This window comes from Silene latifolia, chromosome 1, assembly GCF_048544455.1.
Source record: "Silene latifolia isolate original U9 population chromosome 1, ASM4854445v1, whole genome shotgun sequence".
NCBI lineage: Eukaryota > Viridiplantae > Streptophyta > Magnoliopsida > Caryophyllales > Caryophyllaceae > Silene > Silene latifolia.
The window spans coordinates 192,852,640-192,924,728 of NC_133526.1; the positions used below are offsets into that span (position 1 = coordinate 192,852,640).

Sequence of the window (72,089 nt, forward strand, 5' to 3'; positions counted from 1 at the left end):
CTACATGTATCATTGACACCGTCTTGGGTTGTAATCGATCGTAGATTTTATCTCGAGAGGCCGTCGTCGACGAAGGAACAAAGCAAGAACACGTTTTTTGTAAATCTGGACAGCGACTTTCAAACTGCAATTTCTCACTTGTTTCACGGTGAAATTTAGATTTAAAAGATGTTTTGAAAACCAGAAAGAGAGTAGAACAAAGATCTTAAAACAAACCACGCTCGTTCTAAGTTATTGGGCACGAAAAATGAGCACATACAGAACTGGACAGACAGGAAAAGCCGCGAAAACAGAGTGTATGACACTCTGTTTTTCGAGGGGATTCGTGTACTCTCAAGGTCAATTTGGCTCGTGAATCTTTGTCTAAGATGTAGATGGATGTTATATGGTTAATTAGGAACAAGAAACTCGAATTTTAATGGAGATTTGAAGGGAGAACGAATGGTATTTCGAGAGAGACACAAACTGTTTCTCAGTTTGGATGTCTCGGTTTTGTCGAGAGTTTTGAGAGGCAATTAAGGTTTGTTTGTGGAGGTTAATGATGGTGAGTGACGGTAGTATCTATGGAGAACTTCGAGGAGTGAATGTATGGTGGAGAGGAGGTATTTATAGGGAGTTAAAGTAGGGTTTAAGAGAGCAACAAGCAGTCGGGCTCGGTTTGCATAGCTGCTGTCCATCAGCTATTTCGTGGGGGTTTTTAGGGTTTGTATGGGGGGTTTTCTTGGTGGTTAAGCTAAGGTAATATGGGTAGGATACTAGGGTATGGTTTAGGGTTAATGGGCACGGGTTTAAGTGATGTTTGGAGCGGGTTTGAGGCTCGGGTTTGAGCACGCAAAACAGGGGATAGGACCGTGTTATTTGTGGGCTGCTTGTGGAGTGTTTGGGATGGGTTTGTGGAAAGGTTTCATGGTGGGTTTAGTGATGGGTTGTTGTGGGTAATGAGGAGCGGGAATTGGGTTGGCTGTGGCGGGTTTGGGTCAAGCTTTGAAGCACACAAAACGGGTTGAAGGAGGGGAAGAGCTAACGCGGGTTGGGGTGTTTGTATAGGCTGTTTTTGGACGGGGATTGGATGGGTTAAACAAAGGGTTCGGGATAGGCTTTGGCTAAGAATCGAACACGGGTTATGGGAGAGGAGGTTGGGTCGAAAGTGCGTCGAAAATCGAGCCCAAATCAAGTAGAAAACGAGCTCAAAATCGCGTATAAAATCGTCGTAAAAAACGAGTTCTTCAAATACGATTTATAAAACGATTTAAATTGATTTTTCAAATCAAGTAACCTAAGAATGATTTTTCAAATCAAAAATATATTTTATTTCAATAAAATAAATTAAAGAAAATAAATTCAAATTAAAACGGTAAAATGAATTCACTTTTAAAAAAAACATTTAATTTAAATATCATTTAAATTAATAAAATACTGTAGATACCTCATTTCTGCACCTCCCGCAAACCACCCGGTGATGATTGGGCCGCATGTTTGATACGCAGAACGATTTGTGACAGTTTGTAAGATTATCGTCAAGTGATTGCTCAAATAGTAATGTCGACCTCTTAGTTGTCATCTACGTCCCGATACGGTCGTTTTGGCAGTAATTAGAGTACATTCGGAGTCCGGGCCTAAAACCGTCTCCATTTTCTGATAACCGTTAAATCCCGAGTCAGAATGTTCTGGAATGTTCCGGATATTTCTATTCCATATTTCATAAATTTTATCTTTTGGCAAATAATATCCCGTAATATTCATATAAGATATTAAGGAAATCGAATTATTTCCGTCCTACCATAACTCAAACGCGGAAATCTTTCTTCAGCAGGAGGAAACCTCCTGGGAATAGACGCAGCAGTCTTGCGCCTCTTCCAAGAGACGAGTGGCTGCTGCGCCTCTTCCCGTGCCCTTTTCGCTTGTTTCTCGTATCTTTTTCATATCTTTCCGAGATTCACTTCCAAAGAGTCTCCGAAACCCTAATTCCTTCACGTGATTAGTATAAATAGGAGCCTTCGCTCCTCATATTTCTCACGCGAGTGTCCGCCCTTCTCTTCTCCCTTTGCATTCTAGACTTTGTTCTTACTTATTGGCGCCTACGTGCTTGAACTTTCGACCACGTAAGCTCGGATCTTTCCGGGTACCAGCCTCTCCGTTGCATGACCGACCAATTTGACCAACTCCACCAATAATCAACTTAATTAATCAATCGTTTTCCTCTTACGAGGGCACTCTCTTTGCATTCGCGTCGAGCATCACTAATCGATATCTTAGCCCTTCTCGTTTCGTCAACATGTAAGTCTGAGGGTGTAATCTCTCCTTTTATTTATTGTATTTATTTATTGTATCATCAATTGTAAGGTTTACGTCGAAAATACCATTAAAACCGATTTCTAAAACCATGTTTTAAAACCTCTTTTTTACGGATTTCCAGTAGATAACCGTCGAGAAAGGACGCAAAGCAATCGCTGCGCCTCTTGAAGGAGAGCGCGATTCGCTGCGCCTCTTCGTGAGGCTGCCGCAGTTCCTGCTTCCTTTCTTCTTCGTTCGTCCTCTGTTATTCGTCAAATTCTTCTATTTGTTTCGTTTGGTTGTTAATTCTTCATCATAGCATATAATTCACATGTATATTTTAATCATCATTCATTAATATGTTTTAATCATCGCAAATCCGACTTAAATCCCTAATAATCCAATATTTGCGGGTTTTCGTCATTAAATTCAATTCCGGGTTGTAGAGATTCAATTTGTTCATATTGGGTTTCTGGAATTCGTCTTTGATATAGCTTTCATCTGTTTACTCGCATGTTCATCGCATATTCGTCATCAAACCATCGTATCTAACGTAGTTAATTGATTTCAATAGAGGACTCATTAATATTTTTCACTTATGTCATTATTCCATCATGTAATTAATCCGTTTGCATCCGTCTCATTCATATTTTACTGTTTTTATGACCTATTCATATGTTAAATAACCTGTTAATCACTTTCATCCGAGTAAATAATTAAATTAATCATTAAAATCACCAATCGACATTAACGGCTTGCAAATACGGCTTCACAGCCAGAACTGAGCCAAGGAACAGACGCAGCGTCTGCTGCGCCTATTCCAGAAGACGCAGCTCTGCTGCGCCTGTTCCTGGCTATGTTTTGTCCCTGAACTCCGTTTCTGCCTTGACGTAGTTTAATTAGCTTACGTATAATTAACTATTATTCGTATTATCGCCTTCTGACTTGTTCGTTAATTCTTTTGATTTATTCTTTTAGCTCTTTTTCTCAAATTATCCGTTTTAAAGGTATTTTCGACATAAATCGCCTATCCCATTGTAATTATTGTAATTTTCATTATTATAATTCATAGTTATTGTATTTCTCCTATTGTTTGTATGTTTTCACATGTAAATCTACATTAAATCCTACTTCGACCCAATTGTATGCTAATTACGTGTCAACCGACTTAGTTAAATCTTCACATGCTAGGATTAAAACTTGTATGTTGCATTGCATGCATATAGCCGACGATATATCAAGTATGAATAACTTCCCTAATCATTAGTAGAGGCCGCTATCGAGGCGGGCGGGATTAGGTGTTCGATCAAAAGAGCTTCCTAATACGTACCCTCACCCCTTACTCCAGATCTCCGTGAACACCCGTGTTCATTGGCATCCACGAGAGTCATTCTAGACATAGAATGCTAAGGGTAACGATTGCTTAGTGTTCATGTCTCTACTTTGTGTCTTGACATGACACGAGGTACTCGAACGGTTCCAATTTCCCATAAAAATTGGTGGCGACTCCTTACAAAAATGCAAACGCTTGTTTCCCAAGCGTCCCCGTGGGCGGCCCGCTGTCCACAGTTTGGCGACTCCGCTGGGGATAATACACTTACGTGTAGCCAAGGGTGAAACTTGAACAAGGTTAGGGAATAGTTTGTACAAGACAATTGTCGGTTTTCATAACTCGGTCTTCCTAGATCGTTTCATTCGGCCTTCCTAGGCCCAACCCAACCCATTCGACCAATCGTCCCGTCTAAACTGTCCTAATTCTTATTTGGGCCTAAGGATGGATAGCGATTGACGTCATCCATACCATGATGCTTACTCTTGTTTGTATCAAGGACTTTCACTACTTGAGGAAATGGACTAGGAATCGGCCTTACTCTTGTTTGGTGCGAGCCTCTCCACAGACTTCGGGTTTGATTGTTCGGTATGGCAACCCACCCTTTAAACCAAAACCCTTCTAAATGCACTCAGCATCCCGTTATAATGCTTGTATAAATGTTTGTACCTTACGTGATCACCACTTCTAAACAAAACCATGACGATTTTTCAAAAATGAAAACCCTTTTTAAAATCAAAATTTCGAAAAGGCCATTAATTAGCGCAAAACCCAGTCAAAACTCTGTCCGTTTGTCGAGTCAAAACTTCGGGCCTAAAGCCTATTTCAAAACCAAATGCAAAAAAAAAAGAGTCCAAAATAAAAAAAATAAAAAAAAAAACGAAAAAAGAGTCAAAAAAAAAAAGAAAAGAAAAAAACGAAAAAAAAAAAGTTTTAATCAAAATATTTTCAATCCATGTAAATGCGAATGTGTAAATTCAATTGGGCTAAGTTAGAGTCAAAGTTCAAACCGACTATGTCCTAGTCGGAACTTTGTCAAATCATAAACTCGTCTTCCTTTACATTTTGTGTCTTTTCAAATTCAAGTCAAGTCCTAAGGCGTCACGCCGTCATTTTGGACTCCCTACCCTAATTCAGTTAGAATCTAATCATTTTCGACACATCGAGTCACACGTTTTGAGGCTCAACACACGAGTCTCTATGGGCCTCGTATTTGAGTCTAAACTACAAGCAGTCTTCTTAACACCTATAAGCAAACCTCGAGTCCAGAATCAACATGTGTCATCAATCCCGTCAATAAAGTCAATACTATTAGGATCACTCCGTCCAAGTCAACACTCGAGTCTAAAGGTCAAGGTCAAACACCGTGAGTCCAAACACGAGAGGTCACCCACGACATCTCATGGATTCACAAATCTAGAGTCTAGTCATCGCATCTCGTCATGTATCCTTTGTTTGTTGCCTTAGTATGCGTGATCCCGTGTCAAATCAAGTTGTAATGCGCATCATTTTCTTCTCGGTAGGAATTCCGCAATTTCCAATGAAAGTATTCAAGAACGTTTATCTGTCGACGTCAAGGGACTAAGTGCTGCAATCATTAAGCATCAGGCCACCATCGAAGACTTAAGCGCTCATGTCACCAATATGGAAAACAAGATAGATATGATGAAACCTTTACCATCTTCTCATACCTCAAGGTCAGGGCATAGCTTCAACACGACTCACCCATCTAAGAAGGCCAATCAAGGCAAGGGAGTTAACCTCTTGGAAACTCCACCCAGAAGGCCGAGACGAGCTCATAGGGAATTCGTTGACCTCGGAACCACATATGAAGTAGCTCTACAAAGACTGATTTCCCAAGGAAAACTTCATCCAATTGGTCCAACCCCAGACCCTGAAAAGATATTCCCTAGATGGAAGGGCAATTCATATTATCAGTACCATCAAGGTAGAGAACACGATACGGAGGAATGCTTTTGTCTAAAGCATATTATTCAGGATATGATCGAGCATCGCAAGCTTCCTGTGCCACCTCCCGCCAAGAAATCCAAGAAGACCAACCCTCTTGGGTCTAATATCATTAAACATGACGAAGACTCATTCCTAGACTGTTCTCAACTCCTCGCTCCTCATGATAGCGAAGAGATCAATGTCCTCGAAGACGAAGATATACAAAATGGAATGCTCATGCTTTCCATGGCCTTCGACAACAAATTTTCCAAAATAGAGGGAGCTATTGATAGCTTAAACTCTCGGCTTTCCAACATGGAGAAACAGTTTGCCGAAATGGGTAAGAAGCTTGATGCCCAACCTTTCAAGATGAAGAATGTCCAGACAAACCCTCAACCTCACAGTCCTAAGGAGAAAGCAACAAATGGACAACCTATTCTTAGTTCTTCTCATCCGGGAATCAAAATCAATAAAGGCATCCTCATGGACCCTTCATCAAAGAAACCTAACAACCCTCCAAGGTCATTTACAAAGGCTTCCGAAAATAAGGGCACACCTCCTAGGAAATTTACCAACATTGGTATTACATACACGGATGTCTTTCAGAGGCTCATGGAACAACGAATGTTGAAGCCTATAGGACCTACACCCGAACCAGAAAGGAAATCCAAATTCTGGGATGGATGTAACGCCCCGTAATTTAGGACCGTTAATAAATTTCGGAAGTAATTTATTAATCAAATAAAATTTGATATTAATGTATTTGAAGTAATAATAATTCAAAGAAATATAATTTTATTATATTTTTAAGAAAAGTATTTATTTTGATAGTTTCGAAATGTTTAAAAATAGTTTAAACCGTGTAAAATCTTTCAATTCGAAATAAGGACATATCGGGAAAAAAAAATTACAACTCTTTTGAAAATTGGGTAAACGGTTTTGGAAATGGGTCGTATGAATATTCAATTTTCTTGTAATCTCGTGTTTAAGAACTTTGGTCTTGTCGGAATTTGCATTTGACCAACGGTTTTAATTATTATCGAAACGAGCCAAAACCGACTCGTAAAAATCCCGACTAAAAACCCGCTCCTTCCTTTCCTCTCCCTTTCACGCGGCACCCCCTTCCATTTCAGCTTTCTTTTCTGATTTTTTTTCTTATGTTCATCTTCCTCAACATTCTAAACATAAAACAAACACCATTTTCAACAATTTCAAGCTAATTTGGCCATAACTTCCTCATTTCTTATCGGTTTTTCGCATAATTTATATTTCCGGAATCCTCTCGTCGAGATCTACAACCTCGTATAATTTAATTTCAGTTTTCTTGAAGTTGTTTTAAGACGAATTTTGGCACAAATTCGGTATTTATACTTATAATTGTGTTTTTATTGTTTATTTAGGTGAAGAATTGGAAGACGAGTTTGGGGACTCGTATATTGTCGAAGATAGCGGATAGTTGCTTGTTAGGGTTTGGGTTTTAAGGTGCTAATTGCTCATTTTCTAGCTTAAGGTAACATATTTCGAGTTACTCGACGAATAATCGTCACATTCTTTGTTGTTTTTGTATGTTTTGTGATTTTTATTTAAGTAGCAAATTCCACATGATAAAATGGTTGCATGCATGGCTAATTCATGTATTTGTGTTAGTTTAAGTTAGTATGTTAGTATTGGGGACGATTAATTATGTTTCAGACGGTCTTATATTGAACAAAAACGGAAAAATGGAGGTGTGGGGGTGGCGGCAGCAGGCCGGCAGGCCCACGGCTGGCCCACGGCTGGCCCGGGTCAGCCCGTTGCTTGTTTCGCGGTTTTCCATGCTTTATTTGTTATTCCGGGTTCATTAATGATATGTTTAGTATAAGTACACTTTGAATTGAATCATGTTAGTAGTTATAATTGTGTTAATAGTAAAAAGTATGCTTATTATGGTAGTTGACACATGTTAGGATAGATTTTAAAATTAAATTGTAATGAATAGGCTCAAAATAAATTTTATAGCAATAATTGCCATGTTTTGATGATTGTGCCGAAAACTGAGCCTTGGTCCCTTTGACTGATTCGATGTCAGTCAATTGTGTGATTGGTCAGCCGCAATTTAACCCGTACCTGTCGCAGGGCTGGGGTTGCGGGTAAAAATTCGGTTGGATGAAATTTTATATGAATTGGATAATAGGCCTTTTTCTTGTTTTAGGCCATTTATCAAGTTTTAGTTCACATGTATAATTGGTTGAATTTAATAGTTCTTATATTGTAGAAACGACCCTAGACTCCCTGAAGCCTTTAATATTATTAAAATTGCTAGAATTGGAATGGGTATTGAATATCTCTTGCAGGTTGTTGTGTTTGTCATAGATAGGTCTTTATAGTCTCTGACGAGTATATGTTCACTGCTTAATAGCCTTTGTGTTCCTGACTAGTGGATTTATATCCAAGTTGGGGCATGACCTCGTTACTTATTTTGATAGTAAGTGGTCAGCTTAAGTACTAGCCAACCCTTTGGTGGACTCCTTAGGGTACTCACTTTGTTTTAGAAAAATTGTGGGTCTTGGGTGCGGTGGTGTGTATCCGCATGTCTAGGTCTGCGCAGATTTTAGGCTAGGGTTGTGTTGTGTCTTGGCCATGTTTATTAATATTAACCGCTGAGCCAAGATACCGGTTCGATTACCTTCCCTACCTCGTGGCATAGACTCGAGTTACAGAGTGACTATTGACGGTTCTAAGAACTTATGCCTGTCTTTGATATATTGCCCTTTCTTGTATGGTGACTTTATGAACTGTAATAAGTGAGATGTAAGCCGGTTACAGTTGATAAAGTTTGGATTACTACTTGTTAAATGTTTCACATAAAAATAGTTTAAATTGGTCAGTTTAGTATTCATATGTTGGAATACTTGGAAATTAGATTAATTATCATGTTGTTTACATGTTACACTACATGTTACATTAATTATGACGTATCGTGGCTGGGAGGACTCGAAGTTACTCCCCACTGAATTGTGGCTTTCGTGTTTGTATAAAATGCGATTGACAGGTTGAAGATTTAGTTGGGGTCACAGACGAGCTAGTGAGCATAAGGAACCTTGGACCTAGTTTGGCTATTTGTATAGTAAACCTTTTAACTTTTGGTTATGTATATTATTTTGAAGGGACATATGTCTCCCTCTTCTATTTTGGTTTGTATTACTATATTCCCGCGTCTTTAGTTATGTATGTAAATTAGTTTGTTAGAAATTGCAGGTTATGGCACTCTCCTTCTGGAAATGTTTGTGAATGGTTTAGGAAATTTTTTGAAATTACAGGTTTTATCTAGTTGAACCAATTACAAACATATCCTGTCAGTTTTTCCGTAGAATTTACGTCTTTATTTAAGGCTAAATTTAAGGGTGTCACAGTTGGTATCAGAGCTTGTTGCTCCCGACGCACGTTTGTGCACCCCACTTAAAATTACTTGACCTTTAATTAATAAACTTGAGAGAAGGGTAGGATGGGTAGAATTAGGATTTTATGTGGTAGTTTGTTTGTGACTGCTAATTGTTAGGTACTAATTAAATTTTCTCTTTTGTAAGATGGCTCCGCCAAGAAGAGACATTGATGATGCTATCTTACTAGTTCTTACTCAAATTCTCCAAAATCAACAAAATCAGCAGAATCAACAAGCTCCTCCTCCTCCTCCGCCTACTGAGGGTACTCCAGGCACCTATACTTAGGTGGCTAATCAGTTAACCCGAATCAACACTCCCACTTATGGTGGAGAGATTGATCCAGCTGCTCTTACAGGGTGGTTTCGGGAGTTGGAGAAAAGCTTTATATTGTATGATGTCAAGGAGGAACATAAAGTGAAGCTAGCCTCTCACTTCCTAGTACGAGAAGCAGATCGATGGTGGTCCATGACTGGGCCTACCATTTCAGCTGAACCGGGATTTGACTGGGTACGTTTCAAGGAGTTAGTGGAGGCCCGTTTCTATCCGCAAGAGCTGAAACAGCAGAAGTTGAAGGGATTCATGGAGTTGAAGCAAGGAAGCCTTCCTGTTCAGACCTTCACTGATAAATTCAATGAGTTGGCTCATTATGCCACTAGATTGGTGAAGGATGACAATGAAAAAGCCTTCTTTTATCTTGAAAAGCTCTCTCCTAAGATTAAAAGTATGGTCCGACGGGATTCCACTAGCTTTGTTTCAATTTACAATGATGCTTTATGGGCTGAGAATTCCCTGAAGGACATTGAAAATGAAGCTCGTGCAACCAGTTCTAATCTTGGCAAGAGGCCTTTATATCCATCTTCTAGGCCCTTTACTCCTTCACCTAGGTTCATCTCTTCTCCCTCTGACTCAAACAAGAGGAGATTTGTTTCTAATGTGCAAGCTAACCGGGGTGGTCAATCTTCAGCTTTTAGTGACAATAAAGGTACTAAAGACCGAGTGTGCTATAACTGCAAGAAACCAGCACACCCTGGTAAATGCTTCGTTGATCCTATCATATGCTTTTCTTGTAACAAACCGGGCCACAAGGCCAATGTTTGCCCGGAGAGGAAGGTGATGGCTCCTACTACTCCTGCCGCCTCAGTGAGGCCAGTGAGGCCGAAGGGTCGGATCTTTGTCATGAGCCGAGCAGAAGCTGAGGCACATCCCGATATCATTTACCGGTACATTTTCTATTTTTGATGTTCCTTGTTTGGTACTATTTGATACGGGTGCCTCTTTATCTTTTATTTCAATAAAACTCTCCAATAAATTATCACTTGAATCATCACATGAAGAAAGCACATCTATATCCTTACCCTCTGGTGATGTCTTTTCCTGCTCAAAAATCTATCCGGAAGTCCCTATTTCTATTGCGGGATCTATATTTCCAGCAAATCTTTTCCAATTTCCGCTTGAAGAATTTGATGTCATTTTGGGCATGGATTGGTTACATACTTATCATGCTCGATTTGAATGTCGAGACCAGAAAATAATTCTTACAAGCCCTTCAGGTCACCGTGTGTCTTATCAAATGGTTAAAAGACAAACCGGTACTAAATTAATTTCTGCTATGAAGTTTATCAATGCGATGAAAAAGGGTCATCAAGCCTTTTTGTGTATGGTGACTCCTTCTGATTCTTCCTCTCTGCCTCTTAAAGAGAACATTCTGTTGTATGTGAATTTCCGATGTTTTTCCCGATGAGCTACCGGAATTCCTCCCGAAAGGGAAGTTGAATTTGCTATTGATCTTATTCCTGGTACCGGCCCTATTGCTAAAGCTCCTTATAGTGGCACCGTCTGAAATGAAATGAAAGAGTGAAGGCTCATTTGGATGATTTGATTGCCAAAGGTTTTATCCGACCTAGCTCTTCACCTTGGGGTGCTCCTGTTCTCTTTGTAAGAAAGAAGGATGGATCTATGCGATTATGCATAGATTATCGTGAACTTAACCGAGTTACTATCAAGAATAAATATCCTCTTCCTAGAATTGATGATCTTTTCGACCAACTCCGAGGTGCTTCTACTTTTTCTAAAATTGATCTTCGTTCGGGCTATCATCAAATTCCAGTCCGAGAAGCTGACATTCCTAAAACCGCCTTCAGTACGAGATATGGTCATTTCGAGTTTACGGTGATGCCATTCGGTTTGACCAATGCTCCAGCAGTATTCATGGATCAGATGAACCGTACTTTCAGAGAACACCTCGACAAATGCGTTGTAGTGTTCATTGATGACATCCTGATCTATTCTAAATCTGAAGAAGAACATGTCCAATACCTTCGTGTTATTTTAGAGATTTTGCGCCGTGAAAAATGGTATGCTAAATTCTCTAAATGTGAATTCTGGTTATCTAAAGTGACCTTCCTTGGGCATGTCATTTCAAAAGAGGGTGTTTTGGTAGATCCTGCCAAAATTAAAGCCGTTGTTGATTGGAAAAGTCCGACCAGTGTTTCTGAAATCCATAGTTTCCTTGGCTTGGCGGGTTACTATCGGCGATTTGTGAAGGATTTTTCAAAGATTGCTAGGCCGATGACTCAGTTGCTGAAGAAAGAGTCTAAGTTTGTGTGGTCTGAAGAGTGTGAAAATGCCTTCCAGGAATTGAAAAAGAGGTTGACTACCGCTCCGATGTTGACCTTACCTGAAGAAGGAGTGGATTTTGATGTTTACTGTGATGCTTCTAAGCATGGTATAGGTTGTGTCTTGATGCAAAAAGGGAAAGTCATTGCTTATGCCTCTCGACAGCTTAGAGTTCATGAAGTTAACTACCCGACTCATGATCTTGAATTAGCTGCGGTGGTGCATGCTTTGAAGATTTGGAGACACTACCTCATTGGAGTCCATTGCAACATCTACACCGACCACAAGAGCCTGAAATATCTCTTTACCCAAAAAGAGCTGAACATGAGACAAAGAAGATGGTTAGAATTGGTGAATGACTATGATGCCGATCTAATTTATCACGAAGGAAAAGCTAATGTGGTGGCTGATGCTCTTAGCAGAAAATCCTGTCATTCTTTGAATTCTTTTCGGGAATTACCTCCTGAACTTGCTTTAGAACTTCAAAAACTAGGAATAAGCCTTGTAAAAAGGGGCTCTCATCATCTTGATGCCATGTCAGCCAAACCTGACTTCTACCGTGAGATCCGTGCTTGCCTTTCCAATGATCCTACTTTCATATCTATTCGAGCTAAAATTCAACTTGGGCAAGCTAAGGATTGTAAGATTGATGATGATGGGTATCTTCGTTATCATGGTAGAATCTATGTTCCGAGTGCAGCAGATTTGAGAAAAAGAATTCTTGATGAAGCACACCTCTCTCCTTACTCCATTCATCCGGGAGGTACCAAAATGTACAAAGATTTGAGATTGCAATTCTGGTGGCCTAGGATGAAGATTGAAGTTATGGAGTATGTCAGTAAATGCCTCACCTGTCAGAAAGTAAAGATAGAGCATCAAAAGCCCGGGGGTTTGCTTCAACCCTTGGATGTTCCTCTTTGGAAATGGGAGTCTATATCCATGGATTTTGTGATGGCTTTACCCAGGACTTCCACTGGGAAGAATGCTATTTGGGTGGTTGTGGACCGATTGACTAAGTGTGCTCGGTTTATTCCCATCAAAGAGACCTGGAGTTTAGAAGTTCTAGCTGGTGCCTATGTGAATGAAGTAGTACGCTATCATGGGGTTCCTAAAGATATAGTTTCAGATCGAGACCCTCGATTTTATTCTCGTTTCTGGACTGCATTACAGGAGGCCTTGGGTAGTAAAATATTAATGAGCACTGCTTTTCACGCCGCCACTGATGGTCAAACTGAGAGAACAATTCAAACTTTAGAGGATCTTCTTCGTGCCTGTGCCTTAGATTTCCAAACTTCCTGGAAGAAATTTTTACCTTTGGTTGAATTCTCTTATAACAACAGCTATCAAGCCTTCATTAAAATGGCACCATATGAAGCTCTGTATGGTAGGAAATGCCGTACTCCAGTTTGTTGGGATCAAACCCAAAATGTTCCAATGTTAGGACCTGATTTGGTAACCGAGTCCATTGAACAAGTTAAGATCATTCGGGAGCGGATGAAGGCCGCTCAGGACCGTCAAAAATCATATGCTGATGTTCGTCTTCGACCACTTTCCTTTGAGGTTGATGATCAAGTATTCCTTAAAGTGTCACCTATGAAAGGGGTGAAACGGTTTGGTGTTAAAGGGAAGCTGGCCCTAAATATATTTGACCTTTTCGGGTGATTGAAAAGATTGGTCCTGCTGCTTACCGTTTAGAATTGCCCCCAAATCTGAGCAAGGTTCACAATGTCTTCCATGTTTCTCAATTGAGGAAGTACATTAGTGACCCTAGCCATATCATCCAAAAGGAGATTCTTGAATTGGAACCTAGCTTGGTGGTTGAAGAGAGGCCAATTCGGATTCTTGAAAAAGCCAATAAGCAACTTAGGAGCAAAGTTGTACCTTTAGTCCGTGTTCTTTGGCGTTGTGGAAATGTCGAAGAAGAGACTTGGGAAACTGAAGCTTCTATGTTAACTAAATATCCTGAATTATTCTTGTAACGTATTCCTTTTCTTACTCTTTTTCCGAGTTACTAAGCCGTGTTTAATCATAATTAGTAAAGATATTATTCTTATTATAGAACTTTAAACTAAAAGTTTGAAAATGCTTTTATGATTTTCAATGGTTTTAACATTAGTGAATGTTAAATCTCGTTGTTGGAGACGTCCCAATAATGGGTTTTCTCATTTATTGGTGTAGAAATATTTTTATATCTTGATATGAATGTGGATGTTCTTGTCTGATCAACGAGAGTATCACCGTTTCATTGAAAAGATATTTGTATTTTCTTATAACTATATTATTAAGATGTTGTATACTATGATTTCTCCTTTTGAGTTTCGAGGACGAAACTTTTTAAAAGGAGGGGTGATTGTAACGCCCCGTAATTTAGGACCGTTAATAAATTTCGGAAGTAATTTATTAATCAAATAAAATTTGATATTAATGTATTTGAAGTAATAATAATTCAAAGAAATATAATTTTATTATATTTTGAAGAAAAGTATTTATTTTGATAGTTTCGAAATGTTTAAAAATAGTTTAAACCGTGTAAAATCTTTCAATTCGAAATAAGGACATATCGGGAAAAAAAAATTACAACTCTTTTGAAAATTGGGTAAACGGTTTTGGAAATGGGTCGTATGAATATTCAATTTTCTTGTAATATCGTGTTAAAGAACTTTGGTCTTGTCGGAATTTGCATTTGACCAACGGTTTTAATTATTATCGAAACGAGCCAAAACCGACTCGTAAAAATCCCGACTAAAAACCCGCTCCTTCCTTTCCTCTCCCTTTCACGCGGCACCCCCTTCCATTTCAGCTTTCTTTTCTGATTTTTTTTCTTATGTTCATCTTCCTCAACATTCTAAACATAAAACAAACACCATTTTCAACAATTTCAAGCTAATTTGGCCATAACTTCCTCATTTCTTATCGGTTTTTCGCATAATTTATATTTCCGGAATCCTCTCGTCGAGATCTACAACCTGGTATAATTTAATTTCAGTTTTCTTGAAGTTGTTTTAAGACGAATTTTGGCACAAATTCGGTATTTATACTTATAATTGTGTTTTTATTGTTTATTTAGGTGAAGAATTGGAAGACGAGTTTGGGGACTCGTATATTGTCGAAGATAGCGGATAGTTGCTTGTTAGGGTTTGGGTTTTAAGGTGCTAATTGCTCATTTTCTAGCTTAAGGTAACATATTTCGAGTTACTCGACGAATAATCGTCACATTCTTTGTTGTTTTTGTATGTTTTGTGATTTTTATTTAAGTAGCAAATTCCACATGATAAAATAGTTGCATGCATGGCTAATTCATGTATTTGTGTTAGTTTAAGTTAGTATGTTAGTATTGGGGAGGATTAATTATGTTTCAGACGGTCTTATACTGAACAAAAACGGAAAAATGGAGGTGTGGGGGTGGCGGCAGCAGGCCGGCAGGCCCACGGCTGGCCCACGGCTGGCCCGGGTCAGCCCGTTGCTTGTTTCGCGGTTTTCCATGCTTTATTTGTCATTCCGGGTTCATTAATGATATGTTTAGTATAAGTACACTTTGAATTGAATCATGTTAGTAGTTATAATTGTGTTAATAGTAAAAAGTATGCTTATTATGGTAGTTGACACATGTTAGGATAGATTTTAAAATTAAATTGTAATGAATAGGCTCAAAATAAATTTTATAGCAATAATTGCCATGTTTTGATGATTGTGCCGAAAACTGAGCCTTGGTCCCTTTGACTGATTCGATGTCAGTCAATTGTGTGATTGGTCAGCCGCAATTTAACCCGTACCTGTCGCAGGGCTGGGGTTGCGGGTAAAAATTCGGTTGGATGAAATTTTATATGAATTGGATAATAGGCCTTTTTCTTGTTTTAGGCCATTTATCAAGTTTTAGTTCACATGTATAATTGGTTGAATTTAATAGTTCTTATATTGTAGAAACGACCCTAGACTCCCTGAAGCCTTTAATATTATTAAAATTGCTAGAATTGGAATGGGTATTGAATATCTCTTGCAGGTTGTTGTGTTTGTCATAGATAGGTCTTTATAGTCTCTGACGAGTATATGTTCACTGCTTAATAGCCTTTGTGTTCCTGACTAGTGGATTTATATCCAAGTTGGGGCATGACCTCGTTACTTATTTTGATAGTAAGTGGTCAGCTTAAGTACTAGCCAACCCTTTGGTGGACTCCTTAGGGTACTCACTTTGTTTTAGAAAAATTGCGGGTCTTGGGTGCGGTGGTGTGTATCCGCATGTCTAAGTCTGCGCAGATTTTAGGCTAGGGTTGTGTTGTGTCTTGGCCATGTTTTATTAATATTAACCGCTGAACCAAGATATCGGTTCGATTACCTTCCCTACCTCGTGGCATAGACTCGAGTTACAGAGTGACTATTGACGGTACTAAGAACTTATGCCTGTCTTTGATATATTGCCCTTTCTTGTATGGTGACTTTATGAACTGTAATAGGTGAGATGTAAGCCGGTTACAGTTAATAAAGTTTGGATTACTACTTGTTAAATGTTTCACATAAAAATAGTTTAAATTGGCCAGTTTAGTATTCATATGTTAGAATACTTGGAAATTAGATTAATTATCATGTTGTTTACATGTTACACTACATGTTACATTAATTATGACGTATCGTGGCTGGGAGGACTCGAAGTTACTCCCCACTGAATTGTGGCTTTCGTGTTTGTATAAAATGCGATTGACAGGTTGAAGATTTAGTTGGGGTCACAGACGAGCTAGTGAGCATAAGGAACCTTGGACCTAGTTTGGCTATTTGTATAGTAAACCTTTTAACTTTTGGTTATGTATATTATTTTGAAGGGACATATGTCTCCCTCTTCTATTTTGGTTTGTATTACTATATTCCCGCGTCTTTAGTTATGTATGTAAATTAGTTTGTTAGAAATTGCAGGTTATGGCACTCTCCTTCTGGAAATGTTTGTGAATGGTTTAGGAAATTTTTTGAAATTACAGGTTTTATCTAGTTGAACCAATTACAAACATATCCTGTCAGCTTTTCCGTAGAATTTACGTCTTTATTTAAGGCTAAATTTAAGGGTGTCACAATGGAAATGCCTACTGCAAATACCATAGAGGCAAAGGGCATGATACAGAGAAATGTTACAAATTAAAAAACGCCATTCAGGATATGATCGAAAGCGGGAAGTTGTCCCTCTCAACTTTTAATTCACAAGACAACTTAGGCAATCCTCATGGATATACCACTTATCAAGAAACTCTTCTTGACTGTTATCCTTCCAAAGTTCCCAATGATGAGGATGAGGTGCTCAAATGGGTGAATGCTCAAAGTCAGATGCCAAAGCCAGTTGCTGGAAGAGAAAATGTTTAAGCATGGGCCGATGATTACGAGTCTGGGTCTGAGATCACGTCAAAGTCCGAGTCCGAGTCCGAGTCTTAGGCTTTCTATCCCATATTTGTTATAGTATCTTTCTTTGTGTCCATTTCCGTTTCTAGTGACAACCTGGGGGCTGTCCCACGAGTCACATGTCTTCTTGAGTCTATGTTAAGTACATTCACTACTCATTTCAATAAAAGTACACTTTTCAATCCATATATTATATCCCGTCTCTTCCTTTACCTTTTCCTGTGACAACAAGAATTTATATGAGACATTTTAAAAAGAACAACACATGTCTGGCAATAGAAACCACAATATAACCCTAGTCTAGGACGAGCATATCTCAAGAGATTCTAGGACGAATCCAAACCGTCTCCCTTGTTGACGACCTATGACGGAAGGCAAGCCCATTCCCCACAATAACAACCCGTGTTACTAAAGACCAACCCATTTCACACCAAAGGTGCTAGTCTGACCCAAGTCCATTCAAGACGATACGAGCCATGATTAAAGACAAAAGGCTCAATCAAGAGAAACTGGGGTCAATATCTAAGGCCGTAGTTATGCCCGTAATCCAAGACAAAAAAGTCAAAAGAACAAGGCTCAATCAAGCAAGCCAATGTCAATATCCAAAGACAAAATTATCCTCAAAAACCGAATCAAGAATCTGAGCAAAAGCCGAGATATATTCTAGACCAAGAATCGGAGTTTGAATCAAGAACAAGCCTGAAATCAAATGCTATATAGAATACCGCTAAAGTCTATATAGAATCAAGACATCAATGAAGATGGTCATCTAGCACCCTCACTTAGCCTCTCACACATTACACACCCTAAGTCCTTTTCGAGACCGTTATGCGGAGATAGTTAGGAATTTTGAGAATCCTCTCAAACTCGTCAAGTATACCCATCCTTTAGGGCCAAGACATGGAAACTTGAACCCACGTCATTTTAACCTACCCTTTATGTGCTCGGGCTACATCAAGCCAAGAGACTCCATTTCCAAGCCACATTACAAGCCATAATCCCATCAAGCCTTAACTCCACAAAATCAAGCTCCAGAGATTGTTCATCAAAGCCTCTTATTACCGAGCTCCACATTCCAAATATCCAATCTAGTTTCACCTTGACCCAGACACGGAGTCCTCAATACTTTGCAACCCAGAACGGAACATACCCATATCCATCCTTAGGGTCCACTCCTAAATGTGCTCACATGACAAAGAAATTTTTACAAAATTAGTTATACCTCTTTGGTCTATGATCAGAGGGAGTTATCTCAAATCGATTCTTTGAGTCACCAAAGGAATATATACTCTTCTGACCCATGCACTTTAAGGCCCTAACAACAGAGCTTAGGCACACACTTGAACTACGAGCATGGTTTGATTTCACCTTTTCAGGTGGATACGTAGGCAGTCCTTTCTTACCCAAGAAGGATACAACCACAACACCCAAACAAAATTAACCAAACCTCAGAACTACGATCTGGTTTGATTTCGCTTCACGTGAATACGTAGGCAGTCTTCAGGGACACAACCATCCCCACTTCCAACTTTCAATCTCAATTATCAACCACCTCAACCATCAACTTTCAACCTCTATTTAAACCTTCCAAACCTCAATTAACATCCCTTCCACAACCAACACCTCTATACTGGGGGGCTCCCTATTGTCGCCCGGCCTCTTTTTTTACCAAAGTCCAGAGTCATCTTCTCATCCTGGGGGCTTCTCTTCCGAGATGCCACCCTTCCTTTATTTCTCTAAGTCTAGCTAGTACTCGGTACGGACAATGACAAAGGTCTTAGATCTATTCTCCAAGTTATCGTACCTCAAGAGGGGTCTCTTTTACAGCAAACGGTGGTGAAAGAAGTCCTAGTAGACAGCTGATCCATGGCTCATGCCTTGCCTTTATATGCCTTCATCATTCTTGCAATTCTTATACCTTTGGAACTGATATGCATTGTCACCCACACTTGGCTAGGGGTTGTGCATGCTTAAGCAAAGTCTGTCTAAGTCATCCCTGTGTCGCGTCAAATCTAAGTTAGTATCGCGTCAGTCCAACCTAAGTCTACATTTCGCGTCACGTCCATATAAGGTCTGTGTCATGTCAAGTCCTATGTCTAAAGCCCATTGAATATGCATAACGCATTACAAACGACAAACTTCTTTGAACAAGTTTTAAACAACTTTAAAAAAAAAAAAAACGACTTTTGCAAAGCCTATGTGTTTCCTTATTCGAGGTCCATGTGATAATTGCTTACGTGCATATATTAGGTTGCATTCTTGTGTGGCTACTAACCATGCAGGTAAGTATCAGAAGCAGTACTTTATCAAGACCTCGCTTGCCACAACGAGCGAATACTCTTTAACAGGTGTTTCGACACACCTCTATTCTGTTTCCCCAAGCGAGAGTAAGCGGATAGACAATCTCTCTCAAGACATGGAAATAAATTCCCGATTATGTTCCCGAACGAGAGTTCACGACCGACAGTCATTTCCTCTCGAGACATGGAGATTAACATCGACCCCTATTTCTTCCGAAGTTTGTTCGAAGCTGAACACGAGCAGATTTCTCCCAGCAGTTCTCGCATGTGTCCTGCTACTCACAATATTTTTTGTTTCCTCACAGAGTTTGGCAAAGGTGTCGTTCTTCAGAAGTTCCCAGGCCTCCTTCCTTAGGTTCGTAAACCCAAAGTTAGGATTCATACCCTTAGATTCTTAGATCCCAAAATGGCCTCCCATAGGTTCATAAGCCTTTAAGCTCCCACACCAACGTCCTTAGGTTCATAAACCCATAAATCCTTTTGGAGTTCTCATACCTCAAAAAGCTTAAGCGCATGCGTTCAAAACAAGAATTAGTAACCCAGTAAGTTCCTAAACTTAACCCTAGGATCCCAAATCCTCTTAGGTTCACAAGCCTTTAGGTTCTCATACAATCCTTTCATATACCCAGGTTCATACACCCAACTCTTTAGGTAACCCTTTTCAGGATAAACCCTTCAGATCTTTCAGAAACTTGCCTTAATCTTTCAGATAACCTTCGTATGTTCAGATAACCTTAAGATACCCTTCAGATAACCCTTAGATGACCCTTTAAGGATAATCCTTCCTTCAGCCTTATCCCTTCGGGAAATCCTTTATTTCTTCAGACACTTTCGGATAACCCCTTTTCAGTTAATTATCCTTCAGTCCTTCCCTTCAAAGAATTATCCCTTCAGTCCTTCCCTTCAGTGAGAGATAGCCTTCAGAGTTAACCTTCAGAAGTATTAAGAAGTTTCTTCATGATCCCTGTGACCCCTAATGCCTTCAGACACCAAGTTATCTTCAGACCAAAGAGTTTTGCCGAAGCGTCTTGATTCCGTTTCACCCGGGGTATCTCGGGTATGGTTTCTTCATATGGTGGCGAGCTTCCTTACGTAGTCTAATGGACTTTAAACGACCCTCCCGATAGTCGACAGACTCTAAAATGTTCCGACGACGAGGTCCTTGGTTCGAGACCCCTTGAACCGCCTCGCGTCGCCATAGTCGTCGAGGTTGTAATCTTCGATTGACTGATGGCTATACTTTGACTTTCGCCTTGTCCAAGCCTCGGTCAAAGTGGGGGCTCAGAGATACCTCATTTCGCACCTCCCGCAAACCACCGGTGATGATTGGGCCGCATGTTTGATACGCGGAACGATTTGTGACGATTCGTAAGATTATCGTCAAGTGATTGCTCAAATAGTAATGTCGACCTCTTAGTTGTCATCTACGTCCCGATACGGTCGTTTTGGCAGTAATTAGAGTACATTTGGAGTCTGGGTCTAAAACCGTCTCCATTTTTCGATAACCGTTAAATCCCGAGTCGAATGTTGGAATGTTAGGATATTTCTATTCCATATTTCATAAATTTTATCTTTTGGCAAATAATATCCCGTAATATTCATATAAGATATTAAGGAAATCGAATTATTTCCGTCCTACCATAACTCAAACGCGGAAATCTTTCTTCGGCAGGAGGAAACCTCCGGGAATAGAGACGCAGCAGTCTTTGCGCCTCTTCCAAGAGACGAGTGGGCTGCTGCGCCTCTTACCAGGCTCTTTTCTGCGTGTTTCTCGTATCTTTTTCATATCTTTCCGAGATTCACTTCCAAAGAGTCTCCGAAACCCTAATTCCTTCACGTGATTAGTATAAATAGGAGCCTTCGCTCCTCATATTTCTCACGCGAGTGTCCGCCCTTCTCTTCTCCCTTTGCATTCTAGACTTTGTTCTTACTTATTGGCGCCTACGTGCTTGAACTTTCGACCACGTAAGCTCGGATCTTTCCGGGTACCAGCGTCTCCGTTGCATGACTGACCAATTTGACCAACTCCACCAATAATCAACTTAATTAATCAATCGTTTTCCTCTTACGAGGGCACTCTCTTTGCATTCGCGTCGAGCATCACTAATCGATATCTTAGTCCTTCTCGTTTCGTCAACATGTAAGTCCGAGGGTGTAAATCTCTCTTTTATTTATTGTATTTATTTATTGTATCATCAATTGTAAGGTTTACGTCGAAAATACCATTAAAACCGATTTCTAAAACCATGTTTTAAAACCTCTTTTTACGGATTTCCAGTAGATAACCGTCGAGAAAGGACGCAGCAAAGAATCGCTGCGCCTCTTGAAGGAGCGCGATTCTTCGCGCCTCTTCGTGAGGTGCGCAGATTCTGCTTCCTTTCTTCTTCGTTCGTCCTCTGTTATTCGTCAAGTTCTTCTATTTGTTTCGTTTGGTTGTTAATTCTTCATCATAGCATATAATTCACATGTATATTTTAATCATCATTCATTAATATATTTTAATCATCGCAAATCCGACTTAAATCCCTAATAATCCAATATTTGCGGGTTTTCGTCATTAAATTCAATTCCGGGTTGTAGAGATTCAATTTGTTCATATTGGGTTTCTGGAATTCGTCTTTGATATAGCTTTCATCTGTTTACTCGCATGTTCATCGCATATTCGTCATCAAACCATCGTATCTAACGTAGTTAATTGATTTCAATAGAGGACTCATTAATATTTTTCACTTATGTCATTATTCCATCATGTAATTAATCCGTTTGCATCCGTCTCATTCATATTTTACTGTTTTTATGACCTATTCATATGTTAAATAACCTGTTAATCACTTTCATCCGAGTAAATAATTAAATTAATCATTAAAATCACCAATCGACATTAACGGCTTGCAAATACGGCTTCACAGCCAGAACTGAGCCAAGGAACAGACGCAGCGTCTGCTGCGCCTATTCCAGAAGACGCAGCTCTGCTGCGCCTGTTCCTGGCTAAGTTCTATCCCTGAACTCCGTTTCTTCCTTGACGTAGTTTAATTAGCTTACGTATAATTAACTATTATTCGTATTATCGCCTTCTGACTTATTCGTTAATTCTTTTGATTTATTCTTTTATCTCTTTTTCTCAAATTATCCGTTTTAAAGGTATTTTCGACATAAATCGCCTATCCCATTGTAATTATTGTAATTTTCATTATTATAATTCATAGTTATTGTATTTCTCCTATTGTTTGTATGTTTTCACATGTAAATCTACATTAAATCCTACTTCGACCCAATTGTATGCTAATTACGTGTCAACCGACTTAGTTAAATCTTCACATGCTAGGATTAAAACTTGTATGTTGCATTGCATGCATATAGCCGACGATATATCAAGTATGAATAACTTCCCTAATCATTAGTAGAGGCCGCTATCGAGGCGGGCGGGATTAGGTGTTCGATCAAAAGAGCTTCCTAATACGTACCCTCACCCCTTACTCCAGATCTCCGTGAACACCCGTATTCATTGGCATCCACGAGAGTCATTCTAGACATAGAATGCTAAGGGTAACGATTGCTTAGTGTTCATGTCTCTACTTTGTGTCTTGACATGACACGAGGTACTCGAACGGTTCCAATTTCCCATAAAAATTGGTGGCGACTCCTTACAAAAATGCAAACGCTTGTTTCCCAAGCGCCCCCGTGGGCGGCCCGCTGTCCAGAAATACTTCGTCGACAACGCTCATTCTACATCGTAAAACGAGCCCAAATAATGACAATGACAACTAACGAATACCATGTGTCCTATCATCATCGGGTGTTTGTCGGGTTCTCTATAAATTCCAATATCGACGGATACGGGTATCTACAACTCTAAGACCAAGGAGGAGCACGAGGAACATCTGAGGTTAGTTTTGCAGACTTTGCGAGATAATCAGCTATATGCCAAGTTATCCAAGTGCGAGTTTCGGTTAGAGAAAGTGGCTTTTCTAGGTCACGTGATATCTAAAGAGGGTATGTCGGTGGATCCTAGCAAGATTGAGGCAGTGACTAAGTGGGAACCATCGAAGAATGTTGCTGAGATTCGGAGTTTGTTGGGTTTAGGTGGCTACTACAGGAGGTTTGTGAAAGATTTTTCTACGATTGCGAGGCCTATGTCAGCTTTGATGAGAAAAGAGACCAGATTTCGTTGGGATGAGAGTTGTGAGACGGCGTTCCAAACCTTAAAGGAGCGTTTGACCACAGCTCCTATCCTAGCTTTACCTGAAGGAAGTGAGAAATTTGAAGTATACACAGATGCTTCAAAGAATGGTTTAGGTTATGTTTTGATGCAGAATGGGAAGTTTATAGCTTATGTGTCGAGGCGGCTGAAGCCGTATGAAGAGAACTATCCTACTCATGATTTGGAGCTGGGTGTAGTTGTTTTTGCTCTTATGATTTGGTGGCACTATCTTTATGGGGAAACCTTTAAGGTGTTTTCAGATCATAAGAGTCTGAAATATATCTACACTCAGAAAGAGCTTAACATGCGACAGAGATGATGGATGGAGCTGATCGGGGACTATGACATGGAGATCATCTATCACGTAGGGAAGGCCAATGTTGTGGCAGATGCTTTGAGTAGGAAGAGTGTTCATTCGTTGTGTACAGCTATGTCTTTGCTGAAGCTGAGGGATGAGAATAGCACGATTTCGAGGTTTTATATCGACACTGATGGGAGTGTTCGTTTTGATGGGAAATGGTGTGTTCCTAGTGATGCAGATTTGAGGAGGGTGATCATGACGGAGGCTCATTGCACTCCTTATTCAGTCCACCCAGGGGGTGACAAGTTTTATAAGGATCTAAAGAAAACATTTTAGTGGCCTAATATGAAGAAGGATGTGGCCGAGTTCGTGGCTAAGTGTCTAACCTATCAGAGAGTAAAGGGTGAGCAACGAAGACCGCAAGGTAAGATTCACTCACTTGAGGTACAAGAGTGGAAGTGGGAGTCGATCTCTATGGATTTCATCGTGGGGTTAGCAAGGACTCAGCAAGGTAACAATATGATTTGGGTGATCGTCGATCGTTTAACAAAGTCAGCTCACTTCATTCCGATGAAGGATACTTGGACCAAGATACATCTAGCTTTGGGTTACAGAAAGCATGTGGTTCAGTTACATGGTGTGCCAAAGGATATAGTGTCGGATCGAGATGCGAGGTTTATATCACGGTTTTGGCAAGAGCTACAGGATTTGATGGGAACGACCTTAAAGATGAGTACAGCTTTTCATTCTGCGACAGATGGTCAGACTGAGAGGACTATCACGACTTTGGAGGATATGTTGAGGGCTTGTGCCTTGGAGTTCGGTGGGAGTTGGGAGGATAGGTTGGACTTGATTGAGTTTTCTTACAACAATAGCTTTCACACCAGTATTGGAATGGCACCGTTTGAGGCTTTGTATGGCAAGAAGTGCAAGAGTCCAGTTTGTTGGGACGACATTGCAGAGGCAGTGGTTTTAGGACCACAGATGGTTCAGGATATGATTGAGCAAGTTCGTCTGATTTGTCAAAAGATGAAAGCAGCTCAAGACACCAAAAGAGTTATGCAGACTTGCACCGTAGGGACATCGAGTTCGCAGTGGGTGACAAGGTCCTTTTGAAAGTGTCACCAATGCGAGGGGTGATGAGGTTTGGAAAGAAAGGGAAGTTGAGTCAGAAGTTTATCAGCCCGTGTGAGATCTTAGACCGTGTAGGTGAACTAGCCTATCGACTAGCTTTACCACCAGCGTTGGATCGAATCCACAATGTGTTTCATGTTTCGCAGCTCCGGAAGTATGTGAGTGACCCATCACATATGCTTGAGGTTGAGAACATAGAGCTTTATGAGTCGCTAACTTATGCGGGGGTTCCTAAGGAGATCTTAGACTGAAAAGTGCGCAAGACAAGGAACGCTGAGACCGTCTTACTAAAAGTACTTTGGTCTAATCACAATGTGGAAGAGGCCATATGGGAACCAAAGGAGTCAATGAGAGAGCGTTTCCCTAACCTTTTTTATCTGGTATGTTTGGTTACGGGGACGTAACCGTTGTCTTTTAAGAGGGTAGGAGATGGTCGCATGCTTGTTTTCGGGTTAGTATGAGTTAGCTTAGCTATGTTTTTGTCATCTTTTCAGTTTGAGTTGGGCGTTTTGTCTTTTTTAGTGGGAGTTGTTTGGTACTGGGAGTAGTTGTTGCGTTGTTGTTGAGGAGTTATGTTGTAGTTGTTGATTTTGTTTTGAGTATAGTGTGAACTTCGGGGACAAAGTTCTTTTTAAGGAGGGAAGAGTGTAATACTATGGTTTTCTAAGACTGTTACTCGGCCGAATATGGCTTACTCGGCCGAGTAATGTGTCGTGTATTTCTGGGCAAGCTCTGCCGAGTATGGGAATACTCGACTGAGTAAGGGATACTTGGCCGAGTATACTCTATACTCGACCGAGTATCCGGTCTGACATTGATTATTTCCGCGGTTTGATTTAGAGATGATTAGAGTTATATAAACGAGATTTACAGTTTCTTAATCACTTTTACCAAAACCTAAACCTCCAACGTAACTCTAATCATCTCTAATCTCTCTCAAGTTCGTGGATATCTCGTGAGTCTTGTTCATCCTTCTTTCGCATCGATTGTGTCGGTAAGCCTCTAGTTCTATGAGTCATGTCAAATTGTCTTTTAGGGTTTGCCCTAGTTTTGCGATATTGGGGGAAAGGGGGTTTTGGCATGATTTTAATTGGAATTGTATGGTTATTATTAGGTGGAGATTTTGTAGAGGAGACGTTTTAGTTTGCTTGATTGTCTCGTTTCAGATTATGCTAAGGTAGGGTTTCCCTACTCAGTTTACTGTATAATTGATTTAATGCATTGTTGTGATTAATTGATTTGATTGATATTGTGATTGATTGTTGTTGGTGAATTGGAGTTTGGATGTTGGAGTTGAGATGGTTGATGATGTTCGCGAGGTACGTCCTCGGCTGAGTGGAGTCACTTGCGGAAGTGGCTTCACGCCCTTGATTCGCCCTCTCTGGAACCCGCCACAGGAGGGGATGTGCACATTAATGAACAGGGTTATCACTCGTTGATGAGCGGGGCTTAGGTGGCAAGGTTGCGGTCCCCCACTGGCAGGGCTACACACTTTAGTGTGTAGTCAGTTACGAGATGTGATTGGGAGTGGAGATGGATTGTGGAATAGTTGTTTATCTTTATCGTACTTTGTCTTATTTTGATTATGCAATGAACTGACCCTGTTGTTGTTTTGTAAAATTTGTGGTGATCCATTCAGGGATGGTGAGCAGATTATGACAGGTGATGATGGTATTTAGCTATGGGGACGAGATGGGGACTCATCACGAGTCTAGCTTCCGCTGATACGAGATTAACTGGTTTAGATTAAGTTGTTTGATTACTAGTGAACATTTGTTTTGAATTTGGTTTTGGAACTTGTAAACTTTAACTTATATACTTTAATAAATGTTATGGAATGGTTTCTTTTGATATACTATCCTTGGGCAACCGAGATGGTAACAGTCTCTCATTCTACGGTGGTCCTTGGTAAGGCACCTTGATATTTGAGGGTGTTACAATTATGGTGGAGATGACAGTAGGTAAAATTACTCCATACTCCGTGAATCATTATGTATTGGCGATTTATCTAATCTAACTCTCAAATCAATACTTGAGAAATGACCGAGATAAAACTGGACAAACCTAAGTATCTTTAGGTGTTGGCGGTTTGTCTCGATCTGTCTCCGCTTGATGGAGACGAAAAATTGGAAAAGTAGGTACCTGTAACACCCCCATAAGTCAGGAACCTTCCTCAAGGCAACCCCGACCCATGAGGGTGCCACAAGACTTGGTTTCCCAAACTTGCAGTACCAACAAACACATATAAAGCAATTGAAGACAAGTAGTGTAAGTCCATAACATAAGATTAATGGGTAGCGAAGTCGAATTAAGATACTACAAGTTAAGGAGTCGAATGTCAAAAATTTAGAATAACAAAAGTGATGACTCGCTACAAAGTGAAGACCGCTCCCCAAGGCCTCCGAGTTAATCTACGCAAGTCCTAACTGTAAAACACTGCTCCCCATATGGGCGAAAATCACCATATGGTTCACCACAGACATTTTAAAACACAAGGTTAGCCTTAACAATACAAATGTTCATAAATGTCATGCTACTATGATAGCCTACATGATTATACAAATGAATGTCAATAACAATGATACATAACAACTCATGGCTCCACCTCCAACACACCGATGTCAGGGACACTCCCACAACACTGCATCACACAACTAGGTACTCGGAACACGTCCGTGGTATCGGGCCCGAGAGCGACTCGGATTCCCTGCCAGACGTCGTGTCTCAACCACACGAGTCACTCCAAACTCAAGTCCTTAATGTGCATATCCTTCTTGGAGTGGGAAGCTCTAAGAGGCGACTCAAGCGTAAGATGGTTTCTCAACCGTCTTACGTCTCCTCAACAACCGTATATCATAACCAATGTCAAATATCAACATGTTCTCCAACCAACAACACCACATAGAAAGACAATCACAACAAGTAGTATGTTTCTCAAACAACACAATTTATGACAAGATAATAATGCTCAATTCATCATAAACTCACCCTTTTGTACCAATGCCTCATATACATGTTATAATGCAATCTACCCAACAACGTGAGACTAGCCATACTCACCCAACTTTCCACATGTATCAATATTGCTAAACAATAATAACATACCACTAAACCCTAATTACGATTACTAATGTTATAATGCAACTAAAATATTACTAATGCTAAACAATGGAAAAATAAACATTCATATCATCAAAGCTAAGTAGGGAAACCTTACCTTTTCTTAATGCTCCGCAAACTTCAAGCTAGGGACTATAAGTACTTCTCAATGAAATCTCCTCCTACATAATCCATAGCTAACTAGTACTACGACATACTACAACAATAACAATACTAATTAACCTCGAATTACCCCATTTAATTAGTCATAACCCTAATTGAATCCCTTATTATAAGTACTTAGTAATAATTATGGTGTACTATAATTAAAGAACAATAATAAAGATGAACATAAACCTACAAGTGTCAAAGGATGAACAAGGGCACAAATTAGAGAGTAAATCTTCAAAGGAATTACTTAGGTTTTGTGGATAAAGAGTAGTATTATGGGTGGTTAGGAGTTTAGAGAGGGTACACGCGTTTTTAGTGACAACAACAGGTCACTCGGTCGGTGAACTCGATATTAACTCGGTTGAGTGACAAACTTCAAAAGTCTGCATAAACACCAAAGGACCTACTCGGTCGAGTATCTAACACCCCCATATACCAAGGTGTCTTACCAAGTACCACCCTAGGAAATAAAGGTGCTACCATCTCGGTTGCACGAGGTAAAGTATCTCAAAAGTGACCATAAATAAATATAATTTAAAGTTCAACTGTTTAAATGTATACAACTGAAAAACCAAACCAAAAATACTACAACTGGAAAAATCAAAATATCCAAAACTATAACAACTGTCAGCGGAAGACTATAGACTCAACAAGTGATGACTCTACCCCAGCTAGAACCCGCGAGCTATCCATAGAAGTACCTGCTAATCAACTACTCACCATATCTGAATGGATCACCACAATTTTTTAAAACAACAACGGGGTCAGTTCACTAAATAATCAAAATAAGAAAGATAACAAAACAACATCCAAGCCACTTAACATACACATTCCTCCAAACTCCACCAGTAATCACTAACCAACTACACACTGAAGTGTGTAGTCCTGCCGGGTTCCCATCGCAACAGGAGACCCACACCGCCAGTCGGGGATTACAGCCTTGCCCACCTAAGCTCCGCTCATCGCAACGAGCGAATAACCCTTGTCCATTAATGTGCACATCTCCCTTGTGACGGAAACCACAAGAGGCGAATCAAGGCCGCGAAGCCATTCCCGATGAAGACTCCACTCAGCCGAGGGCGCACCTCAAGAACCACAGACAATCAAACAACCAAGTCAAATCATCCAAAATCATAATCACAATAACAATACTAATCATGCCAATACATCAATCATTTTTGTCTTAATCCAATTAAACAGGCAATTGAGAAGGAAACCCCTACCTTTTCGCAATCCGCTATAACTGCAGCCAACTATACAAATGTACAAGTGTACCACATCGTCACCTACAGCAATAAACAACAACTACACATCATAAAACGATTTCTACCCAAAATCCCCAAATACCCAATTAGGGTTTGCCAAGACTTAAGTAAGATACTAAAATAACAAGGGTATAAAGCTTCCAACGATTGACACGAGACTAGATGCGAAAAGCTCAAGGAATGAAGAATCCTAACTTGGAATTGCTTACAAAAATAGAGAAGCAGTAGAACGTCGTTTTTCTTTTTGTGAAAAGTGTTTTTAGAAATAATATAAAATGATAAAAGACTGAGGAAACGATTTATATACTTTTCCACTTATTATAAACAAAATTGCGGAAATTAATCCCATCAGACCGGCTACTCGGTCGAGTACGACCAACACGGCCGAGAATCTCACTACTCGGCTGAGTGCTCCTGGATAGTAACCTGACCAGAAGTCACACGACGACTTACTCGGTCGAGTACTACCTACTCTACCGAGAAACTAAGGACCAAAAAACTGTAGTATGACAGTCTTCCCTCCTTAAAACAACTTCATCCTCGAAGTTCACATCCATACCTATGTAGCACGCTCCCATACTACTCCACCAACCAACACCACTCAACTCTCTTCCTCTAACCTTGACACTAACTCACCCAACAATGCCTACCTCAATAACGCAGTTTGTAACATAGTATCAATCATAGAATAGCCCTTCTAACTCCATAGTATTATCGAATACCAACAACACCAGGGCTGCCAAATTTGTCTTACTTCCATACCGCTCGCTAGCAAATCCAATACCAACATAATCCACCAAGCGAGATGTTACATTCTATCACCCTTAAAATAAACTTCGTCCTCGAAGTTTACTTACACTCATAAACGTCACCACCAAAACCATCAAAACTATCGCAACCATACTTACCTACAACCTTAGTCCATAACCTTACATATAAAATACATACGACTACAAGCATAACCTTGAATTTTACTAATATCAACCACCAGTACATCCGTATTCTAAACCAAGACTAAAAACTTTCAAATATACTGCGACACGCATAATCATCAAGCTTCCTCTGTCGCATTATCCTACCACTCTTAAGATAAACGTTACGACCTCGTAACCTAACTAATATTATAACCTTAGCTATTTCTTCCCATTATTACCATTTCATGTCACCAATCACCGACTACAACCTCAACACCGACAACAATTCCCATATCTAATGCTCTCTTTCTCTAACAGTTCCATACCTCTAATCACTCCGCACACTACCTAACATATACCACAAAACCCTCAGCATAATCAGTACTTCAACTCTTCCACATTACCGCACAACCACATTCTTCCCTATTCACGTACCTAACCCCACAAACATCACCCACGATCCATAAATTGTTACACACTCCCTAGGTCCTCAAATTTACCTTTTTCTGCCATCAACCTCGTCCATAATCTAATATGATACTAATTCCCAATACTCCATACTTACTGCCCCAATAAAGATTATGAACCACCCGCAGCTTCCAGCTCAGTATACACATGCTCCCCCAATTACTTGCCACAACTATGTCAACAATGCCTCATCTAAAACAAGATCGAAAGTATTCCCACAACATCCCACAACTATTTCCCATCAACAAAGTATCATTGTTCTATGACAACAACAACCACATGTGCAACTCTCTTTCATAATATACTCTACTCTCACCCACAAGCCGAAAGTCAAAGAAAACAGCAGTAAACAGAATAACAATCTATATGCTCATACTAGGCTGACATATACTTTTAGAAGTTCATCTCACAAGTATCCCGCCTACTCCACCACAACCGATGACGACATCACAACACCGCCACCAACAACCGCACCGCAGCGCAAAAGTACCCGCATCGCATATGGGTGTTAATGAGACGAGACAGCTCGCGAGCTACTCGAGATCGGCCCGATCAAAGCTCGTGCGAGCTCGGCACGAGAGCTTAACGAGTCAAGCCGAGCAAAGGCTGGCTCGACTCGAAAAGCTCGCGAGCGGCTAAAACTTGTGTGATTACATAAGATATTGCTCATATTTTATAAAAATATTTTATAATGATTATATTTTTTGTATCACACAGATCAAAAGTCTCGCTGATTTGCCAAATATTTTTTTACATATAATCTTTGAGCCTTATTTTTGAAAATATCGAAAGAAAAAAATTAAAAAATAAACAGTTTTATATAGGCTCGATTTGGGCTCGAGCTCGCGTTAAAGCTCACAAGCTTTATAACGAGCACATTTTTTTCAAGCTCGAGATCGAGTTTTGGTTCTTGAGCACAAGTCGAGCAAGGCCAAGCTCGGGCTCGGCTCGTTAACACCCCTAGCATCGCAGCATGGAACCATTCCCGATGATGACTCCACTCAGCCGAGGGCGCACCTCGAAAACCACAGACAATCAAACAACCAAGTCAAATCATCCAAGATTATAATCACAATAACAATAGTAATCATGCCAATACATCAATCATTATTGTCTTAATCCAATTAAACAGGCAACTGAGAAGGAAACCCCTACCTTTTCGCAATCCGCTATAACTGCAGCCAACCATACAAATGTACAAGAGTACCGCATCGTCACCTACAGTAATAAACAACAACTACACATCATAAACCAATTTGTACCCAAACCCCCCAAATCGCCCAATTAAGGTTGGCCATGACTTAAACAAGATACTAAAATAACAAGGGTATAAAGCTTCCAACGATTGACACGAGACTAGATGCGAAAAGCTCAAGGAATGAAGAATCCTAACTTGGAATTGCTTACAAAAATGGAGAAGCAGTAGAACGTCGTTCTTATTTTTGTGAAAAGTGTTTTTAGAGATAATATAAAATAATAAAAGACTGAGGAAACAATTTATATACTTCTCCACTTATTATAAACAAAACCGCGGAAATTAATCCCGTCAGATTGGGTACTCGGTCGAGTACCTGGAGTACTCGGCCAAGTATGACCAACTCGACCGAGTATCTCACTACTCGGCTGAGTGCTCCTGGACAGTAACCTGACCAGAAATCACGCGACGACTTACTTGGTCGAGTACTACCTACTCTACCGAGTAACTACGGACCAGAAAACCGTAGTATCACGGAGTAGATACTACTCGGTCGAGTAAGGTTCCCCTCATCCGAGCACTAGACCGAGTATGGTTCTAAAAACATGGGTGTTACAGTACTGAAAATTTGGGTAAGATGAAAATTTGAAATATGAATCAACTAGTCAAGGAAGGAGGAACCTGTAGAGGTGGAGTTTGCAATTTATTACTGCGTATATATGTGTGTATGTGTATATGTGTGTGTGTGAGAGAGAGAGAGAGAGAGAGAGAGAGTATTAGGTTATAATGTCTTAATTTGACTTCAATTTCTTCTTCTTTTTTTGACAGTTTTAACTATTTTTCTAAAATTATTTGGGGGGGAGGGGGAGGGGGAGGAGAGTTCACCCATCATCCCCATTGGATTCATCTCTGCTCCATAGTTATCTAAATGAAATACTGAATAATTAAACTTTTCTTGTTCACTAAACTTGGAAAGGAACAATAATTTTGAGATAATTTTTGGAAGCAAAAGTGGATAATAAAATTGATAAGAAGGGAGCATATAATTAGTTTAAGCTTGATGTTAGTTGTAAGTCTAACATGGGAACCGAGATTTATAAATAAAGGACGAAAAAATTTCCCAAGATGCCTCTAAGTCCCCTACCACCCCACCTCCCCATATTCTTTTCGGCTAAAAAGAGTTGAACTGAATTGAATTGAATGGAGCTGAACTGAACTTAATTGAATTAAGAGTCAATTTGTGAATTGAAAAGCTGTACCTTTTTTTTTGGTTGGAAAGTGCATAATATAAATCAGAAAATTAGTTCGGTACATCAGGGTGGGGGTCAGGGTTTAGAGGCGTACAAGCCGAAATAAAGTCATGCGTACATAAGTCTACTAAAAATGGGGGAGCATAACTCCAAGTAAAACAACCATTTTAATGACTATAATCCTTGATGGCGAACTTGGCAATGGTGTCCGCAACTTTGTTAGCCGCTCTCTTCCTAAACACAAGCTTCAAGTGAGACAAGACCTTTAGTAGATCCCTACACTCAAGTATAATATTAATAAAGGATCCACAAAGTCAATCATGGTTGAAGATGCTATTAATTGCATTCATACAATCCGAGGCGACCACAAATTTATCGGTGGACCGAATGACAAAGCGCAAAACTTCCATAATCGAAAGCACTTCGCAAATGAAGGGGTTAAGGGAAACCAACCGGTAGACCAACTCCGAACCCAAGAGCCATCACTACTCCTAACGACACACCCAATGCTAGCAAATGGTAAGGAAGGGAAAAGGCCGCATTGACATTAATCTTAAACAATTATGGGGGGGAGGGGCCACGCTCACTAAAAAGCACGAGGAAGATTGATGGGAGGCAGGGGAGGGCGTGAGGATCAGGGGTGGCATTGGCAGCAGACCAGGCCACAACATATTGTCCACACAGCCACACCACAAAACAGAAAAGTGTATTCAACCAAGAGTCCGGGGAGGTGGTGTTTTCATAAATCCATGGTTGGAGTTCAAGAGAGAAAAAGGAAGGGCGGACTTTGAAGAGGGTTTACACTTCTCTCGTAAGACAGCAATCACGGAGGATGTGGAGGGAGGATTCAGGCAGAGATGGGTTATCACAAAGTGTACAACATGGGGAGGGCATGATGGATCTTCTATGGAGGGTGAGGTTAAGAGAAAGCTTATCCCACCATGCTAACCAAAGAAAGATCAGGATTTTGGGTTGAGAGGGGATGTTCCAAAGCCAAAGCATGTAATTAGTTAGGTTAGAAGGATGGGGAGGGGGAGTGAAATAAATCGAAGAGTACGCAGAACCTAGAGAGAACTGATTTTTGGGGGCAAAAGAAGTGGTAATAATGTCGGTTTTCGAGGCACCCGAAAGGGGTAAGATAATGATGACAGTTAATAAGACTTTAGGAAGGATGAACTCAAGGGAGTCAAGGGACCATTGGCCATTCAGAATAATGGAGCTGAGCCTGGCAGAGTCGGAGTTATTCTTAAGGGATCTTGCAATTACGCTCCTAAGTGGCCCGATAGTGGACCAATTGTCGTCCTATAAAGAGATTAATTCACCCATTGCCAATGGACCACGTGAGATATGATTTTTGAGAATGGGCCAGCCACAACCCATATTTTTCCAAATGTGGGAGCCGACATTAAATGAGGTTTGGGATGGGTCAGATAATTACTCTTGGTGGCCATATAGGTAAGGGAATATTATCCGAAGAGGAGCTTCTAATAGAGTTTGGTGGAGAAGCCATCATTAAGGGGTCGGAAAGCTTTGATCCCTAATCCTCCAAGAGCCAAGGGTTGGGTGACATGGTCCCAATTACATAAATGGAGTTTGGCAGATAAGCTGCCAGATCACAGAAAAGTTCGAGTCAATTTGTCGATAATCAAAAGAACGGAAACTGGGAGGCGAATGCATTGCATTGAACGGGAGGGGACGACATTAACATTATATTTTATTAAACAATTCTGCCAGCTCTAAAGAGGTATCGGGTTTTTCAACTAGCCAATTTAGTTTGGATGGCGTCAAGGATGGGTTGGAGGTCAGTTTTGTTAGGCTTCTTCCAGGTTAGGGGAATTCTAGGTAGGTACCAAGATTTTTTATACGTTTGATGACAAGAGAAACTTCAAACATACAAATTTCGTCAAGGAGGGAGCGTTTCTAGAAAAAATAATTTTGCACTTGAAACAGTTGATAGGTGATTATTTTAGACCATTTCCCCTCTTTATTCTCATGCTTTTTGACCCTATTTGGCACGGTTTTAGCTCCGACTCGCTTGCATTTTACCCTTCTATTCCATGTGATCCTATTCTATGAATTTCCGTCTCACCTTATAGATAATAGGCCAAGAAAGAGGCAAGACGGAATAAGGAGCAAGCACGGACTAAGGATTGTGCTAGCATGAGAAGAAGAAGAGGGAGAGTTGCTGAAGAAGTCTTCTCTGCCGGTAAGCCGGCAGCCGGTCCACCGGCAGGGAACTCCTCCCAATACCTTAGGCATTTTGAAGAAGAAAAGTTAAGGCAAATTACAAAGAACTCGCTGCCGGTTGGAGGCCCGACAGCAGTTCAGTCAGCACACAGCACGTCATCATTGAAGAACTGAAGAAAAACCAAGGAAGAAGTGTTCTCTGCCGGCAGGCCGGTCCACCGGCAGAGAACAACCCAAGTCAATTCTATACATTTGGAAAAAGGAACTCGCTGCTGGCAGGGAGGCCGGCAGCCGGTTGACCGGCACAGGAGTCAAATTCGTGAATTGTTCTTCCTTCTTTTCTCTCAAGACCTAATCCAAGGGGAAAATATAAATACTCTGTCATTAATTCTCCTTGGACACACAACCCTAGATTTCATAAATTCTCTAAGTTTATGCAAAATTATTAAACCAAGTATTAATCTTTCCTTAATTAGACCTTAATTACTTACTTAATATAGATCTACTTAGTTTCAATTGTTTACATTTGGTTATTGGGTTGTATTTTGGAGATATTGAAGAATTTCTTCCTTAATTCAATCAAAGTAGCAATCTTTCCTAATTGTTGGTATAATTCTCTTCTTTATTTACTTTGTTTATTCAATAGTTTACATTTTCTTTAATTACTCAACAATTGTTCATCTTTATAATATGTTTGTTGCCATGTTTGTTTGCTTTTGTTCAATTGTTTACATTTGCTTTGTAAGCATGTGTGAGTAGTCACCCCCTAGGGTTTAGGGGGAACCTAAGTGGAGGCTTAAGTTAATAAAATGGGTTGTTAGTACATGCTTTTGGGTGATAATGTTAGTGTTCATAATCATGCATATGTGCTTGTTGAAATGTGTCTATGAGAGTTTATGCTTTTCTACCAAGTTTGCTTAGCTTCCTTATGAATGAAAGTTTGTGTGGTTGCTTGATAGCATATTTATGATGAGATAGGATGCTTAATGAAGGTTTTGTGTCCGTCTTAAGACGAGTTTAAGAAATTAACTCACTTTTTCACTAACAATTACCCGGAAACTATTTGACACCCATTGTTAACTTACCTTGCTTAGGGGAACCCGACTACCTTAGTTCCTAAATCAATTGTTTGCACATCTTATTTATTACTTGTTTTAGTTTAAAGGTTAGTTGCCACCGACCTACCCGACACCCACAAGAAGCGAAGAAAATTGGTTAAGGGTAAGGGAAAATTGGTTTCAGAAACTGAGGAAAGCTCGAAAACTGAGAGCTATATACTTCAAGATGGTTCTTCACGTGTTCTTTACGCACAGCAAATGGATGATTACACTAACAATGAACTGAATAATCTTCGATTAACTCAAGTAGAACGAAGGAATATCAATCAAGTTGCTTAATACCGCATTCACGCAGGACGAGTATATTCGGTTGATTGGTTAAAGCAATATAAAGCACTGGGGTTCTTCAGGAATTTTCTCAAAGATCAAGGTTGGGAAAATATTATTGTTGTAAGTGGTCCAGTCTTTCCTATTGAGGTATATCAATTTTATGCTACTGTTCAATTTAAGGAAGGAAATTTACTTGCTGAGGTTAATGAGACGTCTATACGTGTCTCAATTGGTGATTTTTGCGACTTGGCTCGAGTTCCTAGAGAGGGAATCGAAATTAATCCAAGCGTAGAATGGGGAAGTATGTCGCCTGATGAGAGATTAGTTGTGAAACGGTATTTCAAACAAGATGTGACTTCGTCTGAAACAATCTTAACAAATAAATTGTCGCTTTCTTTGAAATTCTTTTTTACCTTTATTTGGACTACTATTATTCCACGAAAAGAAGGTCGAGATAAATTTGGGGTTCACGAGATGATTATTATGAAGGCTTGGCTTGAAGGAGAAAAGGTTAGTCTACCTAAACTTGTGTTAAATAAAATTATACAAGCTAGTGTAACGGCTAAGATGGACGATTTAGCTTCTACTTTAAGTTTGCCTTATGGAAATTGGATTTCTCGTATTTTAGAAAAGAAAGGAGTTATTGGGAAGCATAGTTATGGAGTTGTTGCCAGTGATGAGATGAATGATCTTTATTTATCTTATATGAAGCTTGTTATTAATGGCCCGGAATTGTGTTTTGAAACAAAAGGAGAAAAAGGAAGAAAAAGCAATGTGAATTTAGAGATGTTGGATTCTAAGATGGAATCAAATTTTACTTCTATTCTTGGAAGGATTAATGAGCAAGACAAGAAATTATGTGAGTTGTTTGATCTCATTACAAAGGAAAGGAGAGTTGATACTAGTGGACCGAGTAGTGTTAGCCCGGCGCGATTATACACCATGTTGTCACGGTTGGACACGCAAGTCGACAACGCTCTAAAGGCAGCTGTGCGAATACACTCCGAATCTACTCATATGAGGGAAGGTATGGATAGTTTGGTTAAGTTTGGTGATGAGCTATTACAATCTGGAAAGGATATGAGGTCTGAGATGCATACGATATATGAAGCAGTTAAAGCTATGACTTTGAGAATTGTTAATTTCGACGCTCGATTAGCTGCTCAAGCTGCGCTCCTAGACCATTGTCACGCACGACTCAAGGATTTGGAGTTTCAGACCCGTCCGAGGTCACGACCATCGAGCCCCTACCACCCGTGATCATCTCGCCCTACCCATCCAAATTTCCAACCTAGCCTTATCTTTTTAGTTCCTTTGCTCACAATAAAAGTCCATTCTTATGGATATTAGCTTTTTCAATTCCGCATTTTATTCCTTGTGTGATTGCAGGTTTATAATATTATTATGCTAATTAAGAACTAGATTGTGTTTAATATAATATGTTTTTCATGATTAATTCTTGTCTCATAATATATTATTTTAGTTGTTTTATGTTTGTTCTCATCTTTTCAATGATGCCAAGAGGGGGAATTGTTTTTATGATTTGCGACCGTCTCAAGTTAATTCTCTCAAGGTGTTCTATAGTTATAACTTTGAAAAGATTATTAGTTTTTGCGCTGAACTGTTCTATAATTTGGGATGTATTATGTTGAGGGGGAACTAGACTTAGACACAAATCATAGGAGACTTGTCATCATCAAAAAGGGGGAATTTGTTGGACCTTTAGTCCTAATTAGTTGTTTTGATAATGACAGTAATGATTTTATGTGGACTTAATATTATAAACATATGCGTGTAATTGTGTGCTCAAGTCTTAATATAGAAAGGAACAATTACAATGACGCAAGCTTGAAGTTTGGCCCAAGGAGGTATAACTTCAAAAAGAAGCAAGCTTGAAGTTTAGACCAAGGAGGTACAACTTCAAAGACATTTGATCGTAATATTCAAGATCAAGATCAAATAACAACCACGAGACTCAAGATGAGAGACTTGTGAAGAGACGATTCGTTTACTGAAGATCTACTGAAGATTAGATAGTATAGGTCGTCATCCGGTAATGGTTTTACTTTGTTTGATTTAAAGGTTAGTGAAGTTATGACCTCATAGCCATAACTTCACTGCTAGACAAAAATGATGCGTTAATTTTTGGAAAATATATTTTTAATGTTTTATAAGAATAAGAGAGTATTTATATAATTGGAATTATTTAATTAGAATTTAAGTTGGATGTACTATTGGTTTGTAACACGATATTTATGTCGTCATGCAACCAAGGGTTTCAACTAAAATTCTATCTCGATTTGTTGTGGGCTATGGAGGCCAAATGGACCGAAGGAAACCCTAGGGGCCGGCCGAAACCCTAGAGGCCGATACCACCAAACCCTAGCCTCCTACTTGTTCGTCAAGTTATTTAGGGTTTCACACCTTCCAGAATATTCTAAACCCTAATTTCTAACAACTATAAATACCTCTCTTCATTCAACAATTATTGGTGACACACATCTACAATTTTCAAGAGAAAAATATTTAAGCAAAAATTATTTGAGCTTTAATTCTTATTTTACAAATTGCTTATACAAAAGTTGCGCATCATATTTGTCAATCACTCAAAGAGAAATCGTTATAGGATACTATGTACACAAAGATATTATACTCACTCGCATAACGTGAGATTAGTATTTACCGTTGTACTTTTCTTATTATCGTAAGAGCAATCTAGAGTATTTAGCGATAGTCAATCTGAGTTATAATCATATAGTTGATTATACGAGTGGATTGATAATTTTTGTAATCCGTAGAAAGGTACTAAAAATTATTAATCGAGAATAGTGGACGTATGTTTTAACTTGTGAAACTGAACCACTTCAAAAATCATGTGTGTCTCTCTTTCTCTCTTTCTTTATTTTTGTTATTTCGATTTTGCTTTTACTATTGGCAAATTAATTAGTTGATTTTAATCAATAAAATCAAATAATTAATTTTACATCATATATTTCGAAAAAGTGGACATCGTCCTACAATGAGCATTCAAGCCATCAACCAATAAACCATAAATAGATGGGAGGGTTGTAGACTAGTTCAAAGAAAGAAAGGCCTATAAAAATATCTACAAATAAAACACAACTTAATAATTACTGTATTAGGACAAGCAAGTTTAGTACTGTACCAAGTACCAACGCGCCGATATTTTCTACTTCGTACTTCTTAGTTCTTACAACCGCGTGAATGTTTCAAGTCACCCTCCTCCTTATTCACTCTTATATTATATATATTCTCAATTTTCCATATTATATACATATATGTCATATGCTTACATTATATGAAACATACAAAAAAAAAAAATTAGGCAAATAAAGAATAATTGAGTGTATGTATCAGTGTATGTGTGCATTATTCATGGATGAGCATAAGCTTCTACCGGGCTATCGATTCTACCCTACAGAAGAAGAGCTCTACTTCTACCTCCATACCCAACTCCATTGTCGAAAACCCGAGATTGATCGAGTTATACCCTTTCTTGATATCTATAACTATGAGCCCGACCAACTTCCAGGTTCATTTTTACATTTCTACACGTATTTATGTATTTATGTTAAATGATTTTTTGCAATATCATCATACTCACATGAAAATATTATATGATGCTCAAGTTATATTGCGAGTAGTATTATATTTCATTTTATGAATATGGTGGTACTGAGACTCGATAGCATGCACGTTACAACATTACTCTTAGTACGCTTAAAAAACTAAGCTAATTAAGTAATGAAGTACTACATAGGTTGTCATTGGTGTTCTTACGAGTACTATCTTGAAATGCATGTGATTGAGTGAATTGAGATTTAGTACGATCATTTTATGGTACTAATAATAATAACTCAAATTTCATCAATCAAGTAAGTGCTTTCGAAATAATTTTGTTTGGATACAAAAGGAAACAAAGTAAACCAAGTGAGTATCTTAGAGAATATAATTAAGATAGGGGGGAGGCAGGGGAAAGAAGACAAGAAATAAAGTAAGAGTGTTTTCATCTTGTAAATTTATTTAATTATTTTTAACCTACAAATTTAAATGATTTTTTTTAATAAAAGTTTCAATATATCATAAAGAAATTTACAATATGCAAACATAGAAAATTTAAAGGAGATATTTAATATATAGAAAACCGATAAAATAGACCTATAAAAAAATTTAATTCCTCATTCTAGAAAAGAATCAAACACAAATTATCAGAAATCAAGTTTCAAACCCAAACACCTTTAATAGAACAATTCATTAATAAACGCATTATGACACTTACGAAGGATATATAAACGATTTCATGCAATTTTTTTGGTTTGGATAGAAGTTTTTTTTTACTAGTTTTATGTTGGTGTAGTTTTAATTAGTACTGGGTATTTTAGAAGAGAAAATGAATCTACAATATTTTCTAGTATTATGTTTTTTTTTTTAAATAGAAGAACAATTCATTAATAAAACGCATTAACATACTTACAAAGGATATATATAATCGAAAACATATCTATTAGAAACCAAAGAAAGATTTCTCTTATAAATTAGGGATCTCAAAATATGATTTGCAAATTCGGTTCGTCATCGTATCTCTACTTTCATGTAGCTTTTGAGGAGATCATTCATATGCATGCATGATTCTTTATAAGAAAAGTATCTCTTACTAGTTCCAATGATAATTGACAAATAAGTTGGATCCATTGAAGGAATGTGCAACGAACTACTCTTATCTATATATTACCAATGAAATTAAACCAAGATCAGAATTATTTGGAAAACCCTCGAAAGAAAGGATTAAAAAACGATTCTCACAAAAAAAAGGAGACTTTTGTTGACTAGATAATAAATATGCATACCGTTGATTGAAAGAGGAAACAATTTTAGGGCTTATCATTGATTGATTGTCGATAAAAGCCGCGAATTTGATGGATGGAAGTTAGGATTTCTTTAGAGATTCTAATATTATATTCTTAATTTTTTTTTCTTCTTCTTTTTTTTTTTTTCATTATAACGTTTCTTTCTGTTTAAATCTCACCATACAAACAAGCGCTATGTACGCTTTACGTGTTTGTTAAAACGAAATATAGCAACTTACCCATATAAGTTTGATACTATGTATAATTAAGCCTCTTAGCTTATACATGTAACAAATTGACTCTATAAGTTTTTCTTAACGTGCAATTAACCATATATCTTATTAAAAATGACATTTACTAAATTAAATAATATTTTACTACTATTGAAAGTCAAAACTATTGATCAAATATTAATTCTAAAATTCCTTATTATTAGAAAGGATGTTCAAATATTTTTCTTTCATTTATTTGGTAAGAAAATATTTATCATGTGAGAATTTTAAGTTAATTTACAATGAAAAGTTACATGACTAAATTTTTATTTACATTAAATTTGATTCACATTTTTTGTTGGATATGTAAATATTGTATTTAGTTTTTAATATATATATATATATATATATATATATATATATATATATATATATAGTGTAAAGATCATCTAAGTCCACCTCTTACATTTGAGTCCATAAGTTCCCTTTAGAGCCATTGGATGAGGAAGATGGAGGGTTGAGATTGGAAGCAAAAAAAAGGAGGATTAATGCCTAATAAAACACTTCCCCTCTCTACTTTACTAATCCACACTAATCAAATATTAATCCACTATATAACCTTTATTTTTCCACCAACTTCTCTCTCATTCACACAATTCACTTCTCCACTCCCTCTCTAAAACCCAAATTAATTCAAAACCCAAATAATACTCTCATCCTAACAAACCCAAATAATTCAAAATTTAAAAAATAAAAAAATTCCCTCCATTTTCCTCCCCCACCCACCACCACCACCTTAAACCCGACACCATCATCCCACCCCACGCCACAGCCCAGCCACCTCCACCGCACCCAACACCACGACAGCAACACCTACCCCGACGACCACCACCACCCACCTCCATATCGCCCTTCGCCGCCACCGATCTCGCTTGACCACCTTCCCGTCCCTTCCACCACCACTCACCTCCACCGCCACCCAACACACTTACCTCCACCCGACTCCACCCACTCACCAACCACCGATCCAACACCACCCACACCTACCAGCCGACAGCCCTGACACCACCACCAGTCGACAGCCCCGACACCATCACCTTCCTTGCCTCGATCTACACCACACACCATCCACCCAGCCGTTCTCTCCTTTTTTCGCACAGCCCCACATGAACCACCGCCTGCTTTTCTATCTCCTTTCCTCGCTGCAACCTTCGTCCTCTCTTCTCGCTCTGTCTTGGTCTGAAAACCGCCACTACCCACAGTAGATCTCGCGTGAAGTTGCGTCTGGTTGGTGGTGTGGTTGTGGGACTAATATTTTTGTTTTGTTTTAAGATCTACTTTGTTTTGTTTTTTTTTTTTAAGATCTACTTTGTTTTTTTAAAACCTTCGTCCTATTTTTTTTTTAAGATCTACACTGTTTTGTTTTGTCGATGACAGGGTTTTTGATGGTGTTTTTGTTTTGTATTTTTTTTTTTAATTTTTTTTTTCCTTTTTTTTCTGTGTTTTGTTTTTAGTTTCAAATATCGTCTTTTTTTTTTTTTTAAATCCCGTCTTGTTTAGATTCATTATGTTATCGATTTTTTTTAGATCTCGTTTTTATGTATAGTATTATTTTTTTCAGATTTTCTTTACAAATTTCTTTTTTTTTTTGTTGTTGTTAGAATTACACCTTTTTCTGTTAAAATCACACTTTCCTCCATTAAAATTACACTTTTTTCTGTTAAAATTATACTTTTTTTTGCTAGAATAACACTTTTTCGGCTAAAATTACACTTTTTTCTGTTAGAATAACACTTTTTTCGACTAAAATTACACTTTTTCTGCTAAAATTACACTTTTTTTTGTTGTTAGAATTACACCTTTTTCAGTTAAAATCACACTTTCCTCCATTAAAATTACACTTTTTTCAAAGAAAATTATACTTTTTTTTGCTAGAATAACACTTTTTTCGGCTAAAATTACACTTTTAGTTGTTAGAATTACACTTTTTTCTGTTAAAATTACACTTTTTTTTGCTAGAATAACACATTTTTCGGCTAAAATTACACTTTTTGTTGTTAGAATTACACTTTTTTCTGTTAAAATTATACTTTTTTTTGCTAGAATTACACTTTTTTTTGCTAAAATTACACTTTTTGTTGTTAGAATTACACTTTTTGTTGTTAGAATTACACTATTTTCTGTTAGAATTACACTTAGCTCTATTGGACTAATGTTATACTCTCAATGGACTTGGTCATATTCTCATATTCTCATTGGACTAATGTTACATTCTCAATGGACTAAAATTACATTCTCAGTGGACTGAAATTATCCTTTTCTGGACTAAAATTACACTTTTCTGGACTAAAATTACATTCTCCTTAGACTAAAAATAACAATCTCATTGGACTGAAATTACACTTACCTGGACTAAAATAACACTTTTTGTCATTAACATAAAACTCGTAAAATGCTAAATTACAATAACTTGTGATAAAATGACAAAAATTCAAAATATTATTCGTTAAAATCACTCGAAAAAGATTGAAGTTAAACTTGTAAAACGCTAAATTCTCGAAAAGATTTCTTAAAATTACACTTTTTGCCGTTAGAATTACACTCGTAAAATCCTAAAATGTCGAAAACTTGTCTCGAAAAAAAAAAACGAAAAAAATGAAACAGTCGAAAACTTGTCTCGAAAAAAAAAAACGAAAAAAATCGAAACAGCAAAAATGTTAACAAAATTTTCATAAACTTTGAAGTATAAGACAAAATATGGTGTTAATTGTGTATGATAATGAATTAGTGAATGTATTATTAAAACTAGAGAGAGAAGTGAATTAATTAGTGTTAAGTGTGTTTTTTTGCTTTCAATCTCAACCTTCCACCATGCATGATCCAAGGGTTATGGGAGGGACTTATGGACTCAAAAAAAAAAGGGACTTAGAAGAACTTTGCTCTATATATATATATATATATATATATATATATATATATATATATATATTTAAAACGGTTTTTTATAATAGAAAATAATAGGTTTTAGTTAAAAAAATTGGTAGAACACTTGATTTGTGTTTTTTTTTTTTTGGAAAAGAAGTGCATAAATGGGAAAAGCAAGCATAGTTCGGTTACATCACGGGGGCGGGTCGGGGGGAAGAGGCTCAATGGTCGTCAAGAAATCGTTAGTACAGAGTTGTAGTACAAAAGAAGGAGCAAAGTCCCAATTAAAAAAACCATTACAAAGAGTAGTATCCTTTAGCGCAACTTTTGCAAGGGCATCGGCTACTCCATTTGCAGATCTCTTCTCAAATTGAAGCTTCATCCGGGGGGAGGTCTCCAAAAGGTGCCTACACTCAAGGATAAGGTTAGCAAATTGGCCACAAGGGGGAGCTGTGCTCAAAATAGAGGTGACCGCATGTAAACAATCAGAGGTAATGATAAAGAAATCCATGGACTCAGTACAACTCAAAAGACAATCCCTTATAGCAATGACCTCACTAATAAAGGGATTAGGGGCAAGAAAGCGACGTGACCATCCCCGAACCCAAGAGCCAATGTCATTCCTAACCACGCACCCAAAACTAACTAGAGAAGAGGAGGGGGAGAAGGCCGCATCAACGTTGGCTTTGAGCCAACCAAGCGGGGGAAGGGCCCAACTATCGGGGTAGTAAGAGGCAGAGGAAGAGGTGGTACCAAGGGGCAGCGGAATAGGGGAGTTGGCAGAGGCCCAGGAGGAGGCTTGAGAGGAAGTGGAATTGCAGAAGGAGGTGCACGAACTATGTGTAACGTTGGTGAAGGTTGTATCACAACGCTGTGTCCAAAGTCGACAAAGAATGAAGGTGAAGAGTGAGGGCCAAGAGGGTTTGAAGGAAGAGCAGTTCTCATGAATCCAAGGTTGGAGGTCGATGGTGAAAAAGGAAGTGTCCACACCAAAGTGAGTCCAAACATCAGTGGCAAAGCCACAGTCACGAAGAATGTGGAGGGCGGATTCGAAGAGGGAGGGGTTAGAGCAAAGGAGGCAGGAAGGGGAGGGGAGGATGGATCTTTTGAAGAGAGTAAGGTTGTGGGGTAACTTGTCCCACCAAGTGAGCCAGAGGAAGGTTTTTATTTTTGGGGGGGTAGGGAGGTCCCAGAGCCAATCCAGGGAGGGGGTAAGGGACGGGGGTCGGTTGGTATAGTCAAGGAGGGAGGAGTAGGCAGAACCAATCGAAAATTGGTTTTTAGGGACAAGGGAGGTAGATAGGATATCAGGTGGGCAGGAGGAAGGGAGAAGAATGGCCAGGATAGTGGTTAGGATATCGTCAGGAAGAACAAAGTCAAGGTTGTCAAGGTCCCAACTCCCATTGGAGATGATAGAATTAAGATTAGCATTGTGAGAGGCCGTATTGAGGGGCCCACAAATGAGCTCTCTGAGCGGGCCAAGAGTGGACCAACTCGGTCCAGAGTCAGATGGAAGTACCGTCACCAATGGACCAAATGACGTGTGGCTGGAGCAAAGGAATGAGGGGGTGTTAGCGGTTGAGTACTTGCTCAGGATTGCACGAGATGCAGGAGAGTTTTTGTTGAGGATAATGTTCCAACTCAACTTAGTAGAGTAGGCATCATTAAGAGGGCGGGCAGCTTTGAAGCCTAGGCCACCAAAGGATATAGGTTTAGTGACGAGGTCCCAGTTGGAGAGATGGAGTTTCTTTGATGAAGAGCCTGACCACAAGAAGGATCTGGTGATTTTATCAATTTCATCAAGGATAGAGGCGGGGAGGCGGATGCATTGCATAGAATGGGAAGGGATAGCATTAAGGGTGGACTTGATGAGGCAAAGTCTTCCTGCCATCGACAGAAATTTAGTTTTCCAACTAGACAATTTGAAATGGAGGGCATCAATGATGTGACGGAGATCAGCTTTCTTAGGTTTAGTTCCTTTAAGGAGGAACCCGAGGTAAGTGCCAAGATTGGAGGTGGCTTTAATGTTCAGAGTATTCTCGAACATGTGGATATTCTCAGTAGAGGTGTGTTTGGAGAAGGAGATCTTGCTTTTCGAGAAGTTGATTTTTTGTCCTGAGGAAGAACAGAAGTTAAAAAGGATGTCTTGGAGAGCGCACAAATTCCGTTCGGTTGCTCGCCCAAAAAGAAGAATGTCATCAGCGAAGAGGAGGTGGGAAAAAGAGGCACCACCTTTACCCAAAGGAAAGGGGGCCTAATCGAGGTCAAGGCAGGACTGATGGATGAGGGTGGAGAGGGCTTCCATACAGATGATAAAAAGATAGGGGGAGAGTGGGTCGCCTTGTCGGATGCCTCTAGAGGGAGAGAAGCTCTGAAGGAGGGTTCCATTTAGCGTTACTCTAGTGGTGGAAGAGGAAATACACTCCATGATGAGGGAGATGGTGTCGGAGTCGATTTTGGCAAGGGAAAGACAAAGGTGGATGAAGTCCCATTCCAGCCGATCGAAAGCCTTTTCTAAGTCGAGCTTGAGGGCAAACCATCTAGTTTTGCACTTGGAGGTATGCATAGAGTGGAGAATCTCATAAGCAATGATGAAATTATTATCAGTGCCTCGCCCAGGGATCGAGCTGCCTTGGTTGGGTGAAATAATGTTATGCATATGAGGTTTGAGATGATTGACAATGATTTTAGTGATGATTTTATAAGAGGTATTGCAGAGGCTGATGGGTCGGAAATTTTTGATGGTTTGTGGGGATGGAATCTTTGGGATGAGGGAGATGGCAGTTTGGTTAATGCGTTCAGGGATGTGTTTGGTGTGATAAATGTTTTGAATGAAGGGAATAATGTCATGTTTGACAGCATGCCAGCATTTTTTGAAGAAGCCAGCATGGAAACCGTCCGGCCCAGGGGCTTTTTTTGACCCAAGAGCGAACCGAGCGAGGCGAATTTCGTCTTCAGAAGGAATCATGTAAGAGGTGATTGGAGGGTGAGGGCTGCGAGTGACCCAAGTACCCGTGAGTTTCTCAGTGGAATAAAGTTTGATGAAGAAATTGGTAATGTGGCTAGAAAGATTGTCATGGCCGGAGATGGTTTGGCCCACATCGTCCTCAAGAGAGATGATGCGGTTGAAGCTTCGTCTCATAGTAACAGATTTCTGAAAGAAGGAGGTGTTCCGGTCACCATCCATGAGCCAGTTAATCCGGGCACGATCACGCCAGTAGTGATGTTCCTGGTCAAGGACCCTATTGAGGTCAAGATCAGTAAGGGAGGCATGGAGATTATTAAGGTAATCCGAGTCGGGAGAGTGGCAGAGGTCGCGTTGGGTACCTAGGAGCCTAGCATTGAGGATTCTTTTGTTTTTACTGAAGCTGCCAAAGACGGTTTCGGCCCAGTCAGAGAGAACACAACTGAGGGAGAGAAGTTTAGTGGGGACATCACCAGGGGAGGACAGCCAGGTGGACTCAACGATGGGGAGGAAATTGGGGTCAGTAGTCCAGACAGTCTCGAATTTAAAGGTTTTTTCTTGGTGACGGGAGGGGAGGGACGTTTTTAAGATAATAAGGCAGTGGTCGGAGGACAGACGAGTGAGGTGTTTATTATGTGAGTTGGGGTACACGTCAAGCCAGGGTTGGTTAACCCAGACACGGTCAAGGCGTTCAAGGATGGGATTGTGTCGCCTCTTGTTGGTCCAAGTAAATTTAGGGCCGGAAAAGCCCAGGTCAATCAAGTGGCACGAGTCCATGGTATCTTTAAACAGATTACCCCTGTTCCATTTTATACAGCGGCCACCAAATTTGTCACACGGTTCAATAATTTCGTTGAAATCCCCAATACACACCCAACGTAAGCTTATATTTTGGGAAAGGGAATCTAGGGCAGACCACAGATTTTTACAGCGCTTAAACTTAGGACTCGCATAAATAGCAGACAAAATAAAAGATAGGTGGTTAGAAGTAACCTGAGCCACCACATTGATCAATTGATCACTCCGATCGATAAGAGTAATCGCCACATCTCTAGCATTCCAAAGGATGATGATCCCACCAGTGAAGCCAGCCGGGTCAGAGATCTCCCAAGAGTCAAAAGGGAGTTTCCGCATAATAGTCAGGGAGTTGGCTGAGTTGACACGAGTTTCAGAGAGGATCACAATATGTGGTTTGTGGGCATTGATAAGGTAAGAAAGGTGGGTAGTAAAGGAGGGACGGGCAATACCGCGGCAGTTCCAATATAAAATATTCATGTTTTGAGGTAGGTTAGGAGAGGAGGATGAATCATGCGAAATGTCCCGGTTTCCCGCGTCCTCCACCTCGCTTGGGTTTTGGTTTGGAAGGGCGCTGTAAAAGTTGTCGGCTGAGCCTGCCAGGGATAGAAGAGTTTCTCTCTTGTCCCAATCCCATGTTACCCAACTGAGCCAGAGATTCATTTTCGACATGGGAACCGAGGTTCGAAACAACTGAACCAAATTTGAGAAACTCGGAACTATGAGTTCCCTCTCCACACAGATCAACAATAAGACCGTCCTCAATCGAGGCAAGATGGGAGTGGGGTCCATCAGAAATTCCAGCTCGTCGGGGATGACTGGGGTCCAGGGAGTATGATCCCTTTGTTGGACAACCCATAGGAGGAAAAGATGAAGAGCAGGGGGTAAGCTCAGGAGATCCGAGAGGTCGGGGATATGGGCAGGGGCTATGAACCGGCTCGGGAGGCGAGAAGTTAAAAGACACAGGTTGAGGCAGCGGTGTGGGGGGGAGATTGGGTTGGCGAGGATGGTTCGAAGGAGGGGGGGATTTACTTGTAGAGAGACGAGGCGAGGTTCGAAGATGAAAGTTGTTTTGTTGACTGGTATTTTTGGTAGGGTGAGTGGAGGGGGTCGGGAGAAGGCATTTAATGGAGCCTCGGGGTGGAGAAGGAGGATGAACAGGGGTGTGGGAAGGAGAGGTTCGTCTTGTTCTTGGTGGTAGAGGAGAGGGGGTGGACGGTAGGAGGATGGGATGAGGCACCGTAGTAAGACTGGGTCGAAGTTCATTTTGTTGGGGTGCATTTTTTGTGGGTTTGTGAAGGATGGAAGAAGGGGGGAAAAGGAGGGGTTTGAAAAAGTCAGGAGGAAGGATGGTTTTTGGTTGGTAAAGAAAAGGGTTGGGGGATAACGTGTCCAGGAGGAGAATAATATTAAGTTTGGGAAAAGGAAAGGAGGTTTGTGATTGAGGTAACAGAGGAGAGATGGTAGGGGTGTCAGGTTTGGATGTGAACTTTGCTAGAAAGGGGGGTGATGTGGTTTTCGGGGTAAATAAAGGGAATTTGATTTTCTCATTGAAAGGAATAATAGTCCAATTGTTGGCATGAGGGGGTTTTGACTGATTTGAAAAACTCTGAGGCTGATAGCAAGGTAGGTTGTCCTTAGCAGTAACAGGACAGCTAGGTGGGTCTTTTTTTTCCGGAGTAGCGGTCTTCTTGCACGACCCATCACATCTGCTCTGACACTTGAAACAGAAAATTTGCTTGTCGGCTAGTTTGACTTCTTGGCAGAAAAACCTGATCCAAACTTTGGTTGGTGGTGGGCGCGACTGATCAAGGTGGACAAAGAGTCGGGCAAATCTGGCATTGTTGTTGTTTAACCCATTGGGGTCAAATTTTATGAATTTACCCAACGAGTTTCCGATAGCCTGGAGGATATCAGGACGATGGTATTCAATTGGTAGTTCGGGCAAGATTAGCCAGGTCGGGACAAAATTGATGATCGCCAGTGATGGTTGGAAATTGGGGCACCAGTCTTGAATGTGAAGGTAATGACCAAGGATAAACCATGGGCCATTATTCCTGATATTTAGAAGGTCTGATTGCTGACTGATTTGGCAAGAATAGAAGCCTTTTCCAAGGCCAATTAGCTTGATTGGAGATCGACAATTCCAGAGGGAGCGGAGGGAATTGGTTAAGTGGGTCGAATCTAATGATTTACCGGTGAGTTTGAGGATGAGGGTGTTTTCCCAGGTAGATTTTATTGAATTTATCACTGCCGGAGGGAGGTTGATACGGGGGTCAGTTGAAGAATGGGAGGACGATGGCGGAAAAGGGTTGGGAGTGATAGGGTGGTTGGATTGCGGGTGGTGGTTGTTTGAAGTAAGGATAGAATCGGTGAGGACAGAACGGTAAGAGGGCGTCGGAGTCCGCGGAGGTGGGATTCTGGGTGTGAAGGAAGTAGGCGGTGGAGGGGGAGAGGAGGTGGTCGAAAGGGGACGATCGCGCGTCGGCTGGTCCATACTGGTGGCCGGAGTGCTTAAGCTGGGGCCAGGTAATCTTATCGGTGGAAGAGGTGGTGACTCAGTGGGTTGGGCGGTGGGGTGATATGCAGAAGACACGTGAACACTCAATCTCGCTTTTTCTCTCATTTTTTTTAATTGCACATTTTTGGAAACTTATGGGGCTAATTTGCTACAAGTGATACTCAGGAAGAGTCGGCCCTTAGGGGTGTTTGTTGGGTCAAGTGACAAGGGACCAAGTCTTGAAGGGCCTCATGAGGGCGGAATTAAAAGTTCGCTATATAGGCTATATCTCGAGGCCTTTTGTCAAATAAATTTTATTAAATGTAAAAATCAGACTATGGGAAGTAGTCCAGTGGTTATGCTTATTACCAAGTAATACGAGGTCATGTGTTCTATTCTTCATAGCTTCATTTTTTGAAAGAATTTTATTTTTTGCGATTTTTTTGACGATAAAAAGGTTAAATTATAATTATAAGGTACTCCTCTCCAATTCTTCAAATCGAAAATCATTTTTTCTTCTAAATTTTTAGGATTTTTCAAGAGTCAACCTCATATTTCAAAATTGAAAAAAAAAAAAAAAAAGAAATTTAGTGTTCAAAAAAATTTTTCCGTGTCTATTTTTTCATTTATTGAATAGTATTATTAGTACTTGTTTTTTTACAGCCGGGGCCCTATTTTATAATTTTGCCTAGGACTTCAAAATGTTTAGGACCGGTCCTGTATTTAGAGGGTTGATTTGCACATATATAATACATAAATTATGGGGGTGGTTTTTTTAATACGTCAATATATAGCCGGAATAGCCCTTTTATGTTCATCTTCGTAGAAAATAAGATGTGGTTTGATTAACCCTAGACCTAGACCTTAACTACCTAGACCTAAGAGGCTAAGACCTAATTTGCTTAACAATCTAACCTTATAAAACCCTTGGGCGTGCGTACTTGCCATATCATTTTAATTTTGCATTGACTTAGTTAATTTATTCTTAATTTACTAAAATGATGATAAACATTCGTTATTGTGTATGGTAAAAATTTTAAATCCATAACTAATTACAGTAAAATTGTTTGGAGATTAATTTACAGCACTAGCAGGAGAACTATGTCAAGGGGACACTGAGCAATGGTTCTTCTTTATGCCACAACAAGAGAGGGAGGCGCGAGCAGGAAGACCGACTCGATCCACCGCAACCGGCTATTGGAAGACCACCGGCTCCCCGAGTTGTGTATATTCTTCACAAAATAAGCTCCTTGGTGTTAAGAAAACAACGGTGTTTTACAAGGGGAAAGCTCCCACTGGAACGAAAACCAAGTGGAAAATGAATGAATATAAAACCATTAAGCAAGAGGGCCCTAATGCTCTTATTAGTACTAATGATAGTAATAATAATGGTTCATCATCTAGCTCTACTTTTCCAAAGGTACGTAAACAAGTACTCCCGCTGTCTTAGTGAATAGTTTATATTTGTTTTATTTTGTGAGAAGGGAATAAAGTAAATATAAATATAAACTATTAACTGAGATGGAAGGAGTATATACTTTCATTTTTTCCGTCTATCTGAATTGAGCAAATTTAATTTCTTGATCAGCCAATAACATTTACCTCTTTGATGAAGAGCATCTACGATAAAAGATACTTCCTCCGTTCCATTGAATTGTTTACGTTTGCTTTTTGGGCACTATTTATAAGTGAGAAGAATCTTCAATACAACTTCTAATGTATAACATAAAAGATAGTCATGTGAGATCTTATTTAAATTGTCTTACCGAGTGCATTATGAATATCAAATTTTTATAATTTTTAATAATATAAAACAAAAGATATGAACAAAAGAAAACAAGCATTGACATACGTGTATAAAGTAAACGTAAACTATCATATGAAACGGAGGAAGTAACTCATTATAAGAGGCGGCTTGTAGGACGTTTATTTAGGTTCTTAAACCGGGCCCCAAAAATCGAAAGGATCTCAAAGTTGGAACTCCATTAAAAGTAGAGTGTCTAGGGAAAAACTTGCTTTCTTATTAAGACCATTTTTCTCTCACAAAACTCAATACAGAATGAGTTATACTTTTATCAACCCTAGCCTAAATCCACTTCCACCCAATAGTCATAGTTAGTATTTCTTAATTATATATTGTATCTCAATTTTACATTTGGAACAGGGTCATCCAAATACATTGCCTGGACCTGTTTATTACTATTGCCAGTGGCGGAACCAGAATTCGTAGTCAGCCAAGGCAAAAAATTCTAACAGAGATGAAAGGATAATATTATAAGGAGACATAAAAAAATTAGGAAAATTTAACCAAAAATTCCATCATAAAATAGCTTTACAACAATAGTACATCGGCTAACGTAAAATCACATTGCTAAGAAGCCAATATATAGTGAGTGAAAATTGCCGGGGTTTCTTTATTTGTCATTGTCCGATAATATTACAACAACAAATTGTTGGGTCAAGTTACGCTTGATTTTACAATAGAATATATAGTATACCCTTTTAGAAGGTTTTATACTTTTATGCACCTTAATATAGAAAGTAGGGAGTATCAAATCAATGACTAGACCGACCAAAGATTCACCTTATAATTACTCTCTATTTACCCCTAAACTTTATTTGGAAAATTCCATCACCTTAAAGGGAGACAAATAAAGTATATAAAGGGGCATTTGTTTCGTGCATGGGTTTGGAATCAGGAATCATACCTGAGTGGTATGGGGTTGGAACTTGATTCCTCATACCATGTGTTTGTTTCAAATCTGAACGGTATGGGTTTGGAGTTCAATTAAAAGTTAAAATTAGTAAGATAAAATATTTTAAATCGAAAATTTTAGTATTATAAAATCATGAAAATAAAAATTTAATCAAATAAGTATATAGATGATTTGATTTATATTATGCTATAATTTTTATTTTACATTTTTGCTTATTTTAATTTCATTCCCATGAGTATCAATCTCATACCCACCTCCCTGCTTGGATATGAGAAACCCATATCTCATGGGTTTGAGATATGGGTATGAAACCCTCACATTTGCAAACCAAACACATGGTATGGGTTTAGATCATTCTAAACCCATACCTCATACCATTTTCAAGTAAACCAAATACCCCCTAAATACTTTATTCATTTATTTATATTTATTATGAGTATTTAATACTAATTAATTACTCCCTTCATACTGATCATTTGTTTATTTTAAATTTTAGCACAAAACTGATATTTAGCATAAAGCCATGGCCTGGTCAACACGAGCTTAACTTCGTCTCTTTTGTCAAGATATTGATTAACGATACTTACGTTAGTGAAAGTTAACCATATATTAATTGATGACTAATCACATATGTTAATGTCATCTCATATTCTCATGTATGATATAATTTGATGCAGCTGAGAGATGAGTTAAGCTTGTGTAGAGTTTACGTAACCTCAGGATGTGCTCGTGCATTCGATAGACGTCCAACGACGACGAAAGCACCCTTAAACTTAAGCACAACAACACAAAATTGCAACTTAATTACATGTGGATTAGAAGCTTCAGAAGGTGACATTAATGTTGCAACCTTAAAGTCATCCGAGGTTAAAAGTGATGATAGCCCTAAATCAAAGGACATTGACATATTCCACATGCATGATTGTGGGACCCTCCAAGATACAGCCATACAAGGGAGTTGTAGTGCTAGTCTTGATATTGAGTTTATTGAGAATCTTGATAGTTTAATTGATTGGGAACAATTAGGTCCGGTTTAATTTGTATCGTTCGATCATATTCATGTTTAATATATGAACAAAATTTGGATGGTAATAATGTATGGCAAATCATCTTTTAAGTATGACGATCATATTCATCTGTAATAAACTAATAATATACGGAGTATATATCTAAGCTCAAATAATGCATTATAAACTCAAATTCTATACAATAATCACTTGTAATACAACTGGTTGTAAAGCCTAGTTACTGATTGATGAGAAAGTTACTTATTCTCGTACATTGGTGAAATGAGGAGGCTAATAGCTACAACTAATAAGTATGACGAGGAATGAAGTTGGCTGGATAGTTGTTTACTTGTTTATCATGTCAGATATACGTATATTTTATTTTATTGTAATAAAGTTTATTCAATAGTGGAGTTAGAAGAGAAACTTAATCATTTTTTATTTGTTTTATATATTTATGCTAACGCATTTCATATTTGAGGATTTTTGAGTAGTAAAAATGTAATAATCTTAACTACTCATATTTTTTTAGGAGTTTGGGTAGCGATATTAATTCTTCCTATTATCTAACTCCGACTCGGTTTGTATTAAACATACTAGTAGGAGTCCTCAGATTTCTCTAATCTAGTAATATACCCACAGTTTTTGTAAAGAGTAATTAATCAATTTGGTGTAATAAACTGTCTTGCTTTGATGAACTTGTTAGGAATTACGAGTACTGGTTTTTGTAAGAGTATTGCAAAGCTAAGCAACCCTACCAACTTTCCTATTTCTAGGAAGTTTACGTGCGTGATATTATGGACCAATTTAGTACCTTCATAATTAGGGCAAATTAGACATGAAATATACGGAATAATAATGGATTTTGACTTGTGTTAAGCACGTGAGTTAATAAAATGAGACTTAACTCTTAAGTTGCATGCATGGTTTTTGAAAATCATGGTCAATGACGTTATCTTCTAGTAAAGGTCTAATAAATGCGGCCACAAGACCAAATCATAATATTTCTACTCTATGGTGTAAACTTATGTCCCAAATTGATAAAATAAAGATGAAAGTTTATCTTTATAAGTGTCTACAAAATATAATAGTACGAGGTCTGTTGGGAAGGAGCCCATGAGTAAATCCGTGAGGGCTTGGCCCAAAGCGGACAATATCGTACTATTATGGGTTGTGGACACAGATGCACCAGAGGCCCAAGATAAGAATATTCACGCTTTCGCACAACAAGTGATATCTGAGCTAGGTTATTTGATATGGGAGAGATGATGGCACAACAGTTAGCTACAAAGATCGACAGATTTACGGGAAGGAATAATTTCGAACTATTGCATGAGGGCTTTGCTTAAGCAGCAGTGTATCTGGAGACCGTTGACGCCGGGTTTCTCCACAGAGGTGATAAAGACTACCGCAGGAGCGGTGGCGGGTGCTGAGTCGTCAATCACGGAAACTGATGATCCTGAGTTGGTAACAATGGAGGAAAGGGCTCATGCTACAATCTTGTTTTGTTTGGCAGACGACGTAGGTATGTCACTTCGGGATCATCTAGATAAGCTTAACTCTATTTTACTAGATCTACGTAATTTAGATGTTAAGATAAAAGATGAGGATGTTGCGCTTATTTTGTTGATTTCTTTATCGTTATCATATGAGAACTTTGTAGAGTCACTTGTGGTGGGTAAGGAAACTTTGACCCTAGAGGAGGTGAAGTCGTCGCTTCACATTAGGGAGTTACGCCAAAAGGAAACTAATGTTGTGGTAGATAATCAGGCTTTGGGATTGGTTGCTAAACCTGAAAAGGAAACGGTTCAGACTGGAGGAAAAAAAGAAGAAGTCTTATAGGCCTAAGTCAAAGGGACCAAGTTCTAGTGATTATTGCCATAACTGTGGGGAAAAGGGTCATTGGAAGTTAAAATGTCCTAAGCCAAAGAAGGGAAATTTTGCTTTTGCAAACCGCACAACAATCAAAAAGTGATTACGACTCTGAGGATGATCTAGCATTGGTGGTCCAAGAAAAGAAACATCTAGGTGATAGATGGGTTCTTGATAGTGGATGCACATCTCACATGTGTTTTAAACGGGGGATGTTTCTGACATATAGTCATCATAGGACTACTGTTACCATGGGTGATGGAGCGGTTTGTGAGGCTGTTGGAGTAGGCTCTGTGAAGTTTTTAATGCATGATGGAAAGGTTAGATATCTCAAGGGTGTAAGGCATGTTCCACAACTTAAGAGTAATCTTGTTTCTCTTGGAATGTTAGATAGAAGGGGTTTTCGATTTCAAGGAAAAGGTGTATTGAGTGTGTGCAAGGGTCCATGGGAGTTACTTCGTGGTGTGAAGTCAAGTGCATGTAACTTGTATCTTTTACAAGGTAGGGCATTGGCTAGGGGGATGTCACCATCTAATCATTGTGGTAATGTAGAGGTGAATCATATTAGGTATATTGGTCTAGAGGGGTTGAATCTTGCTTCTGGTTTGATAGTTGATGATGTCGAAGGTGAGGTGGAGCCTGCCGAGGCTCTAGTGGTCCATGGATCGGGATCAAAAATAAGAAGTTCAACAACCGGATTGAAGAGTTCATCTTGTGTTGAGGATGATTGTTTCAACGGGAAGGTGGAGATAGGGGATACTCCTAAAGACCGGGTTGATAAAACAGATCGTGAAGAAGAACAACAAAGAGTCTTTCAATTGCGGAGTCGTATGATAAGGTTTGGAAATTTCGAGCCTTATATACTAAAAGGTAGCTATTTTGTCTCGAGCAACAAGTATAAGCCAGAACATGTTGGGTCGAGAGGTGATTTTATGTGGAGTCAACAGTTAGCTATCGCATCCCGGTGAGGGCGCGGGATCACCCTGGCGAGGGTGTGAGTGCTCCGGCGCGAGCACAGATAAGGAGCCCCGACGGGGGCGTCAATGTGTGGACACGGGGGGCCCATGGGGGAGCATGGGAACAAGCGTTTGCATTTGTGGAGTCGCCACCAATTTTTATGGAAAATTGGAACCGTTCGAATACCTCATGTCATGTTAAGACACAAAATAGTGACATGAACACTAAGAACTCGTTACCGTTAGCATTCTATGTCTAGAATGACTCTCGTGGATACCAATGAATACGAATGTTCACAGAGATCTGGAGTAAGGGGTGAGGGTACGTATTAGGAAGTCCTTTTGCTGAACACCTAATCCCGCCCGCCTTGATAGCGGCCTCTACTAATGATTAGGGAAGTCGTTTGTATTTGATATGTCATCGATTATATGTATGCAATGCAACATCCATCGTTTTGATCCTAGCATGTGAATTAATACTAAGTCGGTTTACAAATAATTTAGCATACAATTATGTCGAAGTTGATGTTAGGTTCAATTACTTGTGAAGAACAAGTAAATAAATCATCCATGGCGATACGATAAATGACGATAATTAAAATTACAATAAATTACAATGAATTAATTGATTTACGTCAAAAATATATTTAAGACGGATGATTGGGAAAAATAAAGGAAAATAAAATAAGGTTAGAAAATATGGATAGATAGGAGTGATGTTACAGCTAATAGTCGATTAATACGTAATTAAAGATTTAAGTCAAAGCAAGAACGGAAGTTCAGAGACAGAACTCATCCCGGAAAAGGCGCAATACTGTTGCGTCCTTTGGAAGAGGCGCTGCTCTCACTGCGTCTGTTCCTGAGGTGAGTTCTGGCTGTGAAGTCAGAACTGCGTGTTGTTAGCGCTCGTTTGTACGTTTAATGATTAATTATTAATGTTTAACTCAAGTGAAAGTGATTTAGCATGTTAATTATGTACAAGACCGTCATAAAAGCGATAAACAAAAATTAAAACTAATTAAAACAAGTTATAAACTAGTTACAATTTAATTAGGTTTATTTATGGAGACGGAAACGATTTGAAAGAACGTGATAAACCGATGAAAACATGTACAAAAGTCGAATTCCAGAGATTGGAAATGAACAAGTCGAATCTCCAAAACCCGGGTTTGATTTAATGGCGAAAACCCGCAAATATAGATTATAAGGGAATTAAACCGTAAATAAAGCGTGATAATTATTAGGATGAATTAAAAGTCTATTATATGTGAATGAAAGAAACAAAATAAGAAAAAGGGACGAAATCAACAGAGGACCGAGGAAGAAGAAGAAAGGCAGGAACTGCAGCAACCTCTGGAAGAGGCGCAACAGATGCTGCGTTTCTTCTCGACGTCTGTTTACTGCTGATCCGTAAAAGCAGTTTGATAAAAGGGTTTTATAAGTCAATTTTAAACATACTTTTGACGTAAGTCTTACATTAATTGGGACAAAAATAAAATACAATTAAAAAGATGGGATTTACACCCTCAGACTTACATGTTTGACGAAACGAGGTTAACTAAGTTATTGTTTTAGTGATTGCTCGACTCGAATGTATGATGAAAGTGCCCTCGTAAGAGGATTTAGATTAAGTTGATTGATGTGTAATGGTCAAATTAGTCGGTCATGCAATGTGACTGGTACTCAGAATGATCTGAGCTTACGTGGTCGATTGATCAAGCACGTAGATGTCAAAAGCTTAGAGCACGGTCTTAGAATGCAAAGGGAGAAGAGAAGGGCGGACACTCGCGTGAGAAATATATGGAACGAAGGTCCCTATTTATACTAAAAAATATGGAGCGTTATGGAATGACTCAATCTTTGGAAACTAATCACGGAAAAATCTGAAAACTGACAGAAAAGAGCTGGGCAAGAGGCGCAACAGCTGCTGCGATCCTTCGAAGAGGCGCAACAGATGATGCGCCCTTTCTCCAGTGGTTTCCTCCTGCGGAAGAAAGATTTCCGCGTTTCTTTAATGGAATCGCGGTGGATCTCAACTTCCTTATTCCTCCAAATAAGATTTTCGGGATATATTTTACCAAAAGATATAAAATTAAATTATGGAATAAAAATATCCAGAATATTCTAGGGCATTCCGACTCGGCATTTTAAACGGTTTATTAGAAAATGAAGCGGTTTTTGACCCGGACTCCAAATGAACCCTAACTAACGTCAAAACAACCATATCGGCGCGTAGATGACAACCAAGAGGTAGACACAAGTGTTTGAGCTATCACTTGACGATAAACTTACGAACTGTCATAAATCATTCCGCGTATCAAACATGCGGCCCAATCATCACTGGTTGGTTAGCGGGAGGTGCAGAAATGAGGTATCTACAGAGCCCCCACTTTGACTAAGGCTTGGACAAGGCGAAAGTCAAAGTATAGCCATCAGGTCAATCGAAGATTAGAACCTGACGACTATGGCGACGTTAGGCGGCTCAAGGGGTCTTAGCCAAGGACCTGTCGTCGGGAACATTTTAGAGTATGTCAACTATCCGGGAGGGTCGTTTAAAGTCCATTAGACTACTTAAGGAGGCTCGCCAGCCATAAGAAGAAACCATACCTGAGACTTCTTTCTCGAGATGCTTCCGGGGGTGCATAGGAGCTGAGGGTAAGGCCCAAAAGATATGTAAGGATCGTGCTAGGGTGTGGGACCCTAAAAGGAAAACATAAACGAGAAGGTGACCAAACCTAAGGGGTAACCAAGGTTTGGGTTTAGGAACTCTAAGAAAAGCGATCCTAATGGATTATGATCCTAAAGGTAGAAGCATATGAGCTCTAGGGGAGTTTGGGAACCTAAAGGGTTGGGTGTATGAACCTGGGTATATGAACCTAAAAGGACAGGCTGGTAGGCTTGTGAACCTAAAAGGAATTGGGATCCTAAGGTTAAGTTTAGGAACTTACTGGGTTACTAATTCTTATTTTGAAAGCATGCGTCTAGGTTTTCTAAGGAAAAGGGAAAAGGTATGAGAACAACAAAAGGATTTATGGGTTTATGAACCTACGAACATTTGGTATGAGAGCTTTCATGTTTACGAACCTAAGGGAAGATAATTTTGGGATCTAAGAATCTAGAGGTATGAATCCTAACTTTGGGTTTACGAACCTAAGGAAGGAGGCTCTGGTTTGGGAACTTCTGGAGAACGACACCTTTGATGAACCCTGTGAGGAAATAATAATATTGAGGGTAGCAGGACATCGGTGGAAACTCCTGGGGAATCTGCTTGCGTCGGTCTCAAGCGAGCTCTCGTTGGGGGAATATATTGACGATTAGGAACATCTTGATCATTGTGGAAGAAAACTTGAGCATCACTACTGCAAAATACCACCGTGGAGAACATATATATTTACGACTAGGAACATCTTGATCGTCATGGGAGAAATCTTGAGTGAGCAATACTGCAAAATACTACTGCGCTGCATATAACGATTTGAGCAATACTGCAAAATACTGCTGCACTATGAAGAATGAAGATTTGAGCGAAGCCCCCAGTTGGGGCGAGCATTGCTTCTGTTACTTACCTGCATGGTTAGTAGCCACACAAGAATGCAATCTAATAGGAAAAAATAGCACATACACACATATGCACATAAGCAATTATCACATGGACCTCGAATGAGGAAACACATAGGTTTTGCAAAAGTTGTTTCTTCATAAAAGTTGTTTAAAACTTGCTCAAGAAATTTGTCGTTTGTTATGCGTTATGCATATTCAAATGGGCTTTAGACGCATGACCTGATACGGCGTAGACCTTATATGAACGCGAAATGTAGACTTAGGTTTGATTGACTAGTGTGGACGCGGGACCATGGGGGCGAAAAGCGAAGGAAGCTTTTCCTCTTTTGGTTTGTTTGCATTTGTGGAGTCGCCACCAATTTATTGTGGAAAATTGGAAACCGTTCGAATACCTCGTGTCATGTCAAGACACAAAGTAATGACATGAACACTAAGAACTCGTTACCCTTAGCATTCTATGTCTAGAATGACTCTCGTGGATGTCAATGAACACGGATGTTCACAGAGATTTGGAGTAAGGGGTGAGGGTACGTATTAGGAAGATCTTTTGATCGAACACCTAATCATGCCCGCCTCGATAGCGGCCTCTACTAATGATTAAGGAAATTGTCTATACTCAATATGTTGTCGATTATATGCATGCAATGCAACATCCAATAAATTAGTCCTAGCATGTGAGAATTAATACTAAGTCAGTGAACACGTAATTTAGCATACAATTAGGTCGAAGTAGGAATTTAGGGTTGATTACATGTGAGAGCATACAAGCAATACGATAAAGGAAATACAATGAAAATACAATAATGAAAATTACAATAATTACATTGGATTATTGATTTACGTCGAAAATACATTTAAAACGGATAATTTGGGAAAAGAAAGAATAAATAAATTAACAAACAGAAATTAGGCGATAATACGAATAATAGTTAATTAAATACGTAATTAATAAACTAGGTCAAAGCAGAAACGAGAATTCAGGGACAGAAATCAACCGGGAACAGGCGCAGCAAAGCTGCGTCCCTTGGAAGAGGCGCAGCAGTTACTGCGTCCGTTCCTGGGTTGAGTTCTGGCTGTGAAGCCGGAACCGCAACTCGTTAATGTTCATTGGTGAATTTAATGCTTGATAATCGATATTTGACTCGGATGAAAGTGATTAACATATTATTTACATGTGAATTGGTCATAAAAACAATAAAACATGAATGAAACTAATTAGAACGAATTATTACAAGATTAATTAGGCCAATAATGGATTAAAACAAACTAAGACAAATTAATTAGGTTAAGCAAGTTGTTATTGACGAATTCATGATGGTGACGATAAACAAAAGATGAAAATATATCAATGACGAATTCCAGAGACTCAATATGGATGAATCGAACCTCTAAAAACCGAATTTGATTTTAATGACGAAAACCCGCAAATATGGATTATAAGGGATTTAAGTCGGGAATTAAAAGATGAATTAATTATGAAGAATTATGAATAAATTACAGGTTAAAATTATCATGCTTAAATTGTCGTGTTAATGATACAATGAACAATTGAAAACAAAGTGAAAAACAAAAGGACGAACAAAAGACGAAGGAAGAAGAAAGGAAGCAGGAACTGCGGCAGCCTCACGAAGAGGCGCAGCAGGCACTGCGTCCCTTCGAAGAGGCGCAGCAGTTGCTGCGTCCTTTCTCGACGGTTGTCTTCTAATAATCCGTAAAAAGGGTTTTTAAAACAAGGCTTTACAAATCGGTTTTAAGCATATCTTCGACATAAATCTTACAATATTGATTACAAAAAATAAAGAACAATAATACAAAAGAAGGATTTACACCCTCAGACTTACATGTTTGACGAAACGAGATTGATGAAGTTTACGTTTAGTGATGCTCGACTCGAATGTAGACGAAAGTGCCCTCGTAAGAGGAAAACGAACAAGATTGATTAAAGTTGATTATGGTGGAGTTGGTCAAATTGGTCGGTCATGCAAAACGAGGCTGGTACTCAGAAAGATCCGAGCTTACGTGGTCGAAAGTTCAAGCACTTAGACGCCAAAAAGTAAGAACGTGGTCTAGAATGCAAAGGGAGAAGAGAAGGGCGGACACTCGCGTGAGAAATATGTGAGACCGAAGGTCTCTATTTATACTAATCACGGAATTAGAGTTTAGGAAAGGAGAGAAAGATCCGGAAACAACCGACTTAGGTTAAACACGGAAACATGGACAAAAAGAAAACCTTGAGAAAAGGCGCAGCAGGTACTGCGTCCCTTCGAAGAGGCGCAGCACTTGCTGCGTCCTTTCCTCAGCGGGTTCCTCCTGCGCAAGAAAGCGCGTTTGACAGCATGTCGTATTTTAGGCATAACTTTCTCTACAAGACTCGGATTAAGGTGATTTCGGTGGCGTTGGAAAGCTAAGAAAGTGATATAGAACTTTAAGCGAAATAGGCCTGACCCAAAAAAGTCGTTATCACCTCGTAAAATGGGCCTAAAGTCCGGGTTGTCATTTTAGCTAAATGAAATGCACATTTTGTAATGTAAACTTTTAGTTTAGCCTAATGAAGTGACATGGGACTCAAAATGAGATATACTCATAACATTTATGACATCCTAACGTTAGGTAGACAAGCACATTGCTTTGACTCGGGATTTGACGGTTTTAGGAAATGAAGACGATTTTTTACCCAGACTCCAAATGAGCGATCACTTGACGATAAACTTACGAACTGTCACAAATCGTTCCGCGTACCAAACATGCGGCCCAATCATCACCGGGTGGTTTGCGGGAGGTGCAGAAATGAGGTATCTACAGAGCCCCCACTTGACTGAGGCTTGAACAAGGTGAAAGTCAAAGTATAGTCATCAGGTCAATCGAAGATTACAACCTGACGACTATGGCGATGTGAGGCGGCTCAAGGGGTCTGAACCAAGGACCTGTCGTCGGGAACATTTTAGAGTATGTCGACTATCAGGGAGGGTCGTTTAAAGTCCATTAGACTACGTAAGGAAGCTCGCCAGCCATAAGAAGAGACCATACCTGAGACTTCTTTCCCGAGATGCTTCTGGAGGTGCGTGGGAGCTAAGGGTAAGACCTAAAAGATATATAAGGATTGTGCTAGCACTACTACAAATCCAGGCAACTACAACGCCCCATTAACAACGATTATTCACGAGAATCACAATAGACGTTGTAGAATGTATGGCGCAAATTTTACTCAAATGAATTACAACGGGTATGGTTATAAAAACCATTGTTATTAGTGTTAAGAACGGGTAACACATGCGGAACCGTTGTTAATAATTTGGCGCAAAATTGACGCAAAGTTAGTGAAAAGTAATCACAACGGTTACTTTTGAAACCCGTTGTTAAAACATATTTGACAACGGGTGTTGTTTTACAACCGTTGTTAAAACTTATTTGACAACGGTTGTTGTTTTACAACCGTTGTTAAAACTTATTTGACAACGGTTGTTGTTTAATAACCGTTGTCAATACCTTCCATACTATAAACCACACAAACACAAGTCTGCTACAGCCACAAAATACAAACCTTAATACACAAACACAAACACAAACACAGCAGACAAACACAAACACAAACACAAAACACACACTTTCTCATCGTCTCTTTCTCTCTTTCTCATCGTCGCTTTATCTTCTCGCCGTCACTGTTGATTTCAAGGACGCATACTTTCTCTAATTATCAGGTAAATCTCGCCGTCACTGTTGGTTTCATCGTCTTTCATCGTCATTATTTTCTTTTTCTAATTACAGAGTATTTCATTTGCATGTGTATGTGTTTTTATCGACCATTATGTTATTTCTTTAAGTATTATTCGCTTAATTAGCTAGTAAAACAAATTAAATAAACTAAAACAAAGAAGAAGCAAGATGATAGAGAGGAATGCATGATAAACATAATATATATATATATATATATATATATATATATATATATATATATATATATATATATATATATATATATATATATATATATATATATATATATGTATATATATATATATATATATATATATATATATATATATATATATGTATATATATATATATATATATATATATATATATAAATACATAAATTAAAAAAAAAATTACAATAATAAAAATGCAATTCTTATATTTTCATAGAGAGTCTTATTCTCCTCTATGATATCCGTTCTCTCCTCCTTGGCTATTTGGAGGTTCCGTTCAGCAGTGGCTATATCATCATATAGCTGCAACTGCTGCTGCTCTGTCAAGCCATCTTCTTTGGCGTCCTTCAGTATGGATCGAGCATCCGCAAGGTAGCTCCTGAAACTTTTCTCAACGTGGAGCAACCGGCGGATGAAACTGGTGTTGTTCTCGATCGTAGTAAGAGTCTTAAGGATGATATCATTCATTTTGTTGGAGTTTGGAGTTTGTTTGAAAGATTAAGTAGGGTTTATTTGGAGTTTGTTTTAGCAGTTAGGGTTTGGAGATGTATAGTGAGATAATGGAATGTTAGTTGAGATAATGCATGTATTTATACTAAGCAATGTATGGTTTGAGTTGTTTTTTAATTAATACATATGTTAGGAAGTTGTGCCATAATCATCATCATATCTCTCTCTGCTGCTTCAAATCTTATTACTAACCCTTCTCATTCCATATTGTCAGTTCATATGCACAGGAATGGCAGTAATAATGCATGCATTGGAATTATAACGGGCCGTAATTATGCATGCATCTAGTAACATCTAATTTAATTTTTTTTTTTTTTTTTAAAAACAAACAACAACGGTTATTTATAAAACACCCGTTGTCTTTAGTTATAACAACGGTTTTGTATATTACAACCCGTTGTTATAACTTTCCCCCCAAAATTGAGTCACATTTTCCACAACGGGTTTTTATACTTAAAACCGTTGTTAATAGTTTTTACAACGGGTTCCTTAAGAAAACCAACCATTTTTAAAACCTTTTACAACAGATGCTTTAACAACGTCCACCTTTTTATATAACAACGGTTATAGCCTGTATCTGTAGTAGGGTGTGGGACCCTAAAAGAAAGCATCGACGGGAAGGAGGTCAAATATAATTTCAACCTAAGGGGTAACCAAGGTTTGAGTGTAGGAACTCTAAGGAAAGGTGATCCTAAAGAGCAAAGGTGATCCTAAAGGAATATGATCCTAAAGGGTATAAGTAAATGAACGTTAGGGAGTTTGGGAACCTAAAGAGCTAAGTGTATGAACCTGGGTATATGAACCTAAAAGGACGGCTGGTATGGGAACCTAAAGGCTTGTGAACCTAAGAGGAATTGGTATCCTAAGGTTAAGTTTAGGAACTAATGGGTTACTAATTCTTGTTTTAAAAGCGTGCGTTTAAGCTTTCTGAGGTATGAGAACTCCAAAAGGATTTATGGGTTTATGAACCTAAGGATGTTGGTGTGGGAGCTTAAAGGCTTATGAACCTAAAGGAAGCCATTTTGGGATCTAAGAATCTAGGGGGTAAGAATCCTAACTTTGGGTTTACGGACCTAAGGAAGGAGTGCTGGTTCGGGAACTTCTGGAGAATGACTCCTTTGCCGAACTCTGTGAGGAAACAAAAATGCCAAGGGTAGCAGGACGTAGGCAGGACCTGCTGGGGGAAATCTGCTTGGGTCGGTCTCAAGCGAACTCTGTCAAAAACTTGAAGTTGAATCTCCATGTCTCGAGAAGAATAATCGGCTGTCATGAACTCTCGCTGGGGAATTATTGTGGTTGAATCTCCATGTCTCGAACAGAACAATCGGATGTCGTGAACTCTCGCTGGGGGATTGTTGAGGTGTGTCGAAACACTGTCAGATAAAATCCGCTCGTTGTTGCAAGCGAAGTCTTGATAAAGTATTGCTTCTGATACTTACTTGCATGGTTAGTAGCCACACAAGAATGCAATATAATATATGCACGTAAGCAATTATCACATGGACCTCGAATGAGGAAACACATAGGTTTTTCAAAAGTTGTTTCTTTTTAAAAGTCGTTTAAAACTTGTTCAAAGAAATTTGTCGTTTGTAATGCGTTATGCATATTCAATGGGCTTTAGACATAGGACTTGACATGACACAGATCTATTAGGACGCGACGCGAAATGTAGACTTAGGTTTGACTGATGCGACACTAACTTAGATTTGACGCGACACAGGGATGACTTTGACAGACTTTGTTTAAGTATGCGCAACCCCTAGCTAAGTGTGGGTGACAATGCGTATCAGTTCCAAAGGTATAAGAATTGCAAGAATGATGAAGGCATATAAAGGCAAGGCATGGGCCATGGATCATCTGTGTACTAGGACTTCTTTCACCACCGTTTGCTGTAAAAGAGACCTCTCTTGAGGCACGATGACTTGGAGAATTGATCTAAGATCTTTGTCATTGTCCAGACCGAGTACTAGCTAGACTTAGAGGAATAAAGGAAGGGTGGCATCTTGGAAGAGAAGCCCCCAAGATGAGAAGATGACTCTGGACTTTGGTAAAAAAGAGGCTGGGCCACAATAAGGAGCCCTCAGTATAGAGGTGTTGGTTGTGGAAGGGATGTTAATTGAGGCTGGAAGGTTGAAATAGAGGTTGAAAGTTGATGGTTGAGGTGGTTGATAATTGAGATTGAAAGTTGGAAGTGGAGATGGTTGTGTCCTTGAGGGCTGCCTACATATTCACATTAAGTGAAATCAAACCAGATCGTAGTTCTGAGGTTTGGTTAATTTTATTTGGGTGTTGTGGTTGTATCCTTCGTGTGTAAGAAAAGATTGCCTACGTATCCACCTGAAAAGGTGAAACCAAACCATGCTCGTAGCTCAAGTGTGTGCCTAAGCTTATGTTGTCAAGACCTTAAAGTGCATGGGTCAGGAGAGTATTTCCTTTGGTGACTCGAAGAATCGATTTGAGATAACTCCCTCTAACCATAGACCATAGAGGTATAACTAAGTTTGTAAAAATTTCCTTGTCATGTGAGCACACTCGAAAGTGGACCCTAAGGATGAATTGGGTTGTCTCATTCTGGGTAGCAAAGTATTTGAAGACTCCGTGTCTGGGTCAAGGTAAAACTGGATTGGATATTTGGAATGTGGAGCTCGGTAATAAGAGGCTTTGATGAACAAATCTCTGGAGCTTGATTTTGTGGAGTTAAGGCTTGATGGGATTATGGCTTGTAATGTGGCTTGGAATGGAGTCTCTTGGCTTAATGTAACCTGAGCACAAAAAGGTAGGTTAAAATGACGTGGGATCAAGTTTCCATGTCTTGGCCCTAAAGGATGGGTATACTTGATGAGCTTGAGAGGATTCTCAAAATTCCTAACTATCTCCCCATAACGGTTTCGAGAAGGACTTAGGGTGTGTATTATGTAAAAGGCTAAGTGAGGGTGCTAGCTGACCATCTTCATTGATGTCTTGATTCTATATAGACTTCAGCAGTATTCCGTTTAGCATTTGATTTCAGGCTTGTTCTTGATTCAGACTCAGATTCTTGGTCTAGAACATATCTCGGCCTTTGCTCAGATTTTTTATTCAGGTTTTTTTGAAGACAACTTTGACTTTGGATATTGACTTGCTTGATTGAGCCTTATTCTTCAACCATTTTGTCTTGGATGTCGATCTTGGTCATTTCTCTTGATTGAGCCTTTGTCTTTGATCATGGGCTCGTATCGTCTTGAATTTGCTTGCTATCATGGATTTGGGTCAGACTAGCACCTTTGGTGTGAAATGAGTTGGTCTTTAGTAACACAGGTTGTTTATTGTGGGAAATGGGCTTGCCTTCTGTCATAGATCTTTAACAAGGGAGATGGTCTGGATTTGTCCTAGAATCTCTTGAGATATGCTCGCCCTAAACTGAGGTTATAGCAAGGTTTCTATTGCCAAACATGGAATAGGTAAGAAAAGAACACGGAGTTTCAGGTCCTCTACAACTTGGAATGGAACATCATTTAAGTGTACTCACATTGACTGACATATGTTGTTGTTCGTTTTAAAATGTCTCAAATCAATTCTTATTGTCACAGGAAATGGTAAAGGAGAGAATATGATAGAATACGTGGATTGAAAAGTGTGCTTTTATTGAAATGTATTTAACATAGACATGAGAAGACACGTGACTCGTGGGACAGCCCCCAGATTGTCACTAGAAATGAAAATGGACACGAAGAAAGATACTAGAACAATTGGGGAAAGAAAGCCTAAGACTCGGACTTGGACCTGGACTTTGACGTGATCTTAGATCTAGACTCGTAATCATCGGCCCACGCTTGAACATTTTCTCTTCCAGCAATTGGCTTCGGCATCTGACTTTGAGCATTCATCCATTTGAGCACCTCATCCTCATCATTGAGAACATTGGAAGGATAACGGTCAAGAAGAGTTTCTTGATAAGTGGTATATCCATGGGGATTGCCTAAGCTACCTTGTGGGTTAAAGGTTGAGAGGGACAACCTCCCACTTTCAATCATATCCTGAATGACATGTTTTAATTTGTAACATTTCTCTGTATCATGCCCTTTGCCTCTATGGTATTTGTAGTAGGCATTCTCATCCCATAACTTGAATTTCTTCTCTGGTTTAGGCGTAGGACTGATAGCTTTCAACATTCGTCGCTTCGTGAGTCTATGAAGGGCATCCGTGTATGTAATACCAAAGTTGGTAAATTTCCTAGGGGGTGTATCCTTCTTGTCGAAAGCCTTTGTGAATGACTTTGGAGAGTTGTTAGGTTTCTTTGACGAAGGCTCCATGAGGTTGCCTTTGTTGATTTTGATCCTTGGATGAAAAGAACCAGGAACAGATCGCTCACTTATTGATTTCTCCTCAGGTTGAGGATGTCTGGACACTTTTAATTTTGAGAGGTTGGGCATCAAGCTTCTTACCCATTTCGGCGAACTGGTTTTCTATGTTGGAAAGCCGAGAGTTTAGGCTATTAATAGCTCCCTATATTTTGGAAAATTTACTGTCCAACAATGGAAAGCATGAGCATTCCACTTTAGATATCGTCGTCTTCGAGCACGTTGATCTCTTCGTTATCACGAGGATTAAGGAGATGCGAACATTCTAGAGATGATTCTTCATCATATTTAGTGCTGCTAGACCCAGGAGGGTTGATTTTCTTGGATCGTTCGACGGAAGGTGGCAGTGGAAGTTTGCCCTCTTCGATCATATCTTGGATGGTGTGTTTCAAGAGAAAACACTCTTCAATATCATGACCTCTACCTTGGTGATATAAGCAGTATTTGTTGCCCTTCCAGAGGTTCACCTGTTTCTCGAAAGGTGGATTCGGAGTAGGACCTATTGGATGTAGCTTGCCTTGGGCAGAAAGTCTCTTCAAAGCATCGACATAAGACATGCCTAAATCGGTAAGCACCCTTTGATGCCTCCCAGGTTTCCTTTCAGCTGGTTTCGGCTTTCTAGGACGATGGTTATTGCAAGAGGTAAGCTTTGGATGACTTAGACTAGAGGTTTCCCCGGGTGGTGTGTTCTTTTCCACCATTCCATTCTCGAGGGTGAGGACGCGAATGCTCAAATTTTCTACCGTAGCTTGAACTCCTAGGACCATTGCATAAACATCTTGGAGAGACACGGTGATGGTGGCTTGATCTGCTTCGTGACTTTGCTGACTGACAGAACTTGCTGGATTCCTACTTGACAGAAATGACGCGCATTACAACTCGATTCGACATGGGATCACGCATACAAAAGCAACAAACAAAGGAAGGTACAAGATGACAAATCTAGACTTGATTTGTGAATTCGTGAAACATCGTGAGCGACTTCTCGTGTTTGAATTCACGGTGCTTGACTTTAATTTTAGACTCGAGTGTTAACTTTGACGAAGTGTTCCTTTTATGATTGACCTTATTGACGGGATTGATGACACGCGTTGATTCTATGACGTGTGTTTAAGACAGACTTGACTCGAGGTTCGGGTATGTGTGTCCCGAACGTGTCATTAGGATAATTCAAGAGACGGATTTTGGAATGACTCGATGTGCTAGCCTCGAGTGCGTGAGTCGAGGTGTGGAAATGTTTAGATCCTAACTGAATTGGGGTAGGGGATCCAAAATGACGACGTGACGCCTTAGGACTTGACTTGAATCTTGAAAATACCCAAAATGTAAAGGAAGACGGGTTTATGACCCGACCGAGTTCCGACTAGGACATAGTCGGTTTGAATTTTGACTCTAACTTAGCCCAATTGAATTTACATATTCACATTTACATGGTTTGAAAAATATTTTGTTTTTTTTTCTTTTCTTTTTCCTTTTTTTGGACCTTTTTTTTTTTTTTTTGTTTTGTATTTAGTTTTGAAATGGGTTTTAGGCCCGAAGTTTGACTTGACAGTTGGACAGAGTTTTGACAGGTTTTGCGCTAATATTGGGCTTATGTTCGAAATTTTTACATTTTGAAAGAAATTTTGATTTTTACAAAAAATCGCCATGGTTTTGTTTAGAAACGGTGATCACATATGGCACAAGCATTATACAAGCATTATAACGGGATGCTGAGTGCATTTAAAAGGATTTTGGTTTTAAAGGGTGGGTTGCCATACCGAACAATCAAACCCGAGGTCTGTGGAGAGGCTCGTACCAAACAAGTAAGGCCGATTCCTAGTCCATTTCCTCAAGTAGTGAAAGTCCTTGATACAAACAAGAATAAGTACCATGGTATGGATGACGTCAATCGATATCCATCCTTAGGCCCAAATAAGAATTAGAACCGTTTAGACGGGACGATTGGTCGAATGGGTCGGGTTGGGCCTAGGAAGGCCGAATGAAACGATCTAGGAAGACCGAGTTATGAAAACCGACAATTGTCTTGTACAAACTATTCCCTAACCTTGTTCAAGTTTCACCCTTTTGGCTACACGTAAGTGTATTATC

General features: G+C 39.3%; 1 protein-coding gene across 1 annotated transcript; it reads left to right on the forward strand.

The window, feature by feature from the left end:
• Positions 1 to 40,240: 40,240 nt before the first annotated feature.
• On the forward strand, positions 40,241 to 54,863 carry LOC141590197 (NAC domain-containing protein 90-like). The gene is made up of 3 exons (XM_074410805.1): positions 40,241 to 40,397; positions 52,195 to 52,529; positions 54,504 to 54,863. The coding sequence occupies exons 1-3, from the start codon at positions 40,241 to 40,243 to the stop codon at positions 54,861 to 54,863; spliced, it is 852 nt and encodes a 283-aa protein (XP_074266906.1).
• Positions 54,864 to 72,089: the final 17,226 nt, after the last annotated feature.

Bases quoted from the DNA above. Each gene is read 5' to 3' on its own strand.
- LOC141590197 (XM_074410805.1), top strand. From the start codon at position 40,241: ATGGATGAGCATAAGCTTCTACCGGGCTATCGATTCTACCCTACAGAA. The intron at 40,398-52,194 runs GTTCATTTTTAC...ATTAATTTACAG, and splicing joins TGAGCCCGACCAACTTCCAG to CACTAGCAGGAGAACTATGT. The intron at 52,530-54,503 runs GTACGTAAACAA...AATTTGATGCAG, and splicing joins CTAGCTCTACTTTTCCAAAG to CTGAGAGATGAGTTAAGCTT.